Here is a 71,870-nt window from a genome sequence, read left to right as displayed (position 1 = left end):
CTTGTGCTGTGCCTCAGGGTTCGCCGCTTTCTCCAACCCTGTTTAATTTACTGCTACAACCACTGGCAGAGGACCTGGATGAAATTAACGCATTTATATATGCAGATGATATAACGGTGTTTTTTCTGTTATTAGCGATCGGCAGGAATGACACTGATGCTCTGCTTAATTATTTGAACTTGATTGAGTCAGAGGTTTCCTCCCACAGGCTAAAATTGAATATAAACAAATGTAGGAGTCCTTTTACTAAGGTGCAATGTAAAATGGCCTGTGGTAGTGTAGGCGTGGGTTTGGGGCTAGCGCAGAATCATTTTTCAGCACATCTGTAAAAAAAAGGCCTTTTTTTATTTTTGACAAAAATAGACCTGCAGCAAAATGAACATTGCCGCGCATCCATTTTGGTTCTGAGACATTACCAACAGCCATTGACCTAGCAGTAAAGTCTCACGCAGTAACCGGGTGGTAATGACCTATGCGCGCCAAATGCCACTTGGCGCGCGTCCAATACGTGCAGCGGAAAATAAAAAATGTTTTTTTTGAACATGCGTATCAGACCACGGCAAAATTGAAATTACCGCAAGAGCCGCATGGTAGCTTAGCTGTTCAGTAACAATTCTATCTACCTAGAAAGTTTGAACTTATTAGTTTGCGGGTGTCTCTCATCTGATATATTATTAAACAAATCGGAACCTCAAATCTCCAGAAAGGGGAAATACCAGTGTATCAAGAAGCCCCTGTCTATATAGGAGTCTGTTCATATCATTGGTTCCATAAAGGGAAAAGGGAGAAAAACCAATCAATCGCAAAAACTCACAGTGAGTGAAAAAAACGATTGATTAAAAAAAAAACCCTTATCGCCTTATTAATCACCTAGTGAGGGACACCAAACACCAAACTACCTAAGACTGAATCAAACTCAAGTATGTATTGAAGACTGCATCAACAACCCCCTAACTCCATTTTTTCACGCATTGGGTGTGTGTAGACGCAGCAGCTTAATTACCCCTTTTTTTATAGTTAGGAGATGTTAGAGTTAAGCTTGAGGAATCATCTCGGATATTGGGGGTTGGCGTAGATAGCCAGTTTACTATGCTATTAAGGGCCCTGTTTACTAAGCCGCACTGTAGCTGCGTTTGAGCTAACGCTAGAGACAAGCAAAGGAATATATGAGTGTTAATCTGTAAATGAACCTTTTCCGGAGACGGGAAGATGGTAGAACTACAGGACATAAAATGAGGTTGAAGGGGGGCAAACTCAAGAAAAATGTCAGGAAGTATTTTTTCACGGAGAGAGTGGTGAATACTTGGAATGCCCTCCCGAGGAAGGTGGTGGAGATGAAAACGGTAACGGAATTCAAAAAAGTGTGGGATAAACATAAAGGAATCCTGTTCAGAAGGAATGGATCCTCAGAAGCTTAGCGGAGATTGGGTGGCAGCACCAGTGGTTGGGAGATGGGGCTAGTGCTGGGCAGACTTCTACGGTCTGTGCCTTGAAAATGGCAGATACAAATCAAGGTCAGATATACATATAAAGTAGCACATATGAGTTTATCTTGTTGGGCAGACTGGAATGGATCGTACAGGTCTTTTTCTGCTGTCACTTACTATGTTACTATGCTTCTAGTATTAGCGCACCTAAAAAGTTAGGGGCCCTTTTACAAAATGGTGGTAAGCCCAATGTGGGCTTACTGCTCGCTAACAAGGAAGTACCGCCAGGCAACCACAAAAGTCCAATGGTAGTTCCCATCCCCAGCACGTCGTCATAACCGGTGCTACAAAAAAATGTTTATTTTTGTAGTGTTGATGTGTACCCAGTGGCAATAGGCAAAATATATTTAAGGTTCTTTATGCTTATTATGACATGAGGAAGGATCTAGCAAAACTTGAAGAATGGTCCGATAATTGGCAAACAAGATTTAATGCTCAGAAATGCAGGGTCATGCACTTGGTTTACAAGAATCACAGTACAATATCTTGCAAGCTCCGTAATACTTTGCAAGGACTGAGATGTACATGCTTTGTAAAATATACATTTTTTTCTTTTTTCTATTTTTATTTTGCAAAGTACAGAAGAAAATGCATTTCTGTTTCTCTTTTACCAGTATTGCAGTGAGTCTAGCTTTCTTGGGCAGAGAAGAGGGGTTTCTATTTCAACTTTTGTCTATATGTGGCTCCCTATTCTGTATTAGATGACGGTCTGTCCATGTTCTGCATGTGCGACTGAGATGAAGGATTCTGCTAGCATGTAGTGTTTGTGTAGCAATGTGTAACGGTGCAGCTTGTTCCAGTTTCCCAATAACGTTCGCAAATCTCTGAAGACATATTTCTTCAACAAGGCATACAAAGAGAACCCACAACCATACTAATCCACCTCACCAACCACCCAGTTATGAAAACCTACCTTCTATACTTAACCGCTTAACACTCTCCTTCTTTCTCCCCTTCACTTAATCTTTGCACATCACTAATTGTATCTGATATCCTGTATGACAATGTCATAACAAAACTATGTAAGCCACATTGAGCCTGCAAATAGGTGGGAAAATGTGGGATACAAATGCAATAAATTAAAAAAAAAATAATAGTAGGTATATTGGTGCTCTAGAGCCCAGTGTAATATATATATATATATAGCACAGTCTTTTCATAGGTTGGTTAGGGCTGTTATGATGTGTTAAGTTTGGTGTTTTAGGGCAGTGTTTCCCAAGTTAGTCTGGAGTACAAGGGGGCCAGTCAGGTTTTCAGGCTATCCACAATAAATATGCATGAAATTGATTTGCATATACTGCCTCCATTACATGCAAAATTAATTGCGGATAGCCTGAAAACCTGAATGGCAAGGGGGTACTCCAGGACCACCTAAGGCCCAGTGTAATATTTGTAGCACTGTCTTTTCAAAGGTGGGTTAGGGCTGTTATGGTGTTTGTAAGGGTTCAGTATAGGTTTCGGGTGTCATTTTGCAGGGTTTTGAGTTATTTCACTATCCTGCTTATAATCGAACGAGAAAAACGCCCAAGTTCCGACCTAAATCGGGAGATGGACGTTTATCTCACAAAAATGAATAAAGCGGTATAATCGAAAGCCGATTTTTGGACGTTTTCAACTGCACTCCATCGCGGATGCGGACAAAGTTGATGGGGGCGTGTCAGAGGTGTGGCGAAGGCGGAACTGGGGCGTGGCTATCTGCCGAACAAAGATGGGCGCATTTCACCGATAATGGGAAAAAAGTATGCGTTTTTAGCTAGAATTTAGGACACTTTTCCTGGACCCTGTTTTTTCCCGAATAAGGCCCCAAAAAGTGCCCTAAATGACCAGATGACCACTGGAGGGAATCGGGGATGACCTCCCCTGACTCCCCAAGTGGTCACTAACCCCCTCCCACCACAAAAAAATGATGTTTCACAACTTTTTATTTTCACCCTCAAATGTCATACCCAGCTCCCTGGCAGCAGTATGCAGGTCACTGGAGGAGTTGTTAGGGGGTGCAGTGGACTTCAGGCAGGTGGACCCAGGCCCATCCCCCCTACCTGTTACAATTGTGCTGCTTAATGCTTATTAGTCGTCCAACCCCCCCAAACCCACTGTACCCACATGTAGGTGCCCCCCTTCACCCCTTAGGGCTATAGTAATGGTGTAGACTTGTGGGCAGTGGGTTTTGAGGGGGATTTGGGGGGCTCAACACACAAGGGAAGGGTGCTATGCACCTGGGAGCTCTTTTACCTTTTTTTTTGGTTTTGTAAAAGTGCCCCCTAGGGTGCCCGGTTGATGTCCTGGCATGTGAGGGGGACCAGTGCACTACGAATCCTGGCCCCTCCCACGAATAAATGTCTTGGATTTATTCGTTTTTGAGCTGGGCGCTTTCATTTTCCATTATCGCTGAAAAACAAAAACGCCCAGCTCACACATTGTTGAATAAAACATGGGCGTCTATTTTTTTCGAAAATATGGTTCGGTCCGCCCCTTCACGGACCCGTTCTCGGAGATAAACGCCCATGGAGATAGGCGTTTTCGTTCAATTATGCCCCTCAAAGTGTCTGGCCCTATTTGAGTAGGCTCTGGGGCAAGGGCCGCCTTTGGTAGCCCTTGTCATCCAAAATAAAAATGCTCAGGACTAGTGGTCTTGTAGAGTCACCACACAAACAAAAGTCCATCTGACTTAGTGTTTACCAGTGGAAGGAATGTGTGTGTTGTTCCTGAGGTTGCCTGCTCTGGCCAGGCCAGGGACCTCTTCTGCATCCTTCCTCCTGATGGCTGGTTCAGTAAAAGTCATAATTTCTTTTAATTGATCTTACAAAACTAGTTAATGATTGGCATAGTCAGTCCTAACACCAGTTTCTCAGTCATGAAGATTATTTGCTTAGCTAACCCACCCACTCACCAAGCCTTTTACTCTGAGATGATAACAAAGTTCAGGCCAGTAATATTTAACCATTTCTCTGACCTCATGTGCAACTTCCTTTAAATCAATCACCTTACTTTCTAACTCTTCCTACTTTCCTACCCTTCTATATGTTACATCTTTGCTTTACCCTTCGCTATCAATTATAATGTTCTATTACATATTGTGTTGGCATTGTAAATAGTATACCATGCCATACTTACTGTTTTTGAATATTTTTACTGCTGTAATTGTCTATTGCTCATGTTTGCTCTTTTCTTACTGTACACCGCCTTGAGTGAACTCCTTCAAAAAGGCGGTAAACAAATCCTAATAAATAAATAAATAACACAGGGACAAGGGCTTCTCCGTTTTTCTGGATGCAAGTAGAGAGATGTGGATGCAAGGAAATCAATCAATAAGACTTTCTTCCTTCATCTACCCACCACCATTATTCAGGTCCTCATCTTTTATAATAAACCCAGATGATGGACTCCAATGGGGGCTCCACCCTTGTCTATGTGTCCTAGGGCATCCGATGATGTGATAGTAAACAATTCTATGGAAAGTCCAGGGGAGGAAAGTTTATTCAGACATCTTGTCAGTTTAACATTGGTCACTTCAAATGGGTTCAATCCCCCTTTTCAGAACCTTCTATTGGTCCAATTCATCCATCTCATTAGCTTATCTTAGGGCACTCTGGGCTGAATATCCTTCCCAAGGATCTGGGTCAGCCAGGCCTAGGAACCTCTGCAAATAATCCCTGTAGAAATGCAAACATTGCTTACATGAATGCAAACTTAACCCTGGTTCTTCTCAAAAAGGTGAGTTTTTCAGGATCCAACTCAAATAACATGACTTAAACTAACACCCAAAAGTGAATTAATGGGGAACCAGCTAAGCCCTGTATCCTGTGGCTTATCACTGTGTAATCATGTCAGAGAAACCTGGCTCCCCCGTCTTCCATTTTACAATCCTATGTTAGGCTAAGTGTCCCTTGTTATTCCATGAAATCTTTAATAAATTTCATTCCTAACAACCCATTATTCTGTAGCAATGGGTGCAAATGTTTGGAACGCCCCTGACACATCCATACTCCTCCTGTAGCCATGCCCATTTTGAGAAAAGCGATTCCTTTTGCCACATTCCCAATCCTGCCACATTAGGGGTCATCTTCTGGATCTGTTGGCTTACAGAACTATGCATATGGAAAATTTCTACTTGAGAGACCCCGCTTTACTGGAGGGAAGTTACTAGATCTTTTCAAATCCACTGTTACCTCTCCTTCTTTTAAATTGAGAGGCAGAATTGATCCTGTAAAATTCTGGTCTGGAATCTTTGATAGTTCAAAACTTCCAGGCACAGAGAGCAAGGATTTCTGGTGTAACTGGGATGAGTCTTTGTACTTCTACCCTGGACAGTATAACTCCCATCAAACTCACCCATAGGGTGTCACCCTGGTACAATCAGTATATTCTCCTCCTGAAGAGGCAATATAGAAAATTAGAGAGGAAGTGGTCCAGACATAAATCTGACGAGAATAAAATGCTTTGGAGGAAAGCTATCAAGGATTATATGAAAAAGATTGTAGAAGCTAAAACCCTCTACTAACCACTTAAACACCCATACGCTGTTTAACCATGTTAATAAGCTTGTATCGACTGAAAAATTAACACCAGTAACTGTAGCCACTCCCTCTGCTAATCAATTAGCTACGTATTTCGAACAAAAAGTAACTAAAATTAGGAGGGGCTGTACTGCAAATTAAGGCCACTAGTGGTCAATCTCACTTCAAGCAGCCTAGTCCGAATTGCAGCAGACCGACTATGGTCCTCCTTTCTGTTACCCACTCAAGAGACTGTCAAATCCCTTCTCACAAAGAATTCTTCCTCATAGTAACAGAGAGGGGCATAATCGAATGGGGGTGCCCGTCTATAAGGGCGGCCATCTCTAATGATGGCCCCGTTAAGCGGCGTACCCGATAATACGGTCGGGGCCGGCCAAATCTCAACATTTGGGCCACCCTTAGAGATCGCCGGCGTCAGAGATGGCCGCCATTGGTTTTCGCCGATAATGGAAACTAATGGCAGCCATCTCAAACCCGGCCAAATCCAAGCCATTTGGTCGTGGGAGGAGCCAGCATTTGTAGTGCACTGGTCCCCCTCACATGCCAGGACACCAACCAGGCACCCTAGGGGGCACTGCAGTGGACTTCACAGATTGATCCCAGGTGCATAGCTCCCTTACCTTGCACTACCCACAACTGTACAACACTACCATAGCCCTTAAAGGGTAACGGGAGGGCACCTAGATGTGGACACAGTGGGTTTTGGGTGGGTTTTGGAGGGCTCCCATTTACCACCACAAGTGTAACAGGTAGAGGGGGTGGGCCTGGGTCCACCTGCCTGAAGTACACTGCAGTACCCACTAAAAACTGCTCCAGGGACCTGCAAAGTGCTGTGATGGAGCTGGGTATGACATTTGAGGCTGGCATAGAGCCTGGCAAAAAAGTGTGTTTTAATTTTTTTTTTTGGTGGGAGGGGGTTGGTGACCATTGGGGGAGTAAGGGGAGGTGATCCCCGATTTCCTCCGGTGGTCATCTGGTCAGTTCGGGCACCTTTTCGAGACTTGGTCGTGAACAAAAAGGGACCAAGTAAAGTCAGCCAAATGCTTGTCAGGGCTGGCCTTCTTTTTTCCACTATCGGCCGAGGACAGCCATCTCTTAACCATGCCCCCGTCCCGCCTTCGGTACACTGCTGACACGCCCCCTTGAACTTTGGCCGGCCCTGCGATGGAAAGCAGTTGAAGCCAGCCAAAATCGGCTTTCGATTATACTGATTTGGCCGGCCTTAGGAGAAGGCTGGCCATCTCCCGATTTGTGTCGGAAGATGACCGGCCTTCTCGTTTGAAAATAAGCAGAATAGTAACATAGTAGATGACGGCAGAGAAAGACCTGTACGGTCCATCCAGTCTGCCCAACAAGGTAAACTCATATGAGCTACTTTACCTGTATACCTGGCCTTGATTTGTATCTGCCATTTTCAGGGCACATACTACTACTACTACTACTACTTAACATTTCTAGAGCGCTACTAGGGTTACGCAGCGCTGTACAGTTTAACAAAGAAGGACAGTCCCTGCTCAAAGGAGCTTACAATCTAAAGGACGAAATGTCAAGTTGGGGCAGTCTAGATTTCCTGAATAGAGGTATGGTGGTTAGGTGCTGAAGGCGACATTTAAGAGGTGGGCTTTGAGCAGTGATTTGAATACCCTGGTATTGCGGCTGACCAACTATGGTCCTCCTCTCTGTTACCCAGGTTTATATCTATTGATGAAGTATCTTAGATTGCAACTGGCCATCAAAGGTCTATATTTAATATTTTGTTTATGGTTTTGAAAACCTTGTCCGTTGTTTATTTACTGTTAGCCACGTTATCCCGAGTATATTCGGGATAATGTGGGCTATAAATGTCAAAAATAAATAAATGTAGATGCACTGCCTTATAGAATAGAGTGCAGCCAGATGTGCATGCAAATATTAATGTGCCAATTAACATCAATAATTGGTTATTAGTACCCAGTTATTGATGCGATTAGGCGTGTTAAACAATTAATTTGCACATGCATCTTGGGCTTTCAGCTCTGGGATCCATATATAGACTCTGGGGGTATATTTATTTATTTAAAAATTTCTAGTCTCCCTACAACTAGGCGGCATACAATGCCAAACATACATATTCATAAAATGACAAACAAAAGTCACTGATCGTACTCAGTCCGTCACGAAGGTATCAACCCCTTTCTTTTACAAACAGGTTTTCAAACCCTTGGCAAACTGCTCCAAATTGTTGCACAGTCTCAGATAACCAGGTAGAGCGTTCCAAATCTGTGGACCAGCAATCGAAAAGGAAGTTGCTCGCGTTACAAGTCGTTGGTGAGACCCCACTTGGAGTATTGTGTTCAGTTTTGGAGGCCGTATCTTGCTAAAGATGTAAAAAGGCTGGAAGTGGTGCAAAAAAAAGCTTCAAAAATGGTATGGGATTGCTGACCTGAACATGTATACCTTGGAGGGAAGGAGAAACAGGGGTGACATTTTATTTTTGTTACATTTGTACCCCGCGCTTTCCCACTCATGGCAGGCTCTATGCGGAGGGCAATGGAGGGTTTAAGTGACTTGCCTAGAATCACAAGGAGCTGCCTGTGCCGGGAATCAAACTCAGTTAAACAGTTCCCCAGGACCAAAGTCCACCACCCTAACCACTAGGCCACTCCTCCACTCATGATACAGGCATTCAAATATTTGAAAGGTATTATCTATCTACTTATCATTTCTATAGCGCTACAAGGCATACGCAGTGCTGTACACCATACACAGAAGACAGTCCCTGCTCAAAGAGCTTACAATCTAGATAAGACAGGTAAACAGACAGAACAATTAAGGGTAAGGGAATAAAGAGGTGAGGATAAAGGACAGGGTAAGAGAGTTAGGAGTCAAAAGCGGTGGTAAAGAGGTGGGTTTTGAGCCTGGACTTGAAAACGGCCAAGGACGGGGCCGGACGTACAGGCTCGGGAAGTCTATTCGAGGCGTGAGGTGCAGCGAGATAAAAGGAACGGAGTCTTGAATTAGCAGTAGAAGAGAAAGGGATGGACAAGAGAGATTTATCAACAGAATGGAGTACTCAAGGGGGAACGTAGGGGGAGACAAGAGTGGAGAGGTACTGGGGAGCGGCAGAGTGAATGCACTTATAGGTCAATAGGAGACGTTTGAATAGAATACGGAAACGGATAGGGAGCCAGTGAAGTGACTAAGGAGAGGGCTAATGTGGGCATAGCGACTTTGGCGGAGAATGAGTCGCGCAGCAGAGTTTTGGATTGATTGAAGAGGAGAGAGATGGCTAAGAGGGAGGCCGGTGAGTAGTAGGTTACAATAATCAAGACGGGAGGTGATAAGAGTGTGGAAAAGGGTTTTGGTATTAATCCGCAAATGAACCTTTTTCGGAGACGGGAAGGCGGTAGAACTAGAGGACATGAATTGAGGTTGAAAGGGGGCAGACTCAGGACTAATGTCAGGAAATATTTTTTCACAGAGAAGGTGGTGGATATGTGGAATGCCCTCCTGTGGGAGGTGGTGGAGATGAAAACGGTAACGGAATTCAAACATGCGTGAAATAAACACAAAGGAATCGAGAGGTCACGTGACGCTATGTACCGGAGCGGTCGATGTTAGACTAGCTCCAGGTACCTCCTTGCAATTCCCGCCGAATCAACTTCTAAAAACGACGTGAACCGGTACATCTGTCAGCGGAAGGCTGCCACATTAAGATATCGCTGTCGACAGAGAGATTGGAGACAACTATGGCGACGAAATTGCTAAAAAAAGACAGGGACAAGAGCAAAGCGCTGGAGGACAAAATGGCGGCCCCAGCAAGCCCGCCAATCTCTGCAGTCGGGTCGGCGTGGGCGGCGGAGATCGTGGGAGAGGTAACGACCGCGATGGAGGCAATCTTAGATAAACACAAAGGAATCCTGTTTAGAAGGAATGGTTCCATGGAATCTTAGCGAAGATTGGGTGGTGACGCCGGTAATTGGGAAACAAAATGGAAGCTGGGCAGACTTCTAAGGTCTACGCACTGATTGTGACTAAATAGATATGAATGGGCTTGAGTGTAAACTTTAAGGGGCCTCGACATTAGCTTCAGAACTTTTAGTACAAGAGTGCTGGGCAGACTTCTACGGTCTGTGCCCTGAGAATGGAAAGGACAAATCAAACTCGGGTATACATTTAAAATAGCGCATACCATGTAAAGTGAGTTTATCTTGTTGGGCAGACTGGATGGACCGTACAGGTCTTTATCTGTCGCTATTTACTATGTTACTATCCAGCTCATTTTTGAAGGAGATCGCCGGCTATCTTCCGACACAAATCGGGAGATGGCCGGCGATCTCCTGAACCCGGCCAAATCGGTATAATTGAAAGCCGATTTTGGCCGGCGCCAACTGCTTTCCATCGTGGAGCTGGCCAAACTTCAAGGGGGTGTGTCGGTAGGGTAGCGAAAGTGGGATGGGGCAGGATGGGGGCGTGGTCAGGAGATGGCCGGCTTCGCCCGATAATGGAAAAAAAGAAAGCAGGCCCTGACGAGCATTTCACTGGCTTCACTTGGTCCCTTTTTTGTCAGGACCAAGCTTCAAAAAGGTACCCCAACTGACCAAATGACCACCAAAGGGAATCGGGGATCACCTCCCCTTTCTCCCCCAATGGTCACCAACCCCCTCCCACCCAAAAAAAGTTTTTTAAAAACCCTTTTTTGCCAGCCTCTATGCCAGCCTGAAATGTCATACCCAGCTCCCTGACACCAGTATGCAGGTCCCTGGAGCAGTTTTTTGTGGGTGCAGTGCACTTCAGGCAGGTGGACCCAGGCCCATCCTCCCCCCTACCTGTTACACTTGTGGTAGAAATGGGAGCCCTCCAACCCCCCCCAAAAAATAAAAACCCACTGTACCCATATCTAGGTGCCCCCCTTCATTCCTAAGGGCTATGGTAGTGGTGTACAGTTGTGGGGAGTGGGTTTTGGGGGGATTTGGGGGGCTCAGCAAACAAGGTAAGGGAGGTATGCACCTGGGAGCAATTTGTGAAGTCCAATGCAGTGCCCCCTAGGGTGCCCGGTTGGTGTCCTGGCATGTCAGGGGGACCAGTGCACTAAAAATGCTGGCCCCTCCAACGATCAAATGCCTTGAATTTGGCCGGGTTTGAGATGGCCGGCATCGGTTTCCATTATCGGCAAAAACCGATGCCGGCCATCTCAAACCCGGCCATCTCTGACATTTGGCCGGCCCCAACCGTATTATCGAAATGAAAGATGGCCGGCCATCTTTTTCAATAATACGGTTCGGGACCGCTCTTTGCAGCGCCGGCCATATAGATGGCCGGCGCAGTTCGATTATGCCCCTCCATGTTACAGCATACCTTGCCGTGTTTAGTTTATCATTTGCTAGTAGCATGGACTTTTCTGAACGTATAGCAAGTGGCACAAAAATCTAGGCACGTGTTTATAGAAGTGCCTCCATATACTTTTAGCTAGATTGTAGAGAGGCCTTCCTTGGATCATGCTTAAGACAGGGAGAAAAATATCCTATGTACATGATATTTCCTTAGTTGATTGCATAAATTAGCAGGTGCAAAGTATGTGGGCCATGTTATGGTGCCAAGTTTTATGCTGATTTTCAGTGCAAAGTATGTGAACCATTTTATGTTGCAAACTTTATGCTGATTTTCAGTGCAAAATGTGTGAGCCATTTTATGGTGCTGACATTATGCTAATTTTCAGTGCAAAGTATATGAACCATTTTATGGTGCAAACTTTATGCTCGTTTTCAGTGCAAAGTATGTGGGCCATTTTATGGTGCGGACTTTATGCTGATTTTCAGTGAAAAGTGTATGAGCCATTTTGTGGTACAAACTTTATGCTGATTTTCAGTGCAAAGTATGTAAACCATTTTATGGAGCAAACATTATGCTAATTTTCAGTGCAAAGTCTGTGGGCCATTTTATGTTGCAAACTTTATGCTGATTTTCAGTGCAAAGTATGTGGGCCATGTTATGGTGTAGACTTAATGCCAATATTCAAAGAGCAAATACCTGGGTGGCTTCTCTTTGAAAATTAAAATAAAATGTATAGATTAAAAGCACTAAATACTGTGCTACTACATTGACTATTTGAAAATTGCCTTCTGAATGCCATCTTGTAGTTGAGGTTTTTTAACCTAATGTGAAAGAATTCTTTATTTACAGATTCAAGATGTTGAATAAAAAAGCCAAGGTGCACTTCTCATGTTTTATGCTGATCCTGGGGACCCTGATTGGATTTTTACTCTCAAAGTAGGTACAATTATGCTTGGGGGGGGGGGGGGGGGTTGTCTCCATTTACACTAATCAATTCATTCAGTCAGTCGCATAGCCCATTACCCTCATTCATCACCACTTCTGTTCTGTTGGATTTGGATTTTAGATTTTATTGCTATTTGCAAAGCTGAGCTCAGTGGGGTACATCAGTTATTTCCCTGGCCCAAAGAGCTTACAATTTATATTGTACTTGAGGGTGAAGTGACTTGCCTAAGCTCATAAAGGGCTGATATCTTTCTGTATTATTTCCTCCCAACTTTCAACCTTTCCATGTTTTTAATTCTCTTATCTTTAGCTTAATGTTCTTTTTTTTTCTATCTCTTAATAAATTTGTTAATTATTTCTTTCATTCTGATGGGCTGATGCAGAAAACGTAACACCGGTGCTAGGGGCGATTAGGGCCGGACTAACACCGGCATTAGTGAGCGTAGAATGTTTGGAGGAATCTAATGCAGGACACAATGGGTGTTTTTTAGTAAGGCGCGCTCACGCTTTTAGCGTGCGCTAAAATTGTGGGCATGCTAAACATTAGAGACGCCCATAGGAATGCATTGGTATCTCTAACGTTTAGCGCACCTACAACTGTAGAGTGCGCCAAAAACATGAGCGCGCCTTAGTAAAAGACCCCAAATGTGCGTGCAAAAGATTAGCGCAAATGTAGTCAAACGGGTCAATGAGGTCATTTCCTATTCCCTTCCAATGCTTAGAGAACAGCGCACAACCAGAAACACATTTCAATCATCACGAACGTACCTAAACTTGCACTACCCAAGCTGCAAAGGACTCAAATACAAATCAACTTACGCATCCAGTTTTTCCTATATAAGCACGCAACTGTGGAATGCACTGCCAAAAGCCTTGAAAACCACGTACGACCATCTACACTTCCGGAGATCACTTAAAACTTACCTGTTTAAAAAGGCATAACCTACCGATCCAACATAAATGCCTGATCTCTGCACCAAAAAACCCCCCCCAGAAATGGACATAACACAACCTTCTGAGTACAATTCCCTTATGTGGCTATACCACATGAACATTATCTTACCACAACTTCACTATGTATTTGTTTACACTGGAGTCTGCATTCGCCTCTCCGGTACTATGTAAGCCACATTGAACCTGCGAATAGGTGGGAAAATGTGGGATACAAATGTAACAAATAAATAAATAACTGCTGGTTTTGATTTCTTTTTCAAATGGAAGAAAGCCCATGCAAGCCTGTAAGCGCTGGTACTAAGAAATAAATGTGCACGAGTCCGAGCAAACCTGAAAGTGAAAGCACACATTGGCACCTGTTTCCTGAACTTAAATATATGCTTTCCAAATTTAAAAAAAAAATTGAAAAGTTTATATTTAAAGGCGCAGAAAACAAACACTATTGTGTCCTTTGCTTTTGGGTTTGCCTGGTGTATGCTCACAAGAACTGAGCTTCACGGTTGCCAGGTGGGCGGGTTTCCCGCCCAATTGGGCGGTTTTCCGCAACCTGCTGCGGGAAATTTTTGTCCGCTGCGGGTCGCGGTTTTTTGGGCTATTTTTTGGGTTTTTCTGCTGTTTTTTGTGTGGTTTTTCAGCCCGCGGGGGCGGGGCTTATGAAGGTTTGGGCGGGGTTGATGACAGAGGAGGCGGGGTTGATGACAGCGGAGGCGGGGTTGATGACGGCGGAGGCGGAGCTGATGACGGTGGGGTGGAACTGATGGCGGCAGAGGCAGGGTTGATGACGGCGGGGGCAGGGTTGATGACGGCGGGGGCGGGGTGTGAACTTTTGGGGCGGGTTTGGGGACCGGGTAACTGGCAACATTGCTGAGCTTACTGCAAAACTCTTCTGTGCATGCGCCAGGCATGTTTCCTCTGTTGCTTTCTCTTTTACAGCATGCGTATAATATCAATACTATTTCCTTTGAGCATTGGCAAGCTAGTTTCCTGCACTGTTCCAGCGGTATGGATTCTGCTCTGTTGACTTTACCACGGGTGTCTGAGTATCGGCCTGTGACAATCTAGAAGTAATGAACAGAAGGAGGATGTGGTAACAGCGGTTAGCTTATCTGGGTTTCAAAAAGGTTTGGACAAATTCCTGGAGGAAAAGTCCATAGTCTGCTATTGAGGTAGACATGGGAAGCAACTGCTTGCCCTGGGATTTGTAGTATGGAATGTTGCTACTCTTTGACATTCTGCATGGAATCTTGTCACTCTTTAGGATTCCAGAATCTTGCTATTCTTTGGGGTTCTACATGAAATTTTGCCACAATTTGGGTTTCTGCCAGGTACTTGTGACCTAGCTTGGCCACTGTTTGGAAAACAGGATACTGGGTAGATGGACCATTGGTCTGACCCAGTATGGCTACCCTTATGTTCTTATGTAAATAAAAAAATAAGATGATGCATTCTTTGACTATCTTTCGAAGGCCCTGGCAAGAGGTTGTGGCAGCCATTTTCAAGAAGTTACCACTATGGGCTGGAGCAAGGGGGATACACTTCTGCCTCTATTGCCCCGGTGGACCACCAGGGAGATCAGGTAGTCCCCAGGGGAGGGTCCTATCCTGACCGGGAGGTGGGGGTGGGATAGGGCTGCTGCCGAGGGGGATGTTGTTGGGGCGCTCAGCCCGTAAGGGGTGTGGGGCAGGGCGGAGTAGAGCGGGGATGTTGTTGAAGAGAGGGTGCCCTGGGGAGCTGTTGTTGGGGGCTGCGGGAGGGGGTCCTGGCCCAATATTCCGCCAGGGCCTGCATAACTCTCTTATGCAGGCTCAGCTGACTATCAGCCGGGCCCACATAAGCTCCAGTAGCCTGCCCGCTCAAAAATATCCCCCAATCTTCAGGTCCAGTTCCTGGAAATGGCCCAGCACTGAATATTGGGGGATAATTTAGCCGGCGACGATCAGCATTTCAAAAACCGCTGACCGCCGCTGGCTGAATATTGAGGGGACTATTCATTTTCAGCCGAATAGTGATTTAAATTTGAATATGAATAATCCGGGGCTCTACTGTGCTAAATCCTACTGAAATAAACACTTGATCTCTGATTTCACTTTGCTTCTTTTATTATTCGTTATGTTAAAATTCAACTAAATGCCCATTATTCATATTTGGTATTCTCATTCAGATGAACAATATTTTTCATTATTCTTATTCGGACGAATAGTAAAATATGCCATTCGGTACATGACCGAGGAGTAAAAGGGGCGATCAGGGAAGACAAAGCTGTAGCGGAGAGATTAAATTAATTCTTTGCTTCAGTCTTCACCGAGGAAAATTTGGGTGGGATAACGGTGCCAGAAATGGTATTTGAAGCTGATGAATGAATTCTCTGTAAACCTAGAGGATGTAATGGGGCAGTTCTACAAACTGAAGAGTAGAAAATCTCCTGGACCGGATGATATTCATCCCAGAGTACTGATAGAACTGAAAAATGAACTTGCAGAGTTATTGTTAGTAATATGTAATTTATCCTTAAAATTGAGTGTGGTACCGGAAGAGTGGAGGGTGGCCAATGTACCGCTGATTTTTAAAAAAGGTTCCAGAGGAGATCCATGAAATTATGGACCAGTGAGTCTGACGTCGGTGCCAGGCAAAATAGTAGAGACTATTATAAAGTACAAAATTACAGAACATATTCAAAAGCATGGATTAATGAGACAAAGTCAACATGGATTTAGTGAAGGGAAATCTTGCCTCACCAATCTACTACATTTCTTTGAAGGGGTGAACAAACGTGGATAAAGGGGAGCCGGTTGATATTGTGTATCTGGATTTTCAGAAGGCGTTTGTCAAAGTACTTCATGAAATACTCCAGAGGAAATTAGAGAGTCATGGGATAGGAGGTAGTGTTCTATTGTGGATTAAAAACTGGTTAAAAGATAGAAAACAGAGAGTAGGGTTAAATGGTCAGTATTCTCAATGGAGAAGTGTAGTTAGTGGGGTTCCCCAAGGGTCTGTGCTGGGACCGCCGCTTTTTAACATATTTATAAATGACCTAGAGATGGGAGTAACTAGAGAGGTAATTAAATTTGCTGATGACACAAAGTTATTCAAAGTCGTTAAATTGCAGAAGGATTGTGAAAAATTACAAGAGGACCTTACGAGACTGGGAGACTGAGCGTCTAAAAGGCAGATGACGTTTAATGTGAGCAAGTGCAAAGTGATGCATGTGGGAAAGAGGAACCCAAATTATAGCTACATTATGCAAGGTTCCACGTTAGGAGTCACGGACCAAGAAAGGAATCTAGGTGTCGTCATTGATGATACGTTGAAATCTTCTGCTCAGTGTGCTGCTGCGGCTAAGAAAGCAAATAGAATGTTAGGTATTATTAGGAAAGGAATGGAAAACAAAAATGAGGATGTTATAATGCCGCACCTCAAATATTGTGTTCAATTCTGGTCGCCATATCTCAAAAATGATATAGTGGAATTAGAAAAGGTGCAGAGAAGGGCAATAAAAATGATAAAGGGGATGGGATGACTTCCCTATGAGGAAAGGCTAAAGCGGCTAGGGCTCTTCAGCTTGGAGAAAAGGCAGCTGATGGGAGATATGATAGAGGTCTATAAAATAATGAGTAGAGTGGAATGGGTAGATGTGAAGTGTCTGTTTACGCGTTCCAAAAATACTGGGACTAGGGGGCATGCGATGAAGCTACAATGTAGTAAATTTAAAACAAATCGGAGAAAATATTTCTTCACTCAAGGTGTAATTAAACTCTGGAATTCGTTGCCAGAGAATGTGGTAAAGTATAAAAAAGGTTTGGACGGCTTCCTAAAGAAAAAGTCCATAGACCATTATTAAATGGACGGGGAGAATCCACTATTTCTAGGATTAGCAGTATGGAATGTTTTGTACTTTTTTGGGATCTTGGCAGGTATTTGTGACCTGGATTGGCCCCTGTTGGAAACAGGATGCTGGGTTTGATGGACCTTTGGTCTTTCCCAGTATGGCAATACTTATGTACTTATGTAGCTCTAATTATTACACACATAATTTCCAACATAAAATTCACATTTAGCACACATCATGCTGGCACTTAGCTTTAGGTGACCTGTGCAGAATCACCCCTACACTAATTTGGGCAGGGAAATCACCCATGTATCTAAATGTGCAGCTCACCCAGAGCACAGATTCAGAAAAAGGGGAGTAAAATCTAAAGTTCCAATCCAAAAAAAGACTTTTGTCACAGAGAATTGTTGTTCCAGTGAAGGTGGTAGGAGTCAGAATAGTGAAATAATTCAATATATTTCTTTTCTTGCACAGGTGGCCAGAGATTGGATCTCTTGGATGGAGGTCAGTATACTTTCTCAAACTTGGGTCAGATCAGACAAAACTTCTGGGACCTTTCATATATCTTTGAATGTGCACAATTCTTGTCATTCCGGTTTTAACCTTACAATTCTCAAAAATCAGTGCATATTGTAATCTGTACTTGAGGCAGGGTTTTATCTACTGTACTAAATTATAACTCACTTTGACAATGAAGTTGGAAAGATAAATAAGCGACCCTTTTACTAAGCTGCATAAGCGTCTACGTGCACCCAACATGCACCAAAATGGAGTTCCTACCCGTCTACTGCGTGGCTCTTGCGGTAATTTCATTTTTGGTGCACAGTCAAAAAATAATTTTTATGTTTGGATGCGCGTATCAGACTCATGTCGTGGCATTTGACGCTCGTAGGTCATTACCGCCCAGTTACCGTGTGAGTCTTTACCGCTAGGTCAATGGCTGGCAGTAAGGTCTCAGACCCAAAATGGACGTGTGGCAATTTTCATTTTGCAAGAAACAAAACAGCAAAGATGACCAACAAAAGCAAAAAACAAAAAACAAAAAATATAAAAATTAAAAAAAAAAAAAAAAAAAAATATATATATATATATATATATATATATATATATAAAACGTCAAAATTTAAAATTAATCATAAGATATGTATTTTAAAGATGAATCCATCAAAATCAAAAAATTACATAAAAAAGACAACACTTTGGATGTAAAAATGAAGAATCAACTTTATTAGCCAAACTGTAGCAGGGAGAAAGGGACTCGACACAGCTGTGTTTCGGCCGTACTGGCCTGCGTCAGGAATCTTCTCTGCCGTCTGTTGATTATTAATTCTATCCAAATATAAAAAGAATATGTGTGTCTTACCAATAAACTGAAGCTATAGTGCTCAATTGTACTGGAAACAAAGTTGTTGAGCGGAGAAGATCAGAGCAGCGTCTCTGATCTATGCAATGCTCTGATCTTCTCCGCAGCTGTGATTTATTGCTGCTGCCTGGGAGGGGCAGGTGGAGAGGGAAAGGAAGAAAGAGACGTGCTAGAACCACGAGAAGGGAAAGGGTAGGGAGGGAAGAAACAGAAAAATGCTGGACCTATGGGTGGGGGGGGGGGGGGGTAGAGAAAGAGAAAAATACTGGACCTGGGGAATGAAGATGAGTTAGGGAAGAAAAAAAGCCATCTCCACCTTCCCACTGTTATTTGTTTTGCTACTTTCCACGTGGGATTCCTTTCGGTTTTCTTCTTCTCTTCAAAGAAAAAGCAATATCATTGTACTGCATTTTTATAAAGCACTGTAAGCTATATCGATTATGCATTCTCCTTATTTGTATCTAAAATGTGTTTCTTTATGCAGGGAACCAGATGTCATAACTCTAACAGTAAGGTCAGTATATTCTGTCAAGTGTGGAGGGGAAAGACGATGGCAGCAACGTAATGATTTCAGTAAGACATGGACTGAAAATGACCATCTCATGCACAGCTCAGTCAAGAAGGATCCATCCTCTGTTTGGAAAGAACTTGGAGCCTTTGTGACAGTGCAGTAAATAAATACTTAAGAACAATTCTATAGGGTGCATCTAAATGTATAGAATAGGTGCACTGATTATTATTATTAACATTTGTATAGCGCTACCAGACGCACGCAGCGCTAAACACCTGACATAGAGAGCGATAGTCCCTGCTCAATAGAGCTTACAATCTAAATGCACATAACTGACGTCGCTAATTGACATTTACGCAGATAATTGCTATTCTATGAAATTCTGGTCGCTGTATCTCAAAAAAGATATAGCGGAATTAGAAAAGGTTCAAAGAAAAGCTAACAAAATAATAAAGGGGATGGAACTACCCTCATATTATTATTATTATTATTATTAACATTTGTATAGCGCTACCAGACGCATACAGTGCTGAACACCTGACATAGAGAGAGACAGTCCCTGCTCAATAGAGCTTATAATCTAAAAATAACACAGACAGACAAGACAAGGGCGAGGGAAGTACTGGGTGAGAAGGAACAAGGGGGAGGCAATTGAGTAGTAGTAGCTAGGAGCCAAAAACAGCAGTGAAAAGGTGGGTCTTCAGCATAGATTTGAAAACAGGTAGAGATGGAGCTAGACATACAGGCTCAGGAAGTCTATTCCAGGCATAAGGTACCACGAGGGAAAAGGAACAAAGCCTGGAGTTAGCAGTGGGGGAGAAGGGGGACGACAAGAGAGATTTGTCCAGTTCACGGGGAGGAATGTAGGGACAGATGAGAGTGGAGAGGTAATGGGGAGCCGCAGAATGGATGCACTTAAAGGTCAGTAAGAGAAGTTTGAATTGTATGCGGAAGCAGACAGGGAGCCAGTGAAGTGACTTGAGGAGTGGGCTAGTGTGGGTATAACAATTTTGGCGGAAAATAAGTCGTGCTGCAGAATTTTGGACAGATTGAAGAGGAGAGAGATGGCTGAGAGGAAGACCAGTGAGAAGTACATTGCAATAATCCAAACGAGAGGTGACAAGGGTTTGGATAAGGGTTCTGGTAGCATATTCAGAAAGGAAGGGGCGGATCTTGCTAATGTTGTAGATAAAGAAACGACAGGTTTTGGCGATCTGTTGAATATGTGTAGAGAAAGAGAGAGAGGAATCAAAGATGACTCCAAGGTTACGAGCCGAGGAGACAGGGAACATGTGAGAGCCATTAACAGAGATAAGAATGGGGGAAGAGGGGAGGTGGATTTAGGGGGAAAAATGAGAAGTTCAGTTTTAGTCATGTTTAGCTTCAGATGGTGTTGAGACATCCAAGCAGCAATGTCAGACAAGCAGGCTGAAATTTTGTCCTGGATTACGGTTGAGATTTCAGGGGTGGAGATGTAGATCTGAGAGTCATCTGCATAAAGATGGTATTGAAAGCCATGAGATGAAATCAGGGTACCAAGGGAAGAGGTATAGATGGAGAAAAGAAGGGGTCCAATCACAGAATCCTGGGGGACACCAACTGAAAGTGGGATGGAAGTTGAAGAGGAACCACCAGAGTGAACATTGAAAGTGCGAAGTGAGAGGTAAGAGGAGAACCAGGAAAGAACAGGGCCCTGGAATCCAATCGAAGATAGCGTATCAAGGAGTATGGTGTGGTCAACAGTGTCGAAAGCAGCAGATAGGTCAAGAATGATAAGGATAGAATAGAGACCTCTGGATTTAGCCAGCAGCAGGTCATTAGAGACTTTGGTAAGTGCAGTTTCAGTGGAGTGAAGAGGGTGGAAACCAGATTGGAGTGGGTCAAGAATAGGTTGAGAAGAAAGGAAGTCAAGACAGCGCGGTGAACAGCGCATTCAAGTAATTTGGAGAGGAAAGGAAGAAGGGAGATGGGGGCGATAGTTGGAGGGACAGGTAGGGTCAAGTGAGGGTTTTTTAAGGAGTGGAGTGACAACAGCATGTTTGAAGGCCATAGGAACAGTTGCAGTGGAGAGTGAGAGATTAAGAATATGACAGATGATAGGGATGATAGTAGGAGAGATAGTGCTAAGTAGATGAGTGGGGATGGGATCAGATGAACAGGTAGTACATTTAGAGGAGGAAAGAAGAAGGGCAGTTTCTTCAGTAGAAGCATCAGAGAAGGAGGAAAAAGAAAGAGAGGAAGGAGAGTAGGGCATGTGGATTAAGGGAGAGAGAGGTGGGGAGGGTTTGGATGAAAATTCAAGGTTAATCTTACTGATTTTATCATGGAAATGCTCAGCTAGGTTCTGAGGAGAAAGAGAAGGGGGAATTGGGGGCGGAGGCACTTTGAGAAGAGAGTTCAGTGTGGCGAAGAGAAGTCGAGGGTTAGAGCCAAGGGAATTTATCAATTGAGTGAAGTAATCTTGTTTGGCCTGCAAAAGGGCAGACCGGAAGGAGTTAAGCATGAATTTAAAATGAATGAAGTCGGCAAGGGTGCGGAATTTAAGCCAAGAACGTTCAGCAGAGCGGGCACAGGAACGAAAGTAGCGGATTTTAGAGGTTAGCCAAGGCTGGGGTTTGGTACGCCTAGTAGGATGGGACATGGGGGGGGGGGGGGGCAAGAGTGTCCAGAGCAGAGGAAAGAATAGTATCATAGGAAGAAACAGCTTCATTGTCAGATTTAGATGGAGTGGTGGAGGAGAAAAGGTTAGAGAATCAAGAGGACAGAGTAAGGGGGTCAATAGCTTGAAGATTCCTAGATGTGGGGGTTGAGATTGGGTGGGACTGGGGAGGAGGGTGCTTAAGTGTGAAGGTTAATAGGTGATGATCAGAAAGGGGGAAAGCTGAGGAACAGAAGCTGGAGGGGAAGCAGTTGGAGGAGAGGATAAGGTCGAGACAGTGACCATTTTGGTGGGTAGGTGCAGAGGAGCATAGCTGAAGATTGAATGAGGACGTTAAGGCAAGGAATTGGGAAACATAAGAGTTAGAGGATTCATCAACGTGGATGTTAAAGTAACCAAGGATGATGGAGGGGGATGTAGGTTCAAGAAAGAAGGAAAGCCAGGCGTCAAAGTCAGTGAGAAAGGATGAAAGTGCCTTATCAGGGGGACGATAAATGACTGCCAATCGGAGAGGCAGTGGAGTGAAAAGGCGGATGGAGTGGACTTCAAAGGACAAAAAGCAGTGAGACTGGGGTGGAAGAAGAGGTTGGAATTTGCAGGAGGGAGAGAGTAGCAATCCAACGCCACCGCCACGGCCAGCAGGGCGAGGGGTATGAGAAAAAAAGATAACCACCATGGCAAAGGGCTGCAACAGAAGTAGAGTCATCAGGGGAGAGCCAAGTTTCAGTTAAGGCAAGTAGATGGAGGGAACGAGAAATGAAGAGGTTGTGAATGTAGGAAAGTTTATTGCAGCTGGAACGGGCATTCCATAGGGCACAAGAGAAGGGTAAGGAGTAAGGGGGAAGAAGAGGAATAGAGATGAGATTAGAGACGACACAATGTGGCTTGCATAAGTAGGAAGAAGGCAGAAAAGGAGGACCAGGATTGGGATTGATGTCACCAGCTGAGAGTAAGAGAAGGAGTAAAAGAGAGCGGAGGAGAGTAGGAGAGGTGTGGCCACTAAGGCGTCAAAGGCGAGAGGTACTCAGGTAGAATGGGGAAGGCACAATGGAGGGAAGAACAAGATGAAGATTAAAAGCTGAGAAGGAGGAAGGGAGTAAAAGTGAAGGTGAGGTGATGAAATCAATGGATGGGCAGTGAGTATCTGTAATGGACAGTGGTGGGGGGTGAGGGAAAAGATTAGGAAGAGATAGGGCTAGGAAGAGAACGTGTATAGGGGTCATGAAAAGTCTGATGAACAGACGATGCAGGCTGGATCAGAGGGTGCAGCCAGGAACAGATGATGCAGGCTGGATCAGAGGGTGCAGGCAGGAACAGACGATGCAGGCTGGATCAGAGGGTGCAGGCAGGAACAGATTATGTAGGCTGGATCAGAGGGTGCAGGCTGGATCAGAGGGCGAAGGCAGGAACAGACGATGTAGGCTGGATCAGAGGGCGAAGGCAGGAACAGATGATGTAGGCTGTATCAGAGGGCGCAGACAGGAACAGATGATGTAGGCTGGATCAGAGGGTGCAGGCTGGGGCAGATGACGCAGGTCGGAGCAGATGATGTAGGTTGGGACAGATGATGCAGGTTGGAGCAGATGATGTAGGCTGCGACAGATGATGCAGGCCGGAGCAGATGATGTAGGATGGAGTAGGTGATGCAGGCAGAAGCAGATGACGCGGGCTGCCCAGGGCAGGTGATGCAGGTTGGGACAGATGGTGCAGGCTGGAGTAGGTTATGCAGGCTGAAGATGACGCAGGCCGAGACAGGTGACGCAGGCCAGAGCAAGTCAGGCCACAGCAGACGACGCAGGCCAATCTGTAGTCACCAGGAACATAGAACTGGGCTTCGTCCAGACAAGGAGAGAAACCAGGAACAGGGTCGCGCAGAATCCCCAGTGCAGGAACAGGGTTGCACAAAATCCCAGTGCAGCAGTAGGAAAGAAAGTTCAGTAGCTCCAAGCCACGCTGCCAATCTGTAGTCACCAGGAACACAGGACTGGACTTCGTCCAGACATTGAGAAAAACCAGGAACAGGGTCGCGCAAAAATCCCCAGTGCAGGAACAGGGTCGCGCAAAATCCCCAGTGCAGGAGTAGGAAGAAAGTTCAGCAGCTTCAAGCCATACTGCCCCGTCACACCAACCCGACAAACTTGCCACGTGGCGTTTAGGCCCCGATCCTACCCTCATATAAGGAAAGGCTAAAGAGTTTAGGGCTCTTTAGCTTGGAAAAGAGATGGCTGAGGTGGGATATGATTGAGGTCTTCAAAATCCTGAGTGGCGTAGAACGAGTAGAAGTAAATTGATTTTTTACTTGTTCCAAATGTACAAAGACCAGGGGACACTCGAAGAAGTTACACAGAAATACCTTTAAAACAAATAGGAGGAAACATTGTTTTCACTCAACAAATAGTTAAGCTCTGAAACTCATTGCCCAAGGATGTGGTAGCTGCGGTTAGCGTATCTGGGTTTAAGAAAGGTTTGGACAAATTCCTGGAAGAAAAGTCCATAGTCTGCTATTGAGATGGACATGGGGGAAGCCACTGCTTGCCCTGGGAATGGTAGCATGGAATGTTGCTACTCTTTGGGGTTCTACATGGAATCTTGATACTCTTTCAGATTCTGCCTGGAATCTTGCTACTCTTTGGGGTTCTACATGGAATCTTGTTTCTCTTTGAGATTCTACCTGGAATCTAGCTATTCTTTGAGGTTCCACATGGAATGTTGCTACTCTTTGGGGTTCTACATAGAATCTTGTTACTCTTTGAGATTCTGAATGAAATGTTGCTACTCTTTGGGGTTTTACATGGAATCTTGCTACTCTTTGAAATTCTGCCTGGAATCTTGCTGCTTTTTGAGATTCTGCCGGGAATCTTGCTACTCTTTGAGGTTCTGCATGGAATCTTGCTACTGTTTGAGGATCTTGCTGCTCTTTGGGGGTTCTGCATAGAATGTTGCTTCTCTATGGGATTCTGCCAGGTACTTGTGATCTGGATTGGCCACTGTTGGAAACAGGATGCTGGGCTAGATGGACCATTGGTCTGACCCAGTATGGCTATTCTTATGTTCTTAATTTCTTAAAACATCTAGTATGTAAGTGCGAGGGGGCATAAACATGGAAGGAATATGGGCGAGTCATGGACATGTCTCTGAGATACGTATTTAAATTGTATAATAGTATAAGTTACAAGCACTTCAGCGCATACTTAGGCGCCTACAGTTATGACTGCCATTGACTTAGTATAACTGTTGGCACCTACTTTTAGGCATGCCAATGCCAACTTATTCTAATATTCCATAATGGTATCTTGGCATCAAGATGCCATTATAGAATTTGTGCTCAGCACATGGCATTCAAGCATCTAAATCTTGGAGCCAATTTATAGACTTACCTTAGTGTCCAGATAATCCGCCACAGGCGGAGAACTTGAACGCCCCAAGGGAGAATGCAGGTATGGAGGAAAGTGGGATGTTTGACCACGGCAAACCAAAGACTGGACAAATGAATTCTTAAAAACAGTTGTTTTATTGATGAAAAAAGACTTTTTCATCAATAAACAACTGTTTTTAAGAATTCATTTGTCCAGTCTTTGGTTTGCCGTGGTCAAACATCCCACTTTCCTCCATACTTACCTTAGTGTCAGCAGGCTTTCCTTACTACTAGCACTCACCAGTTAGTGCAGAGACAATCCAATTGTCAGAGTCTAGGAGAAGCCTGGCATTATGCAGGCACCAATGATATTTAGTTCCAGTGTCCACATAGCTAACCAGGCAAGAAGGACCCTATAAATACCTGACTGACATTGAACCCTTTTTAAAAAGTAGGATAGGGTATTGGAAGGGATACTTTCAGGCAGCCATATTTATTTATTTTATTTATTTATTAGGATTTATTTACCGCCTTTTTGAAGGAATTCACTCAAGGCGGTGTACAGTAAGAATAGATCAAACATGAGCAATAGGCAAATACAGCAGTAAAAATATTCAAGTAACAATACAAAATATGGCATGGTATACTACTTACAATGACAGCACGATACGTAATAGAACATTATAATTGGTAGTGAAGGGTAAGGCAAATTTGTAACATATAGATGAGTAAGAAAGTAGGAAGAATTTGAAAGTAAGGTGATTGATTTGAAGAAAGCTGCACATGAGGTCAGAGAGATGGTTAAATATTATGTCAGGGTAGGAGTGGATAAATGTTTCCTGCTGCAGTATGTGCAGCCCGAGTCAATCCTTGTGTGTGTGAGTGAGACTCACAAGTTAGTTACTTCTTCCATTAAATAAAGGCTTGGTTGAAGAGCCAAGCTTTCACCTGCTTCCTGAAGTAGAGACAGTCTTGTGTTAAGCGAGCCTTTCAGGCAATGCATTCCAGAGTGTGGGGGCTACTCCGGAGAAGGTTCGCTTGCGGTATCACATCGTGTAATGTCTTTTGGAGAGGGTGTAGTTAGTGAAAGTCCTTGGGAGGACCTTAGTATCCTTGGCAGTGTGTGGAGGATCATAATATTCTTCAGATACTCGGGGACATTTCCTTTCAGTGCCTTGAAGATCAGAGATAGAGTTTTAAATTTAGTCCTATATTGTACTGGTAGCCAGTGAAGTTTTTGCAAAAATGGTGTGATGTCGTCACCTCGCTTGCAACCTTCTATGAGTCTTGCCGCTGCATTCTGAATCAACTGGAGCTGATGCCATAGCTTATGATTGTGGGGGTGTGGGAAGGGAAAGCAAGATGCATGATTGCTTATTGCCCCAGGCACAGGAGGTACCAGTATACCTCACTTGAGGGCAAAATACATGTGCTTAATTATATCACTGTAATTACAACAGCAGTAAGAACAGGTCTGAGGATTTAGACATGTAGTTACAAGCTGCTTAGCTAGCCAATGGTGTCATCGGAGGGACAATCCCTGTTGCTGGCCACATCTCTGCCTCAGCTCTCTACCCCTCAGCCTGCCTGGGGCCTCGGTAGGCCCCGTGACAGGCATATATGCAGGGTTTAGGGTCCGGGCATCTTCTAGTGTAGTTAAAGAGTGGGAGATGGATCGGGGCATTCTATATATATTTTATTTCAATGTTTAGCACTGATTTTCAAACTAAATGCTGCTATGTTACCCAGTTATTTTGAGTCTCACTGGGGCTGCTAAATATTTACTTTGTTGGTTGTTAAGAAGTTTTGCCTTGTGACAAATCTGTGTTTTAGGAAGCTCTTTTGTTATTTAGAGAATGTGTGTTGGGGGGGGGGGGGGGGGAACGAGAGAGGCCACCTGGTATGGGCTCAGTTGAAGGGCGAAGTACTGCCCTGTGGAGGACATGAGTTTAATTCCTTGGCCTTGTCTGATCCAATGAACAGAAACAAGGCATTGCAGTTTGACTCACAGCTGGCTGCAGGGCCTCACAGAAAAAGCCAGATAAGGCGTAAGAGTAAACAGAAAAAATTATTTATTACTATATTCCATTCTTCTGAATCCTGTTGCATCACAGCATAGTATAGTCCCATCAATGCTTCTTGCAAAACCATAAGAAAACAGTCTTATCAGGGCCACCCAACGTTGCTGTTCCAAACAAGCACAGATCAACACAGGCTTCCGCCAGCCTGGATCTGATTATTCAAAGTGGTTACAGAAACTTCCTACCTTGAAAGTTTTTCCTATTTAGACTCTAGAGGCAGAAGCTTGAGGGTCCCTGAGCCTCTCCTTAGGTACTATGGTCCAGTTTAGAACACCTCTCTTATTCAGGACCTCCCTGATCTACTACCCCAGGGCATTTAATCACCTCCCTGCCTGGGCCCCAACCCTTTGACTCAGCAGATTAGTGCCACCTGCTGTAAGGTGGCTTCTCCGAGGACAAGCAGGCTGCTTGTTCTCACTGATGGGTGACGTCCACGGCAGCCCCTCCAATCGGAATCTTCACTAGCAAAGGCCTTTGCTAGTTCTCGCGCGCCCATGCGCACCGCGCATGCGCGGCCGTCTTCCCGCCCGAACCGGCTCGTGTTCGTCAGTCTTCTTTTCTCCGCGCTCGGGACGGTTGTGTTTCCGTTTCGTGCCCCGTAAAAGTCGACCTCGCGCGTCGTTTTCGACTCGTTTCGCTTCAAAAGTGTTGGAAAAAACCTCTTTTGGCTTTTTCCCGTCCTCTAGTTCGAGTTTTTCGCCCCGGTAAGTTTTCTTTCATCGTCGGGGTAGGCCTTAGTTAGGCCCCGGTCGAAATTTCCTTCCCGCTTTTTCTGCTGGTGCCAAATTTCACCATTTCGTCTTTTGATCTCGCCGGCGTGATTTTTCCGCCCATGACATCGAAGCCTTCCAGCGGCTTCAAGAAGTGCACCCAGTGCGCCCGGGTAATCTCGCTCACTGACAGGCACGCTTCGTGTCTTCGGTGTCTGGGGGCCGGGCACCGCCCTCAGGCCTGTAGTCTGTGTTCCCTTTTACAGAAGCGGACTCAGGTAGCGAGGTTGGCCCAGTGGAACTTTTTGTTCTCGGGCTCTTCATCGGCATCGGCACCGGGGGTATTGAGTGCATCGACGTCTGCAGCGTCCAGACCTTCATCCTCGGCGGCCAGTGCATCGAGTGCATCGAGGCATCGACCCTCTGCATCGGCGCCGAGACATCGGGTGACTGCATCGACGTCGGTGGTACCGGGACCTCGTCTGCTGATGTCGTCGGACGGTGGTGCTTCGTCTGGAGTGCAGGTGAGGGCTGTCCACTCCCCTGCTGGTGGCGGTGAGCCTTCGGGTGGGTCTCCCCCTACCCTGAGGGCTCCTGCGGTAGAGCCCCCCCGAGATCGACCCTCTTCGGTCTCGGCCCCGAGGAAGAGACGGCTGGATTCTACGTCCTCCTCGTCGGTGCCGGGAAGCGCCGGTGACGTGCTTCGCAAAAAATCTAAGAAGCATTGACACCGGTCCCCTTCCCGTGTCGGCACCGAGAGCTCTGGGTCGCCGAGGGAGTCGGCACCCAGCAGGCATCGGCACCGAGAGGACCGCTCAACCTCTGTTCAGGAGGTGTCGATGCGCTCCACTCTGGACAGCCCGGAACAGCCTCCACGCCCGGAACAGGTTCTGACGTCGACGCCTGCATCGACCTCCATGCCTTTCTCTGCAGCCGCTCTGAACGAGAGCCTCCGGGCCGTTCTCCCAGAGATTCTGGGAGAGCTGCTGCGCCCTACCCCTCCGGTACCGGCGGTGCTTGCGCCACCGGTACCGTCGAGCGTGGCGCCGGCTGGCCCATCGCCCGAGGTGAGGTCCCCGGCGTCGGTGCCGCGTGCGGTACCGGCTGCCGTCGCCTCCCAGGAAGGCTCCCCGACTACGTCGGAGGAGGGAGCTTCGCCGATGCGGGCGAGGGAGTCTACCTCTCGACGCCCCCATCGTGGACGTGGCTCCACGGAGTCGAGTCGGGCGCGGTTGCAGACACAGGTCCGTGAACTTGTGTCTGACACCGAGGGTGAGGCCTCGTGGGAAGAGGAAGAAGACCCCAGATATTTCTCTGACGAGGAGTCTGAGGGTCTTCCTTCCGATCCCACTCCCTCTCCTGAAAGACAGCTTTCCCCTCCTGAGAGTCTGTCTTTTGCTTCCTTTGTCCGGGAAATGTCTACGGCCATCCCCTTCCCGGTGGTTGTGGAGGACGAGCCCAGGGCTGAAATGTTTGAGCTCCTGGACTATCCTTCTCCACCTAAGGAAGCGTCCACTGTTCCCTTGCACCATGTCCTAAAAAAGACATTGCTTGCGAACTGGACCAAGCCCTTAACTAATCCCCACATCCCCAAGAAGATCGAGTCCCAGTACCGGATCCATGGGGACCCAGATCTGATGCGCACCCAGTTGCCTCATGATTCTGGAGTTGTGGATCTGGCCCTAAAGAAGGCTAAGAGTTCTAGGGAGCATGCTTCGGCGCCCCCGGGCAAGGACTCTAGAACCTTAGACTCCTTTGGGAGGAAGGCCTACCATTCTTCTATGCTCGTGGCCAAAATTCAGTCTTACCAGCTCTACACGAGCATACACATGCGGAACAATGTGCGGCAGTTGGCGGGCTTGGTTGATGCGCTCCCCCCTGAGCAAGCCAAGCCATTTCAGGTGGTCAGGCAGCTGAAGGCGTGCAGAAAATTCCTGGCCAGAGGGGTGTATGACACATTTGATGTTGCGTCCAGGGCCGCTGCTCAAGGTGTGGTGATGCGCAGGCTCTCATGGCTGCGTGCCTCCGACCTGGAGAATAGAATCCAGCAGCGGATTGCGGACTCGCCTTGCCGTGCGGATAACATTTTTGGAGAGAAAGTCGAACAGGTGGTAGAGCAGCTCCACCAGCGGGACACCGCATTCGACAAGTTCTCCCGCCGGCAGCCTTCAGCCTCTACCTCTACAGGTAGAAGATTTTTTTGGGGAAGGAAGACTGTTCCCTACTCTTCTGGCAAGCGTAGGTACAATCCTCCTTCTCGACAGCCTGCGGCCCAGGCTAAGCCCCAGCGCGCTCGCTCTCGTCAGCAGCGTGCGCCTCAGCAAGGCCCCTCGGCTCCCCAGCAAAAGCAAGGGACGAGCTTTTGACTGGCTCCAGCAGAGCATAGCCGACATCCAAGTGTCAGTGCCGGGCGACCTGCCAGTCGGAGGGAGGTTGAAAGCTTTTCACCAAAGGTGGCCTCTCATAACCTCTGATCAGTGGGTTCTCCAAATAGTCCGGCAAGGATACACCCTCAATTTGGCCTCAAAACCTCCAAATTGCCCACCGGGAGCTCAGTCTTACAGCTTCCAGCACAAGCAGGTACTTGCAGAGGAACTCTCCGCCCTTCTCAGCGCCAATGCGGTCGAGCCCGTGCCATCCGGGCAAGAAGGGCTGGGATTCTATTCCAGGTACTTCCTTGTGGAAAAGAAAACAGGGGGGATGCGTCCCATTCTAGACCTAAGGGCCCTGAACAAATATCTGGTCAAAGAAAAGTTCAGGATGCTTTCCCTGGGCACCCTCCTTCCCATGATTCAGGAAAACGATTGGCTATGCTCTCTGGACTTGAAGGATGCCTACACACACATCCCGATACTGCCAGCTCACAGACAGTATCTGCGATTTCAGCTGGGCACACGTCACTTCCAGTACTGTGTGCTACCCTTTGGGCTCGCCTCTGCGCCCAGGGTGTTCACAAAGTGCTTGGCTGTAGTAGCAGCGGCACTTCGCAGGCTGGGGGTGCACGTGTTCCCATATCTCGACGATTGGCTGGTGAAGAACACATCCGAGGCAGGAGCCCTGCAGTCCATGCAGATGACTATTCGCCTCCTGGAGCTACTGGGGTTTGTGATAAATTATCCAAAGTCCCATCTTCTCCCAGTGCAGAGACTCGAATTCATAGGAGCTCTGCTGGATTCTCGGACGGCTCGCGCCTATCTCCCAGAGACGAGAGCCAACAGCTTGTTGTCCCTCGTCTCGCGGGTGCGAGCGTCCCAGCAGATCACAGCTCGGCAGATGTTGAGATTGCTAGGCCACATGGCCTCCACAGTCCATGTGACTCCCATGGCCCGCCTTCACATGAGATCTGCTCAATGGACCCTAGCTTCCCAGTGGTTCCAGGCTGCTGGGGATCTAGAAGACGTAATCCACCTCTCCACGAGTTTTCTCGAATCCCTGTATTGGTGGACGATTTGGTCCAATTTGACTCTGGGACGTCCTTTCCAAATTCCTCAGCCACAAAAAGTGCTGACCACGGATGCGTCTCTCCTGGGGTGGGGAGCTCATGTCGATGGGCTTCACACCCAAGGAAGCTGGTCCCTCCAAGAACGCGATCTGCAGATCAATCTTCTGGAGTTGCGAGCGATCTGGAACGCTCTGAAGGCTTTCAGAGATCAGCTGTCCCACCAAATTATCCAAATTCAGACAGACAACCAGGTTGCCATGTACTACGTCAACAAGCAGGGGGGCACCGGATCTCGCCCCCTGTGTCAGGAAGCCGTCAGCATGTGGCTCTGGGCTCGCCGTCACGGCATGGTGCTCCAAGCCACATATCTGGCAGGCGTAAACAACAGTCTGGCCGACAGGTTGAGCAGGATTATGCAACCTCATGAGTGGTCGCTCAATTCCCGTGTAGTGCGACAGATCTTCCAGGTGTGGGGCACCCCCTTGGTAGACCTCTTCGCATCTCGAGCCAACCACAAAGTCCCTCAGTTCTGTTCCAGGCTTCAGGCCCACGGCAGACTGGCATCGGATGCCTTCCTCCTGGATTGGGGGGAGGGTCTCCTGTATGCTTATCCTCCCATACCTCTGGTGGGGAAGACTTTGTTGAAACTCAAGCAAGACCGAGGCACCATGATTCTGATTGCTCCTTTTTGGCCGCGTCAGATCTGGTTCCCTCTTCTTCTGGAGTTGTCCTCCGAAGAACCGTGGAGATTGGAGTGTTTTCCGACCCTCATCACACAGGACGAAGGGGCGCTTCTGCATCCCAACCTCCGGTCCCTGGCTCTCACGGCCTGGATGCTGAGAGCGTAGACTTTGCCTCTTTGGGTCTGTCGGAGGGTGTCTCCCGCGTCTTGCTTGCTTCCAGGAAAGATTCCACCAAGAGGAGTTACTTCTTTCTGTGGAGGAGGTTTGCCGTCTGGTGTGACAGCAAGGCCCTAGATCCTCGCTCTTGTCCTACACAGACCCTGCTTGAATACCTTCTGCACCTGTCTGAGTCTGGTCTCAAGACCAACTCTGTAAGGGTTCATCGTAGTGCAATCAGTGCATACCATTATCATGTGGAAGGTAAGCCGATCTCAGGACAGCCTTTAGTTGTTCGCTTCATGAGAGGTTTGCTTTTGTCAAAGCCCCCTGTCAAGCCTCCTACAGTGTCATGGGATCTCAATGTCGTTCTCACCCAGCTGATGAAACCTCCTTTTGAGCCACTGAATTCCTGCCATCTGAAGTACTTGACCTGGAAGGTCATTTTCTTGGTGGCAGTTACTTCAGCTCGTAGAGTCAGTGAGCTTCAGGCCCTGGTAGCCCAGGCCCCTTACACCAAATTTCATCACAACAGAGTAGTCCTCCGCACTCACCCTAAGTTCTTGCCAAAGGTTGTGTCGGAGTTCCATCTGAACCAGTCAATTGTCTTGCCAACATTCTTTCCCCGTCCTCATTCCTGCCCTGCTAAACGTCAGCTGCACACATTGGACTGCAAGAGAGCATTGGTCTTCTACCTGGAGCGGACACAGCCCAACAGACAGTCCGCCCAATTGTTTGTTTCTTTTGATCCCAATAGGAGGGGAGTGGCTGTAGGGAAACGCACCATATCCAATTGGCTAGCAGATTGCATTTCCTTCACTTACGCCCAGGCTGGGCTGGCTCTTGAGGGTCATGTCACGGCTCATAATGTTAGAGCCTTAGCAGCGTCGGTAGCCCACTTGAAGTCAGCTACCATTGAAGAGATTTGCAAAGCTGCGACGTGGTCATCTGTCCACACATTCACATCTCATTACTGCCTGCAGCAGGATACCCGACGCGACAGTCGGTTCGGGCAGTCAGTTCTTCAGAACCTGTTTGGGCTTTAGGATCCAACTCCACCCCCCGAGGGCCCTGTTTGTTCTGTTCCAGGCTGCACTCTCAGTTAGTTGGTAAATTTTTTAGGTCAATCTCAGTTATGTCCTCGCCGTTGCGAGGCCCAATTGACCATGGTTGTTGTTTTGAGTGAGCCTGGGGGCTAGGGATACCCCATCAGTGAGAACAAGCAGCCTGCTTGTCCTCGGAGAAAGCGAATGCTACATACCTGTAGAAGGTATTCTCCGAGGACAGCAGGCTGATTGTTCTCACAAACCCGCCCGCCTCCCCTTTGGAGTTGTGTCTTCCCTTGTCTTTGTCTTGCTACATACGGGACTGACGAACACGAGCCGGTTCGGGCGGGAAGACGGCCGCGCATGCGCAGTGCGCATGGGCGCGCGAGGACTAGCAAAGGCCTTTGCTAGTGAAGATTCCGATTGGAGGGGCTGCCGTGGACGTCACCCATCAGTGAGAACAATCAGCCTGCTGTCCTCGGAGAATACCTTCTACAGGTATGTAGCATTCGCTTTAACTTCAACACCAGTGAGGAATTGTTCCTAAGGAAACCTGCTGCTGTGCCATTCACTCCCTTGAATACCCTCCCCCTCAGCTCAGCCCCAGAGGTTGAGTGCTTGCCACTCTGAGGGACACCGACTCCTATAGGCTGAAGGCAACCATCCCATAAGATACCCAGGACTCCTTCCACCACTAGGAATTACTGGGACCACCCCTGGCCCAAAACCAAAACACCACTTCAGACCTTCCATGCCTCAGCCATTGGGCCCTGTCACACACCAATGGCCATGGACTGTCCAAATCCCCATCACAGGAACACCAAGTCCAGGATGCAGCAGGACATGGACTCCAACCATGGGCCATACCACAACCTGAAAAGGGTTGTCACTTGTAGAAGACAGCGATTTCTCGTGCACAAGTGTCCCACTTCTCCACTTCAACACTTGATCACTTTTCATCATCCGCCAGGCAACGCACAGTTGGTTTGAATCACTGGGAAGCCCCCTTGCTTCCATATCATTAGGATCTCTATAGCTGACCAGATTCGGCTCCAGTATTTCCTGTGTCCCAACGATCCCCATAACTGGGAATAAGAATAGAAGCATCACTCTCAATGACCTTCTTAAACGCCCACTGTTATCTTCTTCCTTTTGGTAAACACTCCACATGGTGGAGCCTTTACCGTAGAGCCATAATTTTGAGCTGGGGCTGAGCTGGAGGGTCAGTGGACTGATGAGTTTATCATTGAATAGTTGTTTCTCCTCCAGCAGCATCAGGGCACCCTTACGCCGGGCTTCTATGCAATGGGACTGTTCTTCCAAAGAATCCCTTGCTTGAGAGGCCTCTTTGAGCTGGTTAGCCAACTCCTTCAGCTCTTTTCCCATCTCGCTCCTGGTGTTCCTGCATGCTGAAAAACTCAGTAATCCTACAAACTTCTGCATTCTTCTCCAATAGCCAGATACATTCGTGTTGGGTTATTGCTTCTCTTTTACAGGACTCCTACTCCTGAAGACACATCTCCTGTACTTGACTCTGGAGCACATTCATTGACTTACTACTTCTGTAACCTGAGGCTCAAATCCTAATTACTGATCTATGATAATTCCAAGGCATTTAAAGTATGCTATTGAAAGAATAGGTGGACCATGAAGTAGAGGAGTTAAAGTTGGACAGTAATGTCTACCTGTGATCCAGCAGGCCAGTGTTCTCGATTAGGGACAGTACCGGGCAGACATCTACAGTCTATGGCAAGGACAAATCAAGATCAGGTATACATATGAAGTATCACATCATACTTTGTGTAATGAGTTTATCTTGTTGGGCAGACTGGATGCACGTAGAGGTCTTTATCTACCATCATCTACTATGTTACTATCAGGCTCATTTTCAAAAGAGATGGTCGTCTATCTTTTGACATAAATCGGAACATGGACATCCATCTCCCAGGGACGTCCAAATCGGTATAATCAAAATCCGATTTTGGACATCTCCAAATGAAGTCTGTCGCAAGGACATCCAAATTTCAAGGGGGCGTGTCGGAGGTGAGGTGAAGGCGTGCCTAAGACTTGGACATCTTTGAGCCATAATCTAAAAAAGCAAGGACGTCCTAAAGTAAAACTTGGATGTTTTCACCCGGACTTGTTTTTTTACGAATAAGGCACAAAAAGGTGCCCAAAATGACCAGATGAGCACCGGAGGGAATCGGGGATGACCTCCCATTACTCCCCTAGTGGTCACTAACTACTACTACTACTTAACATTTCTAGAGCGCTACTAGGGTTACGCAGCGCTGTACAATTTAACAACAAAGGACAGTCCCTGCTCAAAAGAGCTTACAATCTAATGGGCGAAATGTCAAGGTCAAGTTGAGGCAGTCAAGATTTCCTGATTAGAGGTATGGTGGTTAGGTGCCGAAGGCGACATTGAAGAGGTGGGCTTTGAGCAAGGCTTTGAAGATGGGCAGGGAGGGGGCCTGGCGTATGGGCTCAGGAAGTTTATTCCAAGCATAGGGTGAGGCGAGTTGGCGGTGGTGGAGAAGGGTACTGAGAGGAGTGATTTGTCTTGAGAGCGGAGGTTACGGGTAGGAACGTAAGGGGAGATGAGGGTAGAGAGGTAGGGAGGGGCTGCAGATCGAGTGCATTTGTAGGTTAATAGGAGAAGCTTGAACTGTATGCGGTACCTGATCGGAAGCCAGTGAAGTGACTTGAGGAGAGGGGTGATATGAGTATATCGGTCCAGGCGGAAGATAAGACGTGCAGCAGAGTTCTGAACGGATTGAAGGGGGGATAGATGGCAAAGTGGGAGGCCAGTGAGGAATAGGTTGGAGTAGTCAAGGCGAGAGGTAATGAGAGAGTGGATAAGATTACGGGTGGTGTGCTCAGAGAGGAAAGGGCGAATTTTGCTGATGTTATAGAGGAAGAAGCAACAGGTCTTGGCAATCTGCTGGATATGCGCAGAGAAGGAGAGGGAGGAGTCGAAGATGACTCCAAGGTTGCGGGCAGATGAGACTGGAACGATGAGGGTGTTATCAACTGAGATGGAGAGTGGAGGGAGAGGAGAAATGGGTTTGGGAGGGAAGACAATAAGCTCGGTCTTGGCCATGTTCAGTTTCAAGTGGCGGTTGGACATCCAGGTAGCAATGTCGGATAAGCAGGCTGATACTTTGGTCTGGGTTTCTGCAATGATGTCTGGTGTGGAGAGATAAAGCTGGGTGTCATCAGCATAAAGATGATATTGGAAACCATGAGAGGTGATTAGGGAGCTCAGGGAAGAGGTGTAGATTGAAAAAAGAAGGGGTCCAAGAACAGATCCCTCCCACCCTCAAAAAACATCTTTAAAATTATTTTGTGCGAGCTTCAGATGTCATACTCAGGTCCATGACAGCACATGCAGGTCCCTGGAGCAGTTTTAGTGGGTACTGCAGTGCACTTCAGACAGGCGGACCCCGGCCCATACCCCTCCTACCTGTTACATTTGTGGAAGAAACAGCAAGCCCTCCAAAACACACCAGAAACCCACTGTACCCACATATAGGTGCCCCCCTTCACTCGTAAGGGGTATGGTAATGGTGTACAGTTGTGGGTAGTGGATTTTGGGGGGCTCAGCACACAAGGTAAGGGAGCTGTGTACCTGGGAACATTTTCTGAAGTCCACTGCAGTGTCCTTAAGGTGCCCGGTTGGTGTCCTGGCATTTCAGGGGGACAGGTGCACTACTAATGTTGGCTCCTCCAACGTCCAAATGGCTTGCTTTTGGACGTTTTAGACATGGGCGTCTTTGGTTTTGAAAATCGCCGAAGGTCAGACGTCCATGTCTAAGCACATCCAAATCCAAGGATGTCCTTGATATTTTCAAAACAAAATATGGACGTCCATCTTTTTTCGAAAATACGCCCCTCCCCCCTGTTTTTGGATGTTTTACAAAGATGTCTAAATCCCAACTTTCGAAAATGTCCCTCTCTGTTACTATGTAAGGATGAGACAGTTGGAGCATAGCAAAGAGGAGATGGTATCTAGTCCAGTTTGAAACTGAGATAGGTCAGAATGAAGTGGATCAATGTAATGAATAATAAGGACATCATTTGCATAATAAAAAGCAATGATGCCAAGATCTTGAATAAGTGTTGTTAGTGGACTTAGAAAAACGTTGAGCAAGAGTGGGGCCAGTATTGAACCTTGAGGCACACCACAGTTTAAGTTACAGGAGATGGAAGTGGAAGAAGATAGAATAACAGTAAAAGTTTAGCCAGTCAAAAAAGATGAAAACTATTAAAGAACCATCTTGGTAATATATGAATAGAAGCCAGTCTGGTGAGTAAGAAATCACAATAAAGAATCATAGATTTCATCATCTTGAAACAAGCCCCGGGATACATGACAGACCTGATCGACATACGAACTAGAAACACATCCAAATCAACACGAATGTACCTAAATCTGCACTACCCAAGCTGCAAAGGACTCAAATATAAATCTACTTACGCATCCAGTTTCTCCTACGTAAGCACACAACTGTGGAACACATTACCAAAAGCCTTGAAAACCACATACGACCACCGAAACTTCCGGAAATCACTAAAAACATACCTGTTTAGAAAGGCATACCCTACCAATCCAACATAAATAACGATCTCTGCAACGCACCAAAACTAAAGTACATAAAGGACATGACTCAACTCTTCCGTTGTATGATTCCCAAATGTGGCTGTGCCACATGAACTTTATCTTACCACAACATCACTTTGTATTTGTTTACACCGGAGTCTGCCAACGCAGCTCCGGCACTATGTAAGCCTCATTGAGCCTACAAATAGGTGGGAAAATGTGGGATACAAATGTAACAAATAAATAAATATAAACGTTCACGGTTGGGACAATTTTCAAAGTGATTTATTGAATTTAAAAATGTTTTATCTGTGTTAATCAGTTGTCTGAAAACTGCCTTACCTCAAAGGAGCAAAAAAACCTGTGTTAGTTAATTAGTTCCACAAATTGGAAAAGAGAGGGTTCCAAAGTCAACAAGAAACCAAAACAAACAAAAAGCACAAATTGACCTTCAGGAACAGGACAAAAGGAACTTTAATAAGAAAGACCTGGCGCGAGCCGTGTTTCGGCAACCCAGTGCCTGCCTGTGTCAGGGGTCAAAGCAAGTACAGCTGTTCATGTGTGGTTGACTCACACAGCATTTTGAAAATACGTAGGTCCCGCATAGAGTCGGGAAACCAAAACACTTTTGAATAGATCCTCCAGTCCTGTGTTGAAAAAGCCATTATCCAAACAAGTGTCAAATGTAAAAAATTTAAAAAAAAATTGACTGTTGTTTGGTATGGAGTAGCCTAGTGGTTAGTGCAGCAGACTTTGATCCTGGGGAACTGGGTTCAGTTCCCTCACTTAACCCTCCATTGCCCAAGGTACAAATAAGTAGCTGTATATAATATGTTAACCACTTTGAATGTAGTTACAAAAACCACAGAAAGGCAGTATATCAAGTCCTATTTCCCATAATGGCTTTTATAACACAGGACTGGAGGATCTATTCAGAAGTATTGAGTTTTCCCGGCTCCATGTGGGACCTATGTATTTTCAAAATGTTCTATAACAGTACCAATACTTTGTGAGTCAACCACACACGAACAGCTATACTTGCTTTGACCCCTGACATAGGCGCTTGGTCGTTGAAACACGGCCCATGTTGGGTCATTCTTACTAAAGCTCCTTTTGTCCTGTTCCTGAAGGTCCATTTGTGGTTTTTGTTTGTTTTAGTTAATTAGTTAAAATGTCTCCTCTCAGCGTAGCATTGATGTGGAACACAACAAAGGTTTTTTGTTCTATATCAATACCACACTGAGAGGAGACATTTCCAGGAGTGTGTTAAGGTCAAGGAAAGAAAACGATACATGTAGGTGGCATTTTCAAGTCTTTGTACAGACTTTTCCAGCAAAAGTCTACCTGCAGAAAAAAAGCAGATAAAGGTGACCATCGGTATAAAGCCCACAGATTAAAAGTATGCAACGGGGAAGTTTGAAAATTGCCCCCTCAAAGATCAGTGTATATATGAACCTTTTGCTGGAAGTAGTTAAGTCTACAACACAATTTGAAATCAAATTAAATGCAGGGTTATAGCGATAGAAGAAATGATGAAAAGTTGATCAATTCTTTGATGTTGGATAACCTATAAGTATGCCAATGTATTTCTTTTTTTGACAATTACTAGAATGCCGGAGAATGGATCTTTACCATCAAGGTGAGTATCTACTCTATAAATTTTATGTCAGTGGCATTTTAGAATAATTGATCCGCTACCCCTGATGGTAGACCTGTGGCCCTTGACTGTTAGGGTCACCTAGTTTCAGATCAGTAACTAAGCAACTTTCTGTGCTGGAATTCTACCCCACATTTTCCTAATACCTCACAGTGCAGATGCTGGTCCATTTGGGTTATTCATGTGGTTAAGAGTGTTTGCTCTGGTGCCTTGGCTCAAGCATTAGTGATTTTCTTAGAATGGTTTTCTGGAGCAAATTTCATAAATGGGAAGCATTCACTGATTTGCATAGCTGACAAAGAAATAAAATACCTTCTGAAATCTTGGAGACAGTAGGTAAAGATGGCCTCCATGGTACCTCAGAAATATGGACAAGTTCCATTTAAGGGAATTAAATTAAGGACCACTAATTTTCAGACCATTTCAATAAAGTCGTCTTCATGATGGCCAGATAAACAGGGAACTACAGTTAGGTTGCAGCTATCGTTAATCAGTTATAAATAGTTTTTACCTATGAAAAGGCAAAGGTTTATGCAGGATTTGAATCAATACCTCTGAACATTATCTTCCCTAGTTAATGCCTTAGACACCAGAGGTGTTTTCCTGTTTAAGCACTGTAACTCATTTCCTACTTCTCCTCTGACTTTGCAGAATGATTTATGGCAAACCTGATATAGCAAAAGCTCCGTGAGTACTCTTTTATAATTAATACATCAAGGATCTAATTCTGTTTACCGTGCCTAAATAACTGGCGCCGATTGAAAACACGCTTAGGCATATTCCATAAGCCGCGCCGTTCTGAGTCCGTTCAGATGACTAGAATTTACGCTCAGCAAATTATGCCAATGAAGATTTGGTGCAAATGCCCACGCCTAACTTTATAATTCAAGTTTAGTGTCCCAAACACTCATCAGTAGAATACTCTTATTGAAAAATAACTTATCCACAGTAAACGTTTATCATATCTAAAGCTGCATTGCAATATCAATTCACACTTGTATGAATTTTTCTAAAGGGGATCATCAGAGTGTCCTGCAGCACGCACCATGTGGGAACTAAGTCCCTTTGTGGTAATGGTATGGCGCAAATCGTCATGGATCCGCTAATATAGTAGTTATTATTTTTTATATTTTTTTGAAAAAAATTATATCTTTAGCTTTCATATTCTAAAGCCAACAGTGTGTCAGGCCTATGCCCCGAAAAGTGAGCCCTTGTGCCAAACAACGTCTGGCAGCCAGACAGTCCTGATCTTACCTGGGGAGTCAGGGCAGAGACCTCCCACGAAGGGCAGAATGGAGCAGACAATTGCCCAAAAGACAAGGTCCCGATCCGATCAGCGGTTCCAGGCCGGTGGTAGACAAAGGCAAGTCCAGATCCACCCTGTGGCACAAAAGCAGGCAGCAGGCAAAAGCAAAGTCCAGGTCCAAACTGTGGTTCAAAGGCAGGCGGTAGGCAACAGCAAAGTCCAGGTCCAAACTGTGGTTCAAAGGCAGGCGGCAGGCAAAAGCAAAGTCCAGGTCCAAACTGTGGTTCAGAGGCAGGCGGCAAGCAATAGCAAAGTCCAGGTCCAAACTGTGGTTCAAAGGCAGGCGGTAGGCAATAGCAAAGTCCAGGTCCAAACTGTGGTTCAAAGGCAGGCGGCAGGCAATAGCAAAGTCCAGGTCCAAACTGTGGTTCAAAGGCAGGCGGTAAGCAATAGCAAAGTCCAGGTCCAAACTGTGGTTCAAAGGCAGGCGGCAGGCAATAGCAAAGTCCAGGTCCAAACTGTGGTTCAAAGGCAGGCGGCAGGCAAAAGCAAAGTCCAGGTCCAAACTGTGGTTCAAAGGCAGGCGGTAAGCAATAGCAAAGTCCAGGTCCAAACTGTGGTTCAAAGGCAGGCGGCAGGCAATAGCAAAGTCCAGGTCCAAACTGTGGTTCAAAGGCAGGCGGCAGGCAAAAGCAAAGTCCAGGTCCAAACTGTGGTTCAAAGGCAGGCGGCAGGCAATAGCAAAGTCCAGGTCCAAACTGTGGTTCAAAGGCAGGCGGCAGGCAATAGCAAAGTCCAGGTCCAAACTGTGGTTCAAAGGCAGGCGGTAGGCAATAGCAAAGTCCAGGTCCAAACTGTGGTTCAAAGGCAGGCGGCAGGCAATAGCAAAGTCCAGGTCCAAACTGTGGTTCAAAGCAGAGAAACAATCCAAAGACACAGAACTCAGGAATCCACACCAGCAGAAGCCGAAGCAAAGAGTTCTGTCAGAGTCTGGTTTAAGTAGCCCCCTCCATCAGGGAAACCACCATCAGCTGTCCGGAAGGCGTGGCCAACAACCAGCCCCAGGAGGCTCTGGATAGGCTGGTCACAAGGAGCGGGCGGAGCCTAGCCGCGACCAGCCAATCCGCGCCCAGAAGAGGCGTTCCCCATGCTCCTGGGCCCCGCACCCGGAAGAGACTTTCCAGCTAGAGTGCGCCGGCCATATTTGCAGCGTCGGCGCTCTCCAGACGCTACAGCAGCATAGCGGCGGGCCGGAGCCGTCCAGGAGGAAGCCCAGACTCCCCTACCATGCCGCCCGTAGCCAGCGATACCCCGCTCTCTCCTGCTCGTGGAGCGAGGTATCCCCGCAGGCAGAGCGGCACAGGTAAGGGACGTGACAGTACCCCCCCCGTAAGCCCCCCTCCTCCGTCTTGGCCCAGGTTTTCTAGGGTAACGAGAGTGGAACTCGTGCAATAACTCAGGGGCATGGATATTACCAACAGGCTCCCAGGAGTTATCCTCAGGACCAAAGTTCTTCCATGAGATCAAGTAGAACAGTCGTCCTCTCTGGAGTCTAGAATCAAGAATCTCTTTTACCTCGAACTCCGGATCAGGGTCAGAGTCTGGAACCAGAATCTTCTTTGGAGCAGGATGCCAGTGGGAAGTCCTAAAAGGTTTAAGCAGAGACACATGAAAAGCATTGTGAATGCGAAGATTACCAGGTAAGTGAAGTCGATAGACCATCGTCCCCACTCTAGATCTCACAGAAAATGGCCCGATGAAGCGTGGAGCAAACTTAAGGGAGGGAAGACGAAGTTTGAGGTACTTGGTGCTGAGCCATACTCTCTGTCCCGGCTGGAATACAGGAGCGGCACAGCGACGCCGATCAGCAAATCGCTTGTACCGGGCAGCCGCCCTCCCCAATTGCTGACGAACTGTCCTCCAAGTTGCATGCATGGTGGTGAGAGTAGACTGGATCAGTGGAGGAGCCGCAGTCAAAGGAATCGGAGGCGGAAGACGTGGATGACGTCCAAAAACAGTGAAGAAAGGTGATGTCCGTGAAGCAGAATGGAAACTATTGTTGTAGGCAAATTCAGCCCAGGCCAGAAGATCAGTCCAATCATCCTGACGAGCATTGGTGAAGGCCCGAAGAAAAGCTTTAAGGGTCTGGTTAGTACGCTCTGCCATGCCGTTGGTCTGAGGATGGTAAGCTGAAGAAAAATGCGTGGTAACCCCAAAGGCTGAGCATAACGATCTCCAAAATTTAGAGGTGAATTGCGACCCTCTATCACTGATGATACGATGTGGCAGTCCATGCAGCCGAAAAATGTGCTGGATAAAATGGGACGCAAGAACCTTCGCGGATGGCAGGGACCGCATGGGTACGAAGTGAGCCATGCGAGAAAAACGATCCACCACCACCCAGATGATCGTGTTGCCCTTGGAACAGGGAAGATCAGTTATAAAGTCCATCGAGACCTCCTGCCACGGTAGATGGGGTACCGGTAATGGTTGAAGAAGCCCCCACGGCTTGCCTGGCAAGGACTTGGTACGGGCACAGGTAGGACAAGTAGAGACAAACTGCCGAATCTCCTGGGCCATGTGGGGCCACCAAAAATAACGGGAAATAAGATGATAGGTCTTACGGAACCCAAAATGTCCCGAAAACGCAGCAGAATGACCCCACTGAAGGACCTTGCGACGAGATCGGGCCGGAACAGGAGTCTTGAGACAGGCGGATGCCCCCACCATAGGAGAAAGGCAAGCAGGATTGAGCATAGGATAGAGTTCCTCAGGCTCCTCAGGTACGTCAAAAGCTCGGGAGAGGGCATCTGCCTGTATATTCTTCTCTGCGGGCCGAAACACCAAGTGAAAGGTAAAACGCGCAAAAAATAGTGACCAGCGAGCCTGCCGGGGATTCAAGCGTTTGGCATCTTGCAAATAAAGCAGATTTTTGTGATCAGTGATGACTGTAATAGGGTGAGCAGCCCCCTCCAGTAGGTATCGCCACTCCTGAAAGGCGAGTTTCAGGGCCAGCAGCTCCCTGTCCCCGATAGTATAATTGCGTTCAGCAGGCGAAAACTTCTTAGAAAAAAAAAAACAAGGATGTTTCTTACCAGAAGAAGTTGTCTGGGACAGCACCGCCCCTACACCCAAAGCAGAGGCATCGACCTCCACGATGAAAGGCTTCGTGACATCAGGGCTACGGAGTACAGATGCAGACAAGAAAGCCGCCTTCAAGGCCGAAAAAGCCTCCAGGGCAGCAGGAGACCAATGCCGAACATCCGCCCCCTTCCGAGTAAGGGCTGTCAAAGGAGCCGTGAGGAGCGAATAATGGGGAATGAATTGTCTGTAGTAGTTAGCAAAACCAAGAAAACGCTGTAAGGCTCGGAGACCCTGGGGGAGAGGCCAGTCCCGGATAGCCTGCAGTTTAGCAGGATCCATTTGTAATCCAACAGCAGAGATAATATGTCCCAAAAAAGGAATAGTGGATTGATGAAACGCACACTTTTCCAACTTGGCAAACAGTCGATGATCCCGGAGTCGTTGAAGCACTGTGCGGACATGCCCGGGATGATCCAGGGGAGAAGCAGAGAAGATCAGAATATCGTCCAAGTAAACAATGACTGAAGAACAAAGAAGATCCCTGAAAATGAAATTGATGAAATCTTGAAATACAGCCGGAGCATTACAAAGTCCAAAAGGCATGACCCGATACTCAAAATGACCATCGTGAGTATTAAATGCAGTTTTCCACTCGTCTCCCTGGCGGATACGAATCAAGTTGTAGGCCCCTCGTAGATCCAACTTAGTAAAAATAACTGCCCCCTGGAGTCGATCAAAAAGCTCCGGGATAAGTGGGAGGGGATACCGGTTCTTGACTGTGATGTTGTTAAGTCCGCGATAGTCAATGCAGGGCCGCAAGGACCCATCTTTTTTGGAAACAAAAAAGAACCCTGCCCCGGCAGGAGAAGAAGATGGTCGGATGAATCCCTTACGAAGATTGTCCTGACTGTAGTCCCGCATGGCAGCAGATTCATCCCGGGACAAGGCATATAATCTTCCTCGAGGAGGCATCGTACCGGGTAACAAATCAATGGGACAATCAAACGGGCGATGGGGTGGGAGGGAATCTGCCTCCCGGGCATCAAAGACATCAGAAAACTCCTTGTATTCCTTCGGAAGAGAAGCTTCACAGGGGAGGAGGACTCCAGAGAGCGCTGGCACATTAATAGAGGGAGGGCGCACTGGTGTTAGACAAGTTTCAAAACAACGACCACTCCACCGGCTGATTTCTCCCGAAGGCCAGTCTATGCAAGGCGCGTGCAGCCGCAACCAGGGTATACCTAGAATTACAGGATGGATGGCTTGAGGTAAAATAAGAAATTGTATCTCCTCATGATGAAGAAGACCCACCTGCATTCGCAGCGGAAGAGTGAGATGGGTAATAGGCAGTGGCAGAGTAGAGCCATGAATAGACGTTACTTGAAGAGCTGGTTTACAGGGAGTAACCGGCCTGCCTAGGCCCTGAAGTAGTCTAGCATCAATAAAGTTGCCTCCTGCTCCTGAATCCAACAAGGCTAGGGTATTTATCCTGTATTCTTGCCACAGTAAGATAATAGGTACTGTCATTAAGTTATCCGGAAGGGTTCCTGAACGACCCACAACCACCCCCTTCACCAGGCTAGGGTCTAAGCATTTCCCGGCTTGTTGGGACACCTTTTCACAAAATGACCAGGTTTCCCACAGTACATACATAGTTTATTCTCCCTCCGATGGGTTCGTTCCACAGCTGTTAGTCGATGCCTGCCAATCACCATAGGCACTTCCGATCCCTCCGCAGTAGGAACCGCACCCTCCTGAGGAGAGACCGTTCGTGGTCTTTGAGGGGAAAACCTGCGCGACGGACGAGAGGCAACTTGTTCTCGTGCTCGTTCCTGGAAGCGGACATCAATCCGAGTGCTTAAGGCGATAAGGGCGTCCAGAGTACCAGGGATTTCTCGGCCGGCCAATTCGTCCTTAATGCGTCCACTCAAGCCTTGCCAGAAAATGGCCGTAAGAGCCTCTTGATTCCATTTAAGTTCTGCCGCCAGGGTACGGAATCGAATAGCATAGGTACCAACCGTACTGCTTCCTTGCTGAATCCGTAGTAGCTCTCCTGCGGCGGAAGAAGGGCGTCCTGGAACATCGAAGACCATGCGGAACTGACGCAGGAATTCTCCTAATTCCGAAAGGAGAGGATCCTGTTGCTCCCAGAGAGGTGACGCCCATGCCAGAGCCGCACCGGAGAGTAATGAGATAATGTAGGTAATCTTCTGTTTGTCCGTAGGAAAAGAAGCAGGTTGCATGTCAAAGAGCATCTGACATTGATTCAAGAATCCGCGGCATGCGGAGGGTGTGCCGTCAAACCGAGGAGGTTCAGGCAACCGAAAGGTAGGCAGAGGTGGAGATGTCCTACTAGCTCCAGAAGCCGGTGCTCGCTGCACGGACATCTGAGAACACACATCTTGCAGTACTCCAGATAATCTGTTGAGCTGGGCCTGTTGCTGTTGAAGAGCTTGAGCCAAGTCAGTCAGATCAGGTTTATCTGGCGAGCTCATGGCTTCGGCTTTCTGTCAGGCCTATGCCCCGAAAAGTGAGCCCTTGTGCCAAACAACGTCTGGCAGCCAGACAGTCCTGATCTTACCTGGGGAGTCAGGGCAGAGACCTCCCACGAAGGGCAGAATGGAGCAGACAATTGCCCAAAAGACAAGGTCCCGATCCGATCAGCGGTTCCAGGCCGGTGGTAGACAAAGGCAAGTCCAGATCCACCCTGTGGCACAAAAGCAGGCAGCAGGCAAAAGCAAAGTCCAGGTCCAAACTGTGGTTCAAAGGCAGGCGGTAGGCAACAGCAAAGTCCAGGTCCAAACTGTGGTTCAAAGGCAGGCGGCAGGCAAAAGCAAAGTCCAGGTCCAAACTGTGGTTCAGAGGCAGGCGGCAAGCAATAGCAAAGTCCAGGTCCAAACTGTGGTTCAAAGGCAGGCGGTAGGCAATAGCAAAGTCCAGGTCCAAACTGTGGTTCAAAGGCAGGCGGCAGGCAATAGCAAAGTCCAGGTCCAAACTGTGGTTCAAAGGCAGGCGGTAAGCAATAGCAAAGTCCAGGTCCAAACTGTGGTTCAAAGGCAGGCGGCAGGCAATAGCAAAGTCCAGGTCCAAACTGTGGTTCAAAGGCAGGCGGCAGGCAAAAGCAAAGTCCAGGTCCAAACTGTGGTTCAAAGGCAGGCGGTAAGCAATAGCAAAGTCCAGGTCCAAACTGTGGTTCAAAGGCAGGCGGCAGGCAATAGCAAAGTCCAGGTCCAAACTGTGGTTCAAAGGCAGGCGGCAGGCAAAAGCAAAGTCCAGGTCCAAACTGTGGTTCAAAGGCAGGCGGCAGGCAATAGCAAAGTCCAGGTCCAAACTGTGGTTCAAAGGCAGGCGGCAGGCAATAGCAAAGTCCAGGTCCAAACTGTGGTTCAAAGGCAGGCGGTAGGCAATAGCAAAGTCCAGGTCCAAACTGTGGTTCAAAGGCAGGCGGCAGGCAATAGCAAAGTCCAGGTCCAAACTGTGGTTCAAAGCAGAGAAACAATCCAAAGACACAGAACTCAGGAATCCACACCAGCAGAAGCCGAAGCAAAGAGTTCTGTCAGAGTCTGGTTTAAGTAGCCCCCTCCATCAGGGAAACCACCATCAGCTGTCCGGAAGGCGTGGCCAACAACCAGCCCCAGGAGGCTCTGGATAGGCTGGTCACAAGGAGCGGGCGGAGCCTAGCCGCGACCAGCCAATCCGCGCCCAGAAGAGGCGTTCCCCATGCTCCTGGGCCCCGCACCCGGAAGAGACTTTCCAGCTAGAGTGCGCCGGCCATATTTGCAGCGTCGGCGCTCTCCAGACGCTACAGCAGCATAGCGGCGGGCCGGAGCCGTCCAGGAGGAAGCCCAGACTCCCCTACCATGCCGCCCGTAGCCAGCGATACCCCGCTCTCTCCTGCTCGTGGAGCGAGGTATCCCCGCAGGCAGAGCGGCACAGGTAAGGGACGTGACACAGTGCAGTTGAGATGAAAAGAGTATGCACATGTTATAGCGCTTAACTGGCAGCGATTTTTCACCAAGGGAGAACCTCCGCCTAACTTTAGGCATGGAGCGGGTTACTCTATAACACTGTGCATAAATTTTAGAAATACATACGTCCTGCCCATGCTTCTCCCATAGCCACGCCCCCTTTTGGGACCTGCACAGTAGAATTTACGCGGACTACATTATAGAATATGCTTAGCAAGCAGTGCGCATAAATTCTGTTTAGTTCCAGTTAGTACCAATAATTGCTTGTTAACATCCAATTATCGGTGCTGATTGGCTTGTTAACCAATTGAGTTGCGCATGCAAATCAAAATATACTTAGATCTGCACATGCAACTCTAGTCACACTATATAGAATCAGAGGGCAAATGCATTTAAGCTTTTGCAATTTTTTCACTCAGAAATGGTAAATTGAACTTTTGCTTATTGTACCATCATATTACCTACAGAGATCTTGATCTAGAATTGTATGATATTATACTTATTGTATATTTGTAAACTGCTCAGGTGTTTGTTATGATGGGTGGTATCAAGTCATAGAAGCATAGAAACGTACACAATTATGATACAAATAAGCAAAAGCAATTGCGATACAAATGAAGCTTAGTAAAGACCCCAATGTGCTTGGCCTCCAGAGCACCGTTTCCTCTAAGCTGAGCGGGAGTCCTCCAACCGCATTGCTGCCTATAGGGGGTGCTGCTTCAATTCTGTGTTTTCAGTCGCTAGGGACAGGCAAGTTCCTTGGAGTTCTGCAGAACTTGAATATCTCTCACTATTGAAAATGTGATAGTGAGACAATTCCCCTCACTGGCAGGACTATAGGTGGAAGACTCTCACTCAGCTTAGAGGGAAAGTGCTCCAGAGACTTTCACGACCAGAGGGTTGCTATGCCATATTTTTCATGCATGATCCTGTGCAATTCATCAAGGCTGTTATTATGATATGACTAACTGCTGTGACTCTTTCAGACGGAGGGACGTAATGGTTCTGTCTCCCTGGCTGGCCCCAATTGTCTGGGCAGGGACTTTTAATCGTGACCTCCTGATGGAAGAATTTCAGCACAAGAAATACAGAATTGGTCTTACAGTGTCTGCCATTGGCAAGTAGGTACTCCAAATTCTGGCTCTAGTTAGGGTTTCCTTTTTGGTTAGTTTATTTTTTTTGTTATTGTTGTTGTTGTTTTAATTTGTATTTCAATGAATACGTCGAAGGCATATTCATAAGAGATTCCCAAAAAGCTAAAATAGAAGAAATCATAAACATAATATCTCAAGAAATGTCCACAAAAAGGAGGAGATAACAGAGCAGTAAATCAATGGAAAGATGAAAAATAAAGGGGAAAAAAAACATGAAATAGAGTAAGAAAAATCCCCTCAAATACACATTATTAGACCTGATAACAGTTCCCTGAACCAAAAAACTGAGGATCAAACTGAAGTTGCACCCTTTCCCTCTAGAAAAAAACTTGAGATGGCTCATAAAAATATACCGAACATTCTGAAAAAGAATACAACATTTGCAAGGAAATCTAAGCTGGAAAGTAGCTCCTAAACCAGTTACAGCGGATCATAACTCCAAAAACTTCTTTCACCTAGCCCGCGTCCACGTGGAAACATCTGGGAACACTTGCACTTTCTCACCCATAAATGAAGTATCAGCAGATTTAAAATACGTTTTGGGCTAGATCTGTTTTATTAACGAATAAACCACAAAAAAGTGCCCTAAATGACCAACTACTCCCTGGAGTAGTCTAGTGGTGGATGCAGTGCACTGCAAACACGTAGACTCAGGCCCATACCTCCCCCTACCTGTCACACTTGTGGTGGAAACTGTGAACCATCCAAAACTCACCAGAACCTCACTGTACCCACATATAGGTGCCCCCTTCACCCATAAGGGCTATTGTAGTGGTGTACAGTTGGGGGTAGTAGATTTTGGATGGGTTTTGGGGTGCTCAGAAGACAAGATAAGGGAACAACAGTGAGATGTATACCTGGGCGCATTTATTTGAAGTCCACTGCAGTACCCCCTAGGGGGATATCTGTGTGGCCAGTCTACTAAGAATGCTGGCTCCTCCTACATCCCAATAGCTTGATTTTGTACATTTTTCACTTGGATGTTTTTGTTTCAAAAATGGTCCAAAAAGGTAAATGCACAGAGCACAAAAATATATAGCAAATAGCCATTTTCAAAAGAAAATAAAAAAAGAGACATTTTTCTGTTTTGAAAATAGCTATATTACCTACTTGAATTTTGGACATTTTTATCAAAACGTCCAAAATTGGACTTAGACTTCATATCGAAAATACCCCTCTATGGCCCAGATGCATCAACCATACGTAAAAAAATCTGAAAAAACGAAGCATGCACCAAAAAAACAAGTCGCACATGTTCGGTGCGGTATTGAAAACTACAATGTATCAAAGATTCATAATCCCCATCGGCAATCGGCCCCTAAAGCATGCGCAGAGCAGCCAAGCGTTATGCTGGCTGCTCTGCGCATGCCACAAACGTCCAAAACAGCAACAAGAAAAAAACACAAACACATGGCTCCCTGCTTCCCCCTGCATCAATACAAAAATAAACATACATCAAAAAAGGATCTGGAGGGGGCAAAGGCGCTCGTCAGAAGCGTCCAGTATGGACGGCCTTGCCCCCCCCCCCCCGCCCCGAGGTCGCCGCTGCTCCCCGCTTCCGCTCGTATAAAATAAAAAATTAAAACAAAACTAAAAAGTTTAGCAGCCCCAGTCCCCCTCCCTTCCTGTCTCTCTCTGTACTCCTTCTCCCATAGCTCCGCCTCCCGGCATCCTCCGCCCCTTGCCCCACCCCCCTGAGCTCGTCGCCACCGCTCCCCCCTCTACTGGACCCCCCTCCGCTTTACCGGCCCGCACAGCGCCTCTCACCTCTGTGTGAAGGCGCTGCACAGGATGGAACAGCTAATCAGCGATCACTGCTGCCTCCTCCGACGTCTCTCTGTTCTTCCTGGGCCCTCCTCTGACGTTAGTTATCTACGTAGGTAACTTACATCAGAGGAGGGCGGGCCCAGGAAAAACAGAGAGACGTCAGAGGAGGCAGCAGTGATCGCCGATCAGCTGTTCCATCCCGTGCAGCGCCTTCACACAGAGGTGAGAGGCGCTGCGCGGGCCGGTAAAGCGGAGAGGGGGTCCAGTAGAGGGGGGGGAGCGGCGTCGATGAGCTCAGGGGGCGGGGTATGGGGGCAGAGGATGCCGGGAGGCGGAGCTATGGGAAAAGGAGTACAGAGAGAGACAGGAAGGGAGGGGGACCAGGGCTGCTAAACTTTTTAGTTTTGTTTTAATTTTTAATTTTATACGAGCGGAAGCAGGGAGCAGCAGCAACCGCGGGGGGGGGGGGGGGGGGGGGCAGGGCATGCTGTCCATACAGGACGCTCCTGACGAGCGCCCTTGCCCCCTCCCAGTCCTTTTTTGATTTTGTTTTCGTTTCATTTGTATTGTATGCAGAGGGAAGCGGGGAGCCACCTGTTTGTGTTCTTTATTTTGTTTTTCAACATGCCAGCTTGGAATTTTAAGGTGCAGGGGGAAGCGGGGAGATGACAGCTCAGGCCTTTACGACTGCTCTGACCATACGTTTAATATGTCGCGGTAAATGATTCGGTGTAATCTTCAGTATTGTTAGTGCATCCCAAATCGCCCACATTACAATGGTAATTACTCTTTTGTATTCCGTTTTCGTTAGCTGCTTGCTTTGTAGGAAAAAGGCCTTTAATGCATGCAACAGTTAGGAATTTCCTTTGTTAAAGGGTTGTTAGAAGGTCGTTAAGGTTTAGTGCATCTGGCCCTACGTGTCTTTATAAAATGCAAGAGTTAAACTGGCAGAAATCACAGCTAGATTGACATTGTGGACATTGGCGGTTGCTAAGGAGAAGGTAGGACATGTGAGATTCACAGCTGCCATGGGGTCCTGATTTTTGAGAGGGAGATTTTAGTACATGCCCCAACCCTGCCCTACTCTGCCTTGATCCCGCCCAGTCTACATCATGGTTCCACCCCCTGGCATACTTCAACCCACAGCCACTCCAGTTCACTCTATTACAGCCCTATCCAGCATCTATTCCTCCCAGAGGCATAAACGTGAGGGAGCCTCAGCCCTCCCCACCCTTGGTTGAATTGCTGACGGAGATGCTTGATTCTCGCTAGCTGAAGAAGTCCACTGCATGAACGCCCTACCATGCTGTTTGAGCAGTACAGCAGTCGGCAGTGTGCTTCAGCCGCTGAAGCCGGCCCTCCTGCATAGGCTCAGTTCCAGGGGCGTAGCTACGGGTGGGCCTGGTTGGGCCCAGGCCCACCCACTTTCCCTCCAAGCCCGCCCACCCACCCCACATCCCTCGCATGTCGCTCGCTGCCTTTTCTCCGGCCGCAACGGAAATTCTTGTCCTCCCCACCGGTGCTGCCTCGGTCCCTGCATGCTACCCAGTACCTTCGGTCCCTGCATTCTTTTCTTCGATCGTCGCCGGCAGCGCTGCCATTCATACAGGCAGCTCCGCTCCCCTCTGCCGCGTCCATCCGGCCCTCTCTGATGCACTTCCTGTTTACATAGGGCCATCCGGCCCTCTCTGATGCACTTCCTGTTTACATAGGGCCAGATGGACATGGCAGAGGGGAGCGGAGCTGCCTGTATGAATGGCAGCGCTGCCGGCGACGATCGAAGAAAAGAATGCAGGGACCGAAGGCACTGGGTAGCATGCAGGGACCAAGGCAGCACCGGTGGGGAGGACAAGAATTTCCGTTGCAGCCGTGGTGGGACGCAGGGGTGGAGAGAGAGGCAGGGAAGGGCATGAAAGCTTGCAGCGATTCCTCAAGGCCGCCACAGTACAATGTCCTTGCCCTGGGCCTGCCCCGTGAGAGGGGGTGGGGTGGAGAGAGTGAGTGAGTGAGAGAGACGGGTAATGCTAGGTGGGGTGGAGAAATAATTGTTTAACATGGGGGAGGGAGAGATGCAGGAGGAAAAGAGAGAGAGAATTGTTTGATATGGGTGTGGTGGGGAGAGGAAGGGAAAGGCTGCAGAGGAGTGGCAAAGGACAATAGAGGAAAAAAGTGTTGGACATGACAGTGGAAGGAAGGGAGTGAGAGATGAGAGGGGGAAATATTGAACATGGCTGGAGGGGAGAATAAAAGATGTTAGACCAGGGGCTCAAGGCAGGGAGAGACAGAAAGAAAGAGATAGTGGACAATATGGGAGAGATGTTGGACATAGAGGTGGAGCAAAGGGAAGGAGAGATGCTGCACAAGAGAGGGGGAAGAGGGAGATATTGGATCCAGGGGCAGAAGGGAGATATGCTGGACAATGGGTAAGAGAGAGAAATGCAGGACAATGGAGGGAGGGGAAAGGCATATGCTGGTGGGGGGAGGGGGTAAAAGGGAGATGTCAGGCTATGAGAGTGAAGAGAGGATAAAGACAGAGGGGAGATGGTAATGAAATGAATGACAGGATAGTGATTACAGGTGGTAGAAATATGGTAATGGTGCGTAGATTGAAGATGGAAGGGAATGGAAGGCTGGGAAGGAGTGAGTTTGGATATGGGTGAGCTAGTGGGTGAAAGGAGATGGAAATTTGATAGATATCTGAAAAATAAAAAGAAGGAAAAAGTTTAGAAAGAGAGTTAAATTTGAGTGGACAGAGGCAGAAAAGAACAAAAAACAGAAAGGAAAGAGCTAAAATGGAAAGATCAATATTTCAGAAGCAGTTGTAGTGAGAAAATGGAACGAGAGGAGAGAAAAGACAAATGGACAACAGTTGCTTGAAGAATTAGCAGAAGACGACGGGAAAGTGGGAAGGAGAAACTGAAACCAATATGATAGAAAAATAAAATGTCCAGACAACAAAAGGTAGAAAAATAATTTTATTTTGAACGTTTTAAATGGAATATGTTAGCTTTGGGAAATGTTCATAGCGGATGTCTTTTTATTGTGTGCAGTAGAAAAGGACATGCATTTTTGTTTTTATTTCTCCAGTGTTGCAGAGGGCTTCTTTATTTTCTGCCCTGGGCCCCAGCATGGCTAACAGCAGCCCTGACCCTTGCTGTAGCTGGTGGGGATCCCCAAGCCCTGCTAGCTGAGGACCTCCACTGAAGGTGGCCAGAACTCCCTTCTGCTGAGCTTGGCAGATGGGGGCAGCATCCTTGAGCCACTGACAACTAAGCATGCATGGGGTGCCGCTATCGGTGGCTCAAGGAGTTGCTGCTTCCAACCAAGCTTGGTAAAAGTGAATTCTGGCTATCTTTGGTGGAAGTTTTCAGGTGACAGAGCTTGGGGATCTTCATCAGCTAAAGTATTTATCTTTTGAGTTGGGAAATGCTGGGGGAGGGGGTTAGAGAGAAAAATTTTGTGCCCACCCACTGTGGGTTCAGGCCCACCCAAAACTGGCTGTCTGGCTATGCCACTGCTCAGTTCAAGAAAATAAGACAATGCCTTTTTATTAGACTAGCCTAATACCTATTTCAATTAGCTTTCAGAGACCAAAACCTCCTGCCTTAGGTCAGGACATAGTATACTGCTGTTATGGTATCCTCTCCTGACCTAAGGAAGCAAGTGTTGGTCTCTGAAGGCTAGTCAAAAAAGTATTAAAATTAGGCCAGCATAAACCTTATTTTCTATTTGTGATTTATTTGTATTTATTAACCTTTATCAACACAGCTACCACATTACTTTAGCCTAGACTAAAAATGAAATTATTTTCTGTAACTTTGTTGTCTGCCCATTTACTTTTTCTGATTGTGTTTAGTCCCAGTCTCTTCTTTCTGCTTTCCTCTTAACTCTCTTGCCAGAGTTTCCTATCATTTCTCATTTTTCTCTCTCCTTTTTCTTTCAGTTTTCTTCAATTTATTTTTCTGCCTCTTTGTCCAGATTTAATTCATTCTTACTATCCAGTCTTTAATTTCCCTCTTTTTACTTCATCTACCTATGGCTTTTCATCTTTCCCTCACCCCTGTTCTCCCCTATGTTCCATCCTCTTATTCTCCAGTTTATTGCAAACTCTATCCTTTCCCCCTTTCAATCCAGCACCTCCCCTCTTTCTTTCCCTACCTTTCCGTTCAGTGTCTTCTCTCTTTCTCCCCATCCTTTCCAGTGTCTCCCTCTTTTTCTCTCTGCATGCTTCCATCCGGCATCTCCTCTCTTTCTCCCCCTACCCTTCCATCTCTTCCCTCATTCTCTCCTTACCCTTCCATCCAGCATCTTCTCTCTTTCTCTCCCCATCCTTCCAATGTCTTCCCTCTGCATCCTCCCATCCTTCTCCCCTCTTTCTGTCCCCATCCTTTCAGCATCTTACCTCTTTCTTTTTCCCTCCTTTCATCCATCATCTCTCCTCTTTCTCTCTCCATCCTTCCAGCCAGGGTCTCCCCATTACTCCCTATCTTTCTACCCAGCATTTTCTCTCTCTCCAGCCTTTTCCATCCAACGTGTCCCCTCTATCTCTCCCCATCTTTCCACTCATCATCTCTCTTTTTACCCCTCTTCCATCCAGCCTCCCCACTCTTTTATCTTTTTCCTCCCCTCTCTCCATTCAGCCTCTCCTGCCTCTCTCTCTACACCCCCTCCCCTTCCCCTTTCTTTTTCTCTTCCCTTCCCCCTTACACGGCATCTTCTGTTTCCTGGACACTTCTTCTTCTTCTTCTTCTTCTGATGAGCAACAGTGGCCGAGGGAAAGCAACAAATAGCAAACGCTAGCCGCGGCTTTCAGGCAACAAACACTGTTGGCTCTGCTGGTCCTCTGCCCCAGAATGGGAAGTTGACATCTCCGTGGTCACAGGATCGACAGAGCTGACAGCTCATGCCTGAAAGCTGTAGCCCTGCGCTTGCTGTTTACTGTTTTGCCATCGCTGCTGTTCACCAGGAGAAGCAGCAGCAGCCGTGGCAGTGTCTCAGCGCAGACCAGGAGAATTTCCCGTTTTGATGGGAGTGTGGGAGATGACCCACCAAAACAGGCGTCTCCCACTCAGTGCAGGAGTCTTGGCAGGTCTGGAGCTTTGGGCATTACCGTTTTGGCATTGCTATTTCAACACCATTGTTAGGGCACTGGAATTATGGCCACAAGAATTTGGGGCAGCAAAATGGCAGCATTGAAAAGTCCTCCTTCCTTCCTCCCTCCCCCCCCCCACGCACTGACCTCGTGCCTGTTTGCTGCTGTAACTGGGAGTCCTTGAGAAGAAGAGAAATGTGGGCTGCTTCATATGGTGCCTGTGAGGAGGGACGGTTCTTCAGGAAGCCTCTTGTGTCCTCTTTCACAGGCACCACCTGGGACAGCCCACGTTTCCCTTGTGCTAAAGGACTCTGGCTGCAGTAGTGAACAGGCACAAGCCCTGCTCTCGAATACCGGAAGTCAGTGCTTCGGGGGCAGAGGAGGAGGAAGACTTTTGGATGTCAGTACCCTAACAGTGGCACTAAAATAGTGACTAATTATATAAAGTACTCCTTACACCTTAAATATCTTAACCTTATTTCTTTATTGTATTACATATGCCTAATACCTCTACCCTCGAAACTCACATTCTCATGTTGCACTCACACATAGCTCACAGTACCTTTGTATATTGCCTTGTCAATTAATCAACTGTTTTACTTCTACATTCACTTCCTAATACAATGCACTAGCTATACAATTGTTTTACTACCTTATTTTCAAACATTTCAAATCAATGCCTCCAGATCTACATGGGGCATCCTTCTTAAGCATCGGTTAAAGTGCCTACTAATGTTTATGCTGATTTTATCAGTTCAGTTCCTTAGGTTCAAAGTCCAAACATCTTTGTACTCCCAAATAGCTGCGGAACCCCGCTGGCTGCGTGAGAAAGGCTATCACTAGGGAGGGACACAAGTCACCAACATTCACTCTTCATTGAAAAGACCTTTTTTAAGCCTTGTAAAGCCAGCTGATATTCTCCTCTAGTTTCTCTCTATGCGAGACCCCATTTAAATATGCGAGACCACATTTCGGAAGTGTCCTTCATCAGGAGGAACTAGCACCCGATATCTGTGTGATGTATATAACAAAAACATACCACTATAGGCACAAGTAATGTAACTAAAATAGTGACACCAAAATGACAAATGATGCCTAGGGCCATGCTCCACCTATTTCTACACCGAAAAAACGCTATTCTATAAACTGCACTTAAATTTAGGAGTTGCACGCTTTGAAAATTAGGCATGCATGGTATAGAATAGGTTGTAAGGCAGGTCCACATGTAACTCCTAATCATGACCAATTAAGTACTTGTTAACACTAATTATTGATTATCACCAATTAAGCCAAGTACTTTGTGTGCGGATCTTTGGTTCACATGCAAAATTGAGCACCTACCTTTGGGCGAGCAATACAAAATCCACCCCCCCACCTCACACTTTAGTAGATTTCCTTATGAACACTCTGCTTTGGTAATGGTTCTGGAAAATTGTCCTTAATAGTTTTACTCTCTCTGGACCCCTGCTCCAGAGGAGAGCTGCTCTGTAACTCTTAATCGGATCATGAGGTCTCTGAGCCTTCAGGTACAAATACCTTTTAGGTGGTCCCTTCTTTAATGAGCACACAGCTACTAGGATTCTGTTGTTACTTCTCCTCTGGTTCGTTCCTGATCTTTCAGGCTTGATCTTGTTACTCTTTGTCCGCTTAAGATGTAGAGCAGCTTCCCCATTCCAGTTCTCACTTGGTGCAGATGCAGCAACTGTGGGGGACTCTGACCCTCCTCCCATTAGATGTATTTTAATAAGGAAGAATAGAGCCAGGCTTGGTCCTTTTGCACTAATGGTAGAATGGCCAGGGAGCAAGAGCCAAAGATCTCCAAATAGTTCTCCTCCTACCACTGTCAGCAGTGGTGTGCTGGAGCCGGCTCGCACTGGCTCGCAAGAGCCGGTTGTTAATTTTGTAAGCCAGTTGTTGAGACAGGGTGAGCCGGTTTGCTTCTTCTTCCCCCCCCCCCCAAGCCACAAGGTCCCAGCACATACTTGAAGGCAGCCACCTTGGTGGTCTAGTGGCTGCCAAGACTTCCAGCGGCGGCCTCGCGAGACTTCTGCTGAAGTCTTGCAAAGCTGCCCTTGTAAGTCTCGGCAGCCATTTTAAAGAGTGATCCGGCAGCAGGCAGGAAAGACTGGGGATCTTTCCTGCTGCGAAAAATCCACTAGACCACCAGGGTGGCTGCCTTCAGGTATGTGCTGGGACCCTGTGTCTCAGGGGACCGGGGCAGCAGGGAGGAGGTCTGGAATGGGGGGGGATGTGGGGAGGATACAGTAAAAAAAAAACAAAAAAAACAGGTTGTATTTTCAGACATGCTGGCTTGTGCATACAGATGTACACAGAGGAAGTATAATAAGGGAATAACTTTTCATAGGTAGAGTAGTAATTTATTATAAATCGTAATCGGTGTGTCATTTGAAGGGGCTGGTTAATATACGGACACCCTAACCCTGTTATATTGGTGCAGAGATCTTTTTTTCTCCTGGTAAAGGGCTTCTAAAATGGGCATCATGTTATGAGAATCAGGTGCTCAACATTCAGAGTTTCTATTTATTTACTTATTTATGGCATTTTATCCCACATTAAACATGAATTAGATTGGAACCTGGGAGCATTTAAATTTTTTTTTCCTGGCGAAAGTAATGCATTGCCCCCCCCCCCCCCCAGTCCACCTCTGCGCCCCCCCCCCCCCCCCCCCCCCCACACACACACACACAAATTGCAAGGCTGGCTATACCTAGGGAGAGAGCCTGTTGTTAAAAATCTACCAGCACACCACTGACTGTCAGTCATAGTCTGTTCCAAAAACTGTGAGAGCATTTTAAGTCGAAAGGTGACATACCTATTCCAGTCACCAGAGGTCTCTACTGAGCAATTTATAGATCTAATTAATTGACCAAAAATAAATTTCTCTTTGTGAAAAGGATGTTGGAAATCTCAAACATATTATTTATTCTTGCTCATTTGTTCAAGATTATTGGAACTCTGTATGGAACACAATATCATCTACCTTGAATATTCAAGATGTTTTAACATATAACATAGTCATATTTGGATCCCTAATGATACAATCACCACTAGACAAATATCAAGCACAATTATTAGACATAATGTTACATCAAGCCTTAAGAACCCTTTTCTTTTGTTGGAAAGACCTTACCAAAGTAACGTATTTAACTTGGTGGAATTCTGTGTGTATATTAGCTAAATATGAATATGCTGCGGCTGAAAAACATAACTCACTTGTTAAATACAATAAAATATGGACTTCTTTACTAGATGAACTACATAATAACCTCTCTTAGAGTTGAATTTATGTATGATCATGACTTGTTATAGCAATAATTCTTGTATAATCTTAGTCTGAACATGTATGCTGATGCTTTGTTATTGTTAATCTGTTATGCTGGTTATTTGCTTTTATTTTAGCCATTTGTTATTGATTACAAAACACAATAAAAATATTGGAACAGTAATTTCTCTTTTAAAGGACGGGGTTAACCAGGCACAAACAAATTTAAACAAACCCAATGTCCCAATAACTTACAATACTTTTAAAGCATTCCGAGCAGATTCACTATATAAAGTCAAATACATCGGTGGCGACTCGTTCCACAAGAGCCAGAACTAGTCTTGGCTCACCTTGTCTCCTCAATGGTCCGTACTGACTTCAAATTTTTACTTAAACTTTACTTAAATTTCATATTAGATGCAATTGTCCAAATGTTTAGCAAACCTTTTTGTATCAGCCTTTTATACAAATCTTATTGACTTTTTTGACTGGGTGACCAAAGAACTGGATGAGGGACGTACACTAGATGTAATCTACTTGGACTTCAGCAAAGCCTTAGATATGGTCCCCCACAGAAGACTCGTGAATAAGCTGAAAGGGTTGAACTTAAGACCGAAAGTGGTGAACTGGATAAGAAACTGGTTGACTGACAGATGGCAGAGGGTGGTGGTAAATGGAATCCGCTCGGAAGAAAGGAAGTTGAGCAGTGGAGTTCCTCAGGGGTATGTGCTGGGGCCTATTCTGTTTAATATATTTGTGAGAGATATTGCTGAAGGGTTGGAAGGAGAGGTGTGCCTTTTTGCGGATGACACGAAAATAGCCAATAGAGTGGATACCCTGGAGGGAGTAGAAACGATGAGAAGGGATCTCCGAACATTAGAAGAATGGTCGAGGGTCTGGCAGTTAAAATTTAATATAACAAACGCTAGGGTATATATTTTCGTCCGGTTTTGTTTGTGTTACCTAAGTATACCTAATGAAAACCTTCGTTTTTTGTTGCTTAACAAGTAAATATACATGATCCTTTGTGCTTAAATTTTTTTCTTTTTTAATATATGCAATAGTGCTCAGTGAAAAGGGCTGTCCTGCAGGACTCTTACACAGCGTAAACTGTGTTACCTTGCCCAATGTGACATCATAGCACTCCAACCGCCCTCTCTATGTGTCATCAATAACATTTACAGGTGCTAACATCCAATTTCATGCTTTAGAGGTAGAAGAGCAACTAGAACACTCTACTTACCTTCGGATGTATTGCCAGTCCTACAGGAGTCCTTATCTCAACATGTATCCATCCATAAAAAACAGCTGTAAACTCCAGGCACGATGGACTTGAAATCCATCAGCTGCAGTTCACAGTACTTTTAGGTTCCCGTTCCCTACATGCGAGCATGTTTCACGCAAAGGCGTCTTCAGGGGAACAATTTGCTGAATCTGTAGCGGGAACCGCACAGTCTCAGCTTACCACTGGCCGAACGCCGGTGCATGCGCAAAGGAGGTGTTGATGCCCCTCTACAAGTCGTTGGTGAGGCTCCACTTGGGAGTATTGTGTTCAGTTTTGCCGGAGGCGGTATCTTGCAAAAAATGTAAAAAAGACTGGAAGCGGTGCAAAGAAAAGCTACGAAACTGGTATGGGATTTGTGTTGCAAACCGTACGAGGAGAGACTTGCTGACCTGAACATGTATACCTTGGAGGAAAGGAGAAACAGCGGTGATATGATACACACGTTCAAATATTTGAAAGGTATTAATCCACAAATGAACCTTTTCCGGAGACGGGAAGACGGTAGAACTAGAGGACATGAATTGAGGTTGAAGGGGGCAGGCAGACTCAGGACTAATGTCAGGAAGTATTTTTCCACAGAGAGGGTGATGGATATGTAGAATACCCTCCCGCGGGAGGTGATGGAGATGAAAACGGTAATGGAATTCAAACATGCGTGGGATAAACACAAAGGAATCCTGTTTAGAAGGAATGGTTCCGTGGAATCTTAGCGGAGATTGGGTGGTGACGCCGTTAATTGGGAAAGAAAACAAGAGCTGGGCAGACTTCTACGGTCTATGCCCTGATCGTGACTGAATAGATAGGGATGGGCTTCGATGTTAGCTTCAGAACTTAGTACAAGAACAGTACTAGGCAGACTTCTGTGGTCTGTGCCCTGAGAAAGGCAAGGACAAATCAAGCTCGGGTATACATATAAAGTATCACATACCATATAAATTAGTTTATCTTGTTGGGCAGACTGGATGGACCGTACAGGTCTTTATCTGCTGTCATTTGCTATATACTATATAAAAAAGTAGCGCTAATTAGCTACTTAACTTATCGTTTTCAAGTTATAGGACCGCTGGCTGAGATGTGGCGTGTTTCGCATCCAGTTGCGTCAGGGCCCAGTCCTCTCTGCGCCAATCCATCAAGTCATCCTGTACTCCTGGTGTTGCAATAAGAGGAAATATTCAAGATGGACTCGCCAGCCCTCATCTTTTAAATAATCGGGTGGTGTTCTTACTCAGTCTGAAAGTTCTGTAGCACTGATCTATAGACAGGCCAATTAGCTTCAATACAGACCAGTGAGGAGGCAAGATGAGCCAAGAATATTTCTTGCTTTTGTGAAATGAGTCGCCACTGAGGTCTTTGACTTTATATAGTGAATCTGCTCGGAATGCATCAAAGGTATTGTAAGTCCTTGGGACGTTTGAGCAATTTATAGAAGCAGGATGTGGTGTTCCTTTTACATATAAGAACCCTTTTCGGCATGTAAAACAGGCTCAAATAAAGAAAATGCTTTAAAATATTATACTCGCTGGGGCAATACTATAACTGAACACCACAACTTAGGCATCAAAATTAAGTTGATACGGCACCTATTCTATTACAGAACTTATGCACATACTTTCTGTTATCGAATGCTAGCATAAACTGGCATCAATGTGCTCGTTTATATTTATGCTAGGAATATGGCTTGGCGTAAAGGCCCAGATTCTATAAAAGGAGCCTAAAAAATCGGAGCTGTAAACATGTACATAAGCACCTAAATGTTGCCATATTGGGACAGACCGAAGGTCCATCAAGCCCAGTATCCTGTTTCCAACAGTGGCCAATCCAGGTCACAAGTAACTGGCAAGATCCCAAAAAAGTACAATACATTTAATGCTGCTTATCCCAGAAATAAGCAGTGGATTTTCCCCAAGTCCATCCTAATAGTGGTCTATGGACTTTTCTTTTAGGAAGCTATCTGAACCCTTTTTTAAGCCCTTCTAAGCTAACTGCTTTTACTACATCCTCTAGCAACGAATTCCAGAGTTTATTTACACATTGAGTGAAGAAATTTTTTCTCTGACTCATTTTAAATTTACTACTTTGTAACTTCATTGTGTGCCCCCTAATCCTAGTATTTTTGGAAAGAGTAAACAAGCAATTCACATCTACCCATTCCACTCCACTCACTATTTTATAGACCTCTATCATAACTCCCCTCAGCCATTTTTTCTCCAAGCTGAAGAGCCCTAGCCGCTTTAGCCTTTCCTCATAGGGACGTCATCCCACCCCTTTATCATTTTCGTTGCCCTTCTCTATACCTTTTCTAATTCCACTATACCTCTTTTGAGATGTGGTAACCAGAATTGCACACAGTATTCAAGGTGCAGTCGCACCATGGAGCGATAGAAAGGCATTGATAGCCCAGCGTCTGAAACTATGTACCTCCATTTACACTAATGAAAACGTGGCATAAATCCCTACACGTAGAGTTACGCACACTGGGCCATATTCTATAACTATGCACGTAAATGTTGGAATGCCCATGAAACGCCCATTTCCCCGCATATAGCCATACCCCTTTTGAGCTATGCGCAATAGAATTTAGGCACAGTTAATTACAGAATGTGCTTAGCGAGTTGTGCGCATAAATTCTAATTATTGCCAATTAGTGCTCATTATTGTTAAGTGATGTTATCAATGCTGATTAGCTTGTTAAGCCAATTAAGTTACATGGGTTGTTATACAATACGCCTGGATTTTGGCGCGGGTCTCTAGGTGCGCTATATAAAATCCAGCAGAAAATGGTACAACTTAAATGCAACATATATACATGTAATTTATAGTATTCTATAAGTTATGTGCTTAAGGGGGGGGTATTCATCAAGCAGCATTAGGACCTTCGTGCGAATGTTAATTAATATGCGCCAGGGGCGTAGCTACATGGGACCACGGGGGCATAGGACCCTGTAGATTTGGCCCTACCCCCCCTGCCGCTGCCGACCCTCTCAACCCCTCTCCCGCTGCCAACCCTCCCCTGCCGCCATTGGGCACCTTTTCTGGCGGGGGTCCCCAACCGCCACCAGCCGAAGTCCTCTTTTCTGGAACGGCCGCGTTGCTGATCTAAAAGCAAGGCTTCTGTTTCTGTGAGTCTGACGTCCTGCACGACATCAGACTCACAGAAACAGAAGCCTTGCTTGCAGATCAGCAATGCAGCTGCACCGGAGAAGAGGACTTTGGATGGCGTGGGTTAGGGACCCCCGCCAGCAAAGGTACCCGACGGCGGGAAGGGGGGAGTCGAAAGGGTTGACGCTGGGGAGGGTCAAAGGTGGTGGTGGTGGTGGCAGGGGGGTCAGCGGTGCCGGGGGGGCAAAATGTGCACCCTCACCTCGGGCTCTGGACCCTCTTCCTGCCGAAGTCTGGCTACGCCCCTGATATGCTCTAAATGCTAAAAAGCCTGTTTTATTCCAATGAGCTTCTTAGCATTAGGGCCTTAACACGCATTGAGGGGCCCTTATACAAAGTTTCGGTAAGCCCAATGTGGGCTTACCCAACGCTAAATCAGAACTACGGTAGTTTCAGCTGAAGCACATGCCATTTCTGGCACACTGTAAAAAACGTTTTTTCTAGCGCGGCGCTAGCCCGGCGGTAATCAGGCATCACCACACACTCTTACTGTGGGAGCCCTTACCGCCACCTCAATTAAATGCCCTACCGATGCTGCCAAACTATGTAAAAAAAAATGTGAGACTGCATTCAAAGTCAAGAACCTAGGCATGAGTCCCTGGGCATAAGTGCTAATCTATAAACCGAGCCTAACTTTAAGCGTGACTTATAGAATACACTTGTTTTGGCACTGATGTTTTTGAGCGCCATACACAGAATTCACCCCTAAACGCTAAAGCTCATTTTATACCTATAAGGGACAATATTCAGACCGGGGGAGTTATCCCGGCTAACTCCCGCGTTCACCGCTAAACCGGGATTTTCATTGCCAGGCCGTTTTCGGTTACAGGCATTGAATATCCGGTTTATTTTTGGCTGGTTAGAAGATAACCAGCTATGTTGATATTCTGGCAACCGGTTTTCTTCTAACTGGCCAAAGATATCCCTCATATTCACGCTGCCAAATATAGCCACCAAAGTAGGGCTGAAAATCGGCGGACAGCAACTAACCAGGGATATTCAGCAGTGAATAGCCAGTTATCCCCCACTGAATATCAGCAGATAGCTGGTTAAACACTATTTAACCGGTCAGTAGCCATTCTGAACTGAGTGGAGTGGCCTCATGGTTAGAGAACCGGTCTTGACATCCAGCGGTGCCTGGTCCAAATCCCACTGCTGCTCCGTGTGATCTTGGGCAAGTCACTTAACCCTCCATTGCCTCAGGTATAAACTTAGATTGTGAGCCCTCCTGGGACAGAGAAATATCCAGAGTACCTGAATGTAACTCACCTTGAGCTACTACTGAAAAAAGCTATGATCAACATCCATTATATACAGGGGTATTCTATAAATTTAAATATGCACATGTTCTAGAATAAGGGGGAATAGGTATGGATTTGTAGTTCCAACTTTTACACATGCTCTTAATATTTGTTTCTGTTTAACACTTTATTAACCCAAATTTTGTTTTGTTTTTCAAGGTATGTAAAATTACTTAAGAAGTTCCTAGAATCTACAGAGAGATACTTCATGAAAGGAGGAATGGTGACCTACTATGTTTTTACTGACCGCCCCGATAAAGTGAAAGCACTCAGTCTGGAAGTAAACAGACCACTGAAGATCATCACGGTCCCTAAATACCCTACCTGGGGACAGGTTGTTCTGGGTAGGATGGAGGTCCTCAAAAATCAAAGTGAACTGCTATTTCAGAAGGAAGTAGACTATGTAGTCAGTTTAGATGTAGACATGGTGCTATTCAGTCACATAGGAGTGGAGATCCTTGGGGAGTTGGTAAGTGTGATTCATCCTGCATATTACCATAGTCCACGTAAAGATTTACCGTATGAAAGACGCCCAGCCTCTCAAGCTTTTATTCCAGAAGATGAAGGAGACTTTTACTACCAGGCAAATTTCTTTGTTGGGACAGTGCAGAGGATCTACCAGTTGGCAACCGCTTGCTATGAAGGCATCGTGAAAGACAAAGCCAATGACATCCAAGCAGTAGTCTATGAAGAAAGTCACTTTAACAAATATCTTGTCTACAATAAACCTACAAAGCTTTTATCCCCCGAATATATATGGACGAACAACCTTTGGCGGCTAAAGGATATAAGGATTAAACGGATAGTCCATGGAGAGAAAAAATTTTAAAAAATATACATAGAATGAAATAACATTTTTGAAGTTTAAGCAGGGCTGTAGCAAGCTATAACAGTGCCTTGTCCTGTCACACACTATGGTGCCCCCCCAACACAGTGCTTCCTGTCCCTCCCAAGCATACAATGCAGCATCTACACCTGTCCCTTTATTACCCTCTAACCCCCCTCCCCCCCCCAAAAAAAATCCAAACAGGTGGAGATGCTGCACAGTGTATTGGAGGGAAGAAATGGACAGGTAGAGATGCTGCACTGTGTGATGGAGGGAGGAAAGGGACAGGTGGAGATGCTGCACCGTGTGATGGAGGGAGGAAAGGGACAGGTGGAGATGCTGCACTATGTGTTGGAGGGAGGAAAGGGACAGGTGGAGGAGGAAAGGGACAGGTGGAAGGAGGAAAGGGACAAGTGGAGATGCTGCACTGTGTGTTGGAGGGAGGAAAGGGCAGGTGGAGATGCTGCACTGTGTGATGGAGGGAGGAAAGGGACAGGTGAAGATGCTGCACTGTGTGTTGGAGGGAGGAAAGGGACAGGTGGAGGGAGGAAAGGGACAAGTGGAGATGCTGCACCGTGTGATGGAGGGAGGAAAGGGACAGGTGGAGATGCTGCACTATGTGTTGGAGGGAGGAAAGGGACAGGTGGAGGAGGAAAGGGACAGGTGGAAGGAGGAAAGGGACAAGTGGAGATGCTGCACTGTGTGTTGGAGGGAGGAAAGGGCAGGTGGAGATGCTGCACTGTGTGTTGGAGGGAGGAAAGGGACAGGTAGAGATGCTGCACTGTGTGTTGGAGGGAGGAAAGGGACAGGTAGATATACTGCACTTTGTGTTGAAAGGATAGAGAGGTGTGGTAGCCGTGTTAGTCCACTCTTAAAGGTTATCAATAGAAATCAAACAAAATAAAACATGGAAAAGAAAATAAGATGATGCCTTTTTTATTGGACATAACTTAATACATTTCTTGAATGGCAACCTTCGAAAGCTAATCAAGAAATGTATTAAGTTATGTCTAATAAAAAGGTATCATCTTATTTTCTTTTCCATGTTTTATTTTGTTTGATTTCTATTGATAACCTGTTGAAAGGATGAAAGGGCAGGTGAAGATGCTGCACTGTGTATTGGAGGGAAGAAATGGACAGGTGGAGATGCTGCACTGTGTGTTGGAGGGAGGAAAGGGACAGGTGGAGATGCCGCACTGTGTGTTGGAGGAAAGGGGTAGGAAGGAGGCAGGGAGGCTCTTTGTGCTGCAGCCTATTCCCACGATGGGGGTGCAGTTTTAGTACCCCACCTGTCTTGCACCCTGTGCGACTGCACTGATCGCACATACCTTGCTATGGTCCTGAGTTTAGGAGATAAGTGAGTGAAGATACTCAAGGCCTTTTTACTAAGCTGCATTGGGCCTAACACAGCAAAAAATAAGGTATAATGGGACATGCTACAGCATCACACAGTAATTTTAGAACATATGCGTAATAACCATACACTAAAAATTTATTTGGGGTTTTTTTGAGGGAGCATGTCAGGTTGAGGGCAGGAGTTCTTGAGCTAATTAGTTAGTACATCTACGTTACCACATGCTAACTGGTTAGTGTATGGGTAATGCAGAAGCCCTTACCACCTCCAAAATAGGTGTTGGTAAGTGCTGCTTTGCTAATTTTAAAAAATGGCAACACGTCAATGGCGACATTAACACATGTCAAAAAGGAGTAGCGTATGCAATGGGACGCTTCCAAGCACGGTGAAGGACAACAATGTAGTCAGGCTTGTTCACAGAACAAAATAATCTTTTTTCTATAGACTTGACACATCACCATGTTTCGGCTAAGTTGCTTCAGGATAGATAGATGTCACTAGACGATATATGAGCAAAAATGTATGAGCTGACAGTGCAGGAGTCTTGATAAAGGAGGGATGAGCCAAACAATCCAGCAGTTCATGTTGGAAGTGTCCCGTTCTTCTTCACGTCTGTAGTGTTTCCGTTTTCCCACTTTGATGGGTTTTCATCAGGGACATTAGCAAATGGCCATTAATGCAAAAAATAGAAAATCATAGCACATAGGAAAGACCCACGTAAGGGCACACTTTTTACCACAGAGTCCCTTACCATGAACTAACCATACCCTTTAGTGTCCAATGTTTCCATAATAAGCCATATGGGAAGGGAACAGATTGATGGGAACATTGGACACTAAAGGGTTAATAAATAACCCACTTATAGTGAGGTTAAATCAAGTTTAATGTATAAATGCTACTACTACTACTACAATGGTAGCGATTATTTTGTCAACATCCATTTTATTTTTTCAGTGCACTTGAATTTACATAACCAAGTAAGCGAATGATACATACCTGCAGCAGGTGTTCTCCGAGGACAGCAGGCTGATTGTTCTCACGACTGGGTTGACGTCCACGGCAGCCCCCACCAACCGGAACAAAACTTCGCGGGCGGTCCCGCATGCAGGGCACGCCCACCGCTCATGCGCGGCCGTCTTCCCGCCCGTGTGTGACCGTTCCTGTTCAGTTGAATGACAAGCAAAGGAATGAGGAAAAACGCAACTCCAAAGGGGAGGAGGGAGGGTAGGTGAGAACAATCAGCCTGCTGTCCTCGGAGAACACCTGCTACAGGTATGTATCATTCGCTTTCTCCGAGGATAAGCAGGCTGCTTGCTCTCACGATTGGGGTATCCCTAGCTCTCAGGCTCACTCAAAACAAGAATCCAGGTCAATTGAACCTCGCAACGACGAGGGCATAACAGAAATTGACCTACGAAGAACAACTAACTGAGAGTGCAGCCTGAACAGAACAAATCGGGTCCTGGAGGGTGGAGTTGGATTCAAACCCCAAACAGATTCTGCAGCACCGACTGCCTGAACCGACTGTCGCATCGGGTATCCTGCTGGAGGCAGTAATGTGATGTGAATGTGTGGACAGATGACCACGTCGCAGCCTTGCAAATCTCTTCAATAGTGGCTGACTTCAAGTGGGCCACTGACGCTGCCATGGCTCGAACAATATGAGCCGTGACATGACCCTCAAGAGTCAGCCCAGCCTGGGCGTAAGTGAAGGAAATGCAATCTGCTAGCCAATTGGAGATGGTGCGTTTCCCGACAGCGACCCCTTTCCTATTGGGGTCGAAAGAAATAAACAATTGGGCGGACTGTCTGTGGGGCTGTGTCCGCTCCAGATAGAAGGCCAACGCTCGCTTGCAGTCCAATGTGTGCAACTGACGTTCAGCAGGGCGGGTATGTGGTCTGGGAAAAAATGTTGGCAAGACAATTGACTGGTTAAGATGGAACTCCGACACCACCTTTGGCAGGAACTTAGGGTGAGTGTGGAGGACTACTCTGTTATGATGAAATTTGGTATAAGTAGCATGAGCTACCAGGGCTTGAAGCTCACTGACTCTACAAGCTGAAGTAACTGCCAGCAAGAAAATGACCTTCCAGGTCAAGTACTTCAGATGGCAGGAATTCAGTGGCTCAAAAGGAGGTTTCATCAGCTGGGTGAGGACAACGTTGAGATCCCATGACACTGCAGGAGGCTTGATAGGGGGCCTTGACAAAAGCAAGCCTCTCATAAATCGAACGACTAAAGGCTCTCCAGAGATGGCTTTACCCTCTACACGATGATGGTAAGCATTAATCGCACTAAGGTGATTCCTTATTGAGTTGGTCTTGAGACCAGACTCTGATAAGTGCAGAAGGTACTCAAGCAGGTTCTGTGCAGGAGAAGAACGAGGTTCTAGGGCCTTGCTCTCACACCAAACGACAAACCTCCTCCACTTGAAAAAGTAACTCTTTTTAGTGGAATCCTTTCTAGAGGCAAGCAAGACACGGGAGGCACCCTCAGACAGACCCAACGAAGCAAAGTCTACGCCCTCAACATCTAGGCCGTGAGAGACAAAGACTGAAGGTTGGGGTGCAGAAGCGCTCCGTCGTTCTGCGAAATGAGAGTCGGAAAACACTCCAATCTCCACGGTTCTTCGGAGGACAACTCCAGAAGTAGAGGGAACCAGATCTGACGGGGCCAAAAAGGCGCTATCAGAATCATGGTGCCGTGGTCTTGCTTGAGCTTCAGTAAGGTCTTCCCCACCAAAGGTATGGGAGGATAAGCATACAGGAGGCGCCGAGGCGGTATCCCTCGAACTCCGTGCTCTCTTGAGAGCAGAGTCCACGACCGCTGAGTCATGAGGCAATTGGGGCCGCATCAACTCTGGGTCAGAGTGGATCCTGTATTGGGACTCCGCTTTCTTGGGGATGGTGGGGTTAGATAATGGCTTCAGCCAGTTCCGAAGCAGTGTCTCTTTGAGGACATTGTGCAACAGCACCGTGGAAGACTCTCTAGGTGGTGATGGATAGTCGAGGACCTCGAGCATCTCAGCCCTCGGCTCATCCACAGAGACCACGGGAAAGGGAATGCAAATAGACATATCCCTGACGAAGGAGGCAAAGGAGAGGCTCTCAGGGGGCGAGAGCTTCCTCTCCAGTGAAGGAGTGGGGTCGGAGGGAAGGCCCACAGACTCCTCTGAGGAGAAATATCTGGGGTCCTCCTCCTCCCCCCACGAGGCCTCTTCCTCGGTGTCGGACATGAGCTCTTGCAGCTCAGACCTCAACCGGGCCCGTCTCGACTGCGAGGAACCATGTCCTCGGTGATGGCGTCGAGCGGTGGACTCCCACGCCGGCGGGGATGACGCTCCCTCCATCGACGTCAACGGGGACTCCACCTGCCGCGGCATCGGGCTAGAGCACACCGGCGCCTCCATCAACAGCGCCGGGGGTGCAAGCACCCCAGGTGCTGGCAGAGCCTGGCGCATCAGCCCTTCCAGAATCCCCGGAATGATGGCTCGGAGGCACTCGTCAAGGCCCGCTGTCGGGAAAGGCAGGGTGTCAGTGACGTAAGCTGCTCGGGTCCAGGAGATGGTACCGAAGCACCCGCGGACTGACGCAGCGACACCTCTTCAACCGAGGGGGAACGCTCCTCTCGGCACTGCCGCTTCCTCGGCATCGAGTCATCTCTCGAGGTGCCGCAGCTGGCAGTCCCGTGCGCCGTGGGCGACCGATGACGGTGCTTCTTGGTTTTCTTTCGGTGTCCGTCATCGGCGCTCGGCGGTAGAGACGAAGAGGAGGTAGAACCCCCCCCCCCCCCCCCGGCCTTGAGGAATCGGGTCTGACACGGTTCGGTCCCGATGGCCCTAGGTAGAGGGAGTGGCCGGGGCAGATTGCCCGCGCGGCCGCTCACCCCCACCGTCGCCGGCAGGCCGACGGGCCAACGGTACCTGTACTCCTGGGGTCAGTGCCATCGTCGGTGCCGATTTCGTCGACATCGGTACCGGTACCGAAGACCTGGCCGTCGACACCGATGACGTCGACGTCGAGGGGCCGGCGCAAGTTCCGAAAAGACGGTCCCAAAGAACTTGCCTCGCCACCTGTGTCCGCTTCCGTAAGCCGAGACACAAGGTGCACGTCTTGGTATTATGCTCCGGCCCGAGGCACTGGAGGCCCCAAGCGTGGGTATCGGTTTGCGAGATCTGCCGGCCGCACCGACCACACTTCTTGAATCCACTCAGGACCTTCGAGGACATCGACAGAAAAATCGCGTCGACAAAGTGAAAGTCGTCAATGGTGGCAGTGAAAAGCACACCCAAAAAAGAAACGACCGCGCAGCCACAAGGCCGCAACGAAGCGCCCTCGCGGCTATAAACTACAGTCTGTACACCGGAAAGTTCTGGGATGCAATGGGGTTATTCCCAAAGTTCAGGAAGCTGCTGTCTCTTTTGAAACCAGCCCTACATATATTAAACAGCACAGGCTCCAGAACCCTGATTTTAGGTGCAGGACAGCTCATTCCTACAAAATCAAACTCCTCTTACCTGAAGGCAGAGGCGTAGCTACGAGCCCCCACAGATTTAATCCTGGCCCCCTCTACTTTCAAGCCCCCCCCCCCTCCCGCCACCGACCCTCCCCCGCCACCACCGCTGCCTGGTACCTTTGCTGGCGGAGGTCCCCAACCACCACCAGTCAAAGTCTTCTTCAGCGCCGGTCTCCGGCGCCTTTGCTGTTCTGTTTCTGTACGCAGGACATCAGGATTTAGGACTCACAGAAACAGATCAGCGAAGGCGCCAGAGACCAGCGCTGAAGAAGACTTTGACTGGCGGTGGTTGGGGACCCCCACCAGCAAAGGTACCAGGCAGCAGCGGGGGAGGATCGGCGGTGATGAGAGGAGGGAATCGAAAGTGGTGGGGGAGGGTCAGCAGCGGGCGGGGGGTCGGCAGCTGGGGGAGGCAGGCTAAACTGTGCCCCCCCCCCCCACACACACACCTCGGGCTCTGGACCCCCCTCCCGTCGAGGTCTGGCTACGCCCCTGCCTGAAAATATATCAGGGCTTGTCTCCTTCAG

At 46.9% G+C, this 71,870-nt stretch overlaps 1 protein-coding gene across 1 annotated transcript; it reads left to right on the top strand.

Moving 5' to 3' along the window:
- Positions 1-12,170: 12,170 nt before the first annotated feature.
- On the top strand, positions 12,171-65,657 carry LOC115466314 (histo-blood group ABO system transferase 1-like). The gene is made up of 7 exons (XM_030197485.1): positions 12,171-12,253; positions 17,517-17,546; positions 18,890-18,919; positions 39,261-39,290; positions 39,960-39,995; positions 48,593-48,727; positions 64,807-65,657. Exons 1-7 carry the CDS (start codon positions 12,174-12,176, stop codon positions 65,474-65,476), a joined length of 1,011 nt encoding a protein of 336 aa, XP_030053345.1. The 5' UTR covers positions 12,171-12,173; the 3' UTR covers positions 65,477-65,657.
- The last annotated feature ends 6,213 nt before the right edge of the window (positions 65,658-71,870 follow it).

The sequence above is a fragment of the Microcaecilia unicolor genome, chromosome 3, assembly GCF_901765095.1.
Source record: "Microcaecilia unicolor chromosome 3, aMicUni1.1, whole genome shotgun sequence".
Classification (NCBI taxonomy): Eukaryota; Metazoa; Chordata; class Amphibia; order Gymnophiona; family Siphonopidae; genus Microcaecilia; species Microcaecilia unicolor.
The sequence above is the reverse complement of the archived record's forward strand: the minus strand, read 5'-3'. Positions and strand labels throughout refer to the sequence as shown.

What these genes read in the sequence shown, in the direction of transcription:
- LOC115466314 (XM_030197485.1), top strand. Translation starts at nt 12,174, where the DNA reads ATGTTGAATAAAAAAGCCAAGGTGCACTTCTCATGTTTTATGCTGATC. An exon ending in ATTGGATCTCTTGGATGGAG is followed by an intron (nt 17,547 to 18,889) that starts GTCAGTATACTT and finishes TTCTTTATGCAG; the next exon opens with GGAACCAGATGTCATAACTC. An exon ending in CCTGATATAGCAAAAGCTCC is followed by an intron (nt 39,996 to 48,592) that starts GTGAGTACTCTT and finishes TGACTCTTTCAG; the next exon opens with ACGGAGGGACGTAATGGTTC.